At 43.9% G+C, this 72,089-nt stretch overlaps 1 protein-coding gene across 1 annotated transcript; it reads right to left on the bottom strand.

The window, feature by feature from the left end:
* Positions 1 to 26,006: 26,006 nt before the first annotated feature.
* Positions 26,007 to 60,724, bottom strand: LOC108555068 (homeobox protein aristaless). The gene is made up of 3 exons (XM_017910562.1): positions 60,308 to 60,724; positions 42,730 to 42,775; positions 26,007 to 29,028 (listed from the first exon to the last, which is right to left on the bottom strand). Exons 1-3 carry the CDS (start codon positions 60,511 to 60,513, stop codon positions 28,435 to 28,437), a joined length of 846 nt encoding a protein of 281 aa, XP_017766051.1. The 5' UTR covers positions 60,514 to 60,724; the 3' UTR covers positions 26,007 to 28,434.
* Positions 60,725 to 72,089: the final 11,365 nt, after the last annotated feature.

Raw genomic sequence — 72,089 nt, 5'->3', positions numbered from 1 at the left:
CTATTCACTGCGTCTCGACTACATACATTCTGTTTTCTCTACCTTCCTGAGCGCTTGCATCCTTACTTGAAGACTCTCTTTTCATGCACAGGCTTTCTGTCTCGATCACTCGATAGAGTCATAGATACCCCGTCAAAAGGATTCTTTCGCGCTATCGTTTGTTCTTTCTCCCGCATTCTAGATGTGGCCTTGAACGGCCGAGTCGAACACGATGCTGCTGTTTATTATTCCTTGCTTTTCGAGAAACGGACCAAGTATTCCCATGCACTCGCTTAGAAGTAAGATTGCACCCCCATTCGTCCCGCTATCACTTTTAATAATATTTTCTTTGTTAACGTCCTTCATTGTTCACCATCCCACAGATCTATGCCGATTCTTCGATGATGCGCGCGAGACTTGATCACCGAGACTGTCCCGTTATCAGGGATTTGCCTCTAAACCGAGCATCGCGGGTTTCTCACGGTCAAGACAACGCTGAAGCGCAGCTACGTCCCGGAGTTTTGACGTGTTCATTAGAAAAGCTGAGCGACTATGTTGTTAATAATCGCGCTTACCGAAGAGGAACGCGCGAAAAGCGAAGGGATATTACGCAACGCCCACGCGGATCTCGCGTGGCTTCGGGCATTAAATTAATCGCGCGTTCGGTTCGTCGAGAACCGCGGTCACAATCGTATACAACGGATATACCGTGTTGCAGCTGTCACGGAACCGACGTCTCGCATTTGCCGTGCTCCTCCAGCGCGAGTATCGTACCTCGCTCTCGATTACCCCCGACGACGCCTTCGCGACCGAATAAACATTCTCCACGTTCCTCTGTGTATATAATTCCGCGATAAATAGCTTCCTTACCGCGGTTATTTACGAGTCGTTCGTGCCGAATTTCCTATCCGTCGCGCCTACCGATCGCGAGATCTCGGTTACACGCGGCTCTTCTCGATCCCTCTTCGAATCCCTCGAAGAATCCCTCTGCGAAGAATTCTAATCTACCGATTGGACGTGGGTCTTAATAACGAGTCTATCTTAATTAAATTAAAATTCTCATCCAGGCCCACCACGGTCCGTTTCCAGGGCGTGTCCGGGGCGCTCGTTCGGAGCCAGCAGTGAGTTAGCGGTAACCTGACCTCCGCGTCTCTCCGGCCATCACCCATGGGACCATGGGACGGACGAATGGACGAACATGAAAAACAGTTGTCGAAAAATCGGTCCAATACGTACGCGTGTGTATGCAGGTATACAGCGAGACGCATGCGCACGGACAGGGATACACGGAGAGCTGCATGGTAAATTAATCTATCCCTCGGAGAGGGCTAATCGATGAATTTACTTTGTAGTTTCCACGCCTTTCGCTCCACCGACCCAACGCCACGGTCTCGGGTCGAACACGGTCCCGTCTAACTCTCTCTCTCTCTCTCTCTCTCGGCCAGCGTACCATCCGCGAGGCATAATATTACCATTCTTTATTCTTTAACGATCGGCAGCCAGCCGTGTGTTTCATGGTCGAGGCTCGTCTCCGGGCCTCCTTCTCTCTCCTCTGTCCCGCTGCTGTTTCATCTTTACGATTCCGTCCCAATTTATTACGAAACCGAGGGCTTTTCCCGCGAGAGTCGAACGACGGACTCCGGCTCCTCTAGCCAGAGAGTCCAGGCGAGTCGGCCCTCGAACGCGCCCTCATTTCGTATTCATAAAGTGGTTGGTTCCGAGGGTCTCTTAATATTCGAAGAATACGAGGCTTCCTCCACTCGTCTCGCGACCCTGAACCATCTTCCTCGACTAATTACCGTGAAATATGACTGACCGAGAAATTCGGATAAGCCCGCGGCGTCGTAAATCGAGCGACACGATCGGCCTCACGAGCACGGTGCGCTTTTAATAAAAGAAATCCTCGCTGGCTCTCCGTCGGGGATAATCGGATATACACCAGAGGCGAACATAATCGCGGGAAGAGGAGCGCGCGAGGGATGCGGAGGAAATGGTAACGACGATTAGCGCGCAAGATTCGGACCCGAGGATACGCGGTCTCGAGCCGGAGAAAGCGAATGGGAACGAGTTATTTCTATCGAGAAATCATCGCTGGAAGTGGCGTAGAAGGAAAGGCGAGGCATCAATTACGTTGGAACTCGTTTCGGTGGACGTTCGGTTAAAATTTTCGAAAATTCTCGTTTCGTAATTGTTTATCGTGATCGAGGGTTCGGCTGGAACGAAGCGCCCCCCCGTGGCGCATCGCGAATGGGATCTAAAAGGACGAGAGGAGTGGAACGTGGGTTCCTACCGTTAACATCCGACTTTACGACGCATCCTGGTCGCACGAGGCGTGCACCTCGCGGGGCCTTGTACAAGCCCCCGTAATTTGATAATATAGGGTTATGGTGGCGCCAAGCTGAGCCGTTTAAATTCATAACATTGTTTATTCCTATTAGACCGACCTATTGGGTCCGTTCCGCGCGATATTTCATTCGGAGCCAAGGCCGTGCCGCGTGTGCACGAGTTCTTGCCACGATTTCCTCCGCCTTTACCGTTTTACCAACCCACCGGTCATCGTCGTCGGTCCCCACGAATTTTCCTTTCAACCTCACTCTGCAGGACACGTTTCGTCGGTAAAAAATATTCGTCGTCGCGTCACCGGCCCGAGATCCAGACCTTTGCCGTATCTTATCTCGGAAAATGGCATCCTCCGAACTTATCCTTCTGTCCGTCTTTCTCTCGAGTAACGAAGGAAGAACGCGAGATCGGGAATTTTTATAAACTCGTGAAACGATTGGCGCACGCGTCAACGCGGAGGGAACATCCTCGAAGGATGATCGAACTCTCTCGGGCAGCTTCGCGAGCTGTTTACGAGCCCAGCGCGCTTGGAGTTGCAGCGCGGGACGAAGCGTTCCGCGTCCTTGTTGCTCCTAGCCGGCTGGCTGTCAGCGAGAACGTGAAATATCGTCCTGCCCAACTAGCATCCAATAATTAGTTTACTCCTCATTACGGTTGGCCCGCGTTATTAGGAGGGCCACGGGTTCCCGAGGTGGAGGGAGACGTAGCAGGCCGGGAGGAAAAGGAACGGGCAGAAGGGAGAGCTCTAATTAACTGAACGTTTAGGGGTTACTCGACCGGTCGACTCGCGGCCACGCCCGATCGGTTAACCAATTCCTTTCTTACCTGCTTTGTGCACCTTTCGGATACTTTGTGCCAATCCAGCACCCTGCTCCACTCCACCTACGACTCTCGTTTCTCGTTATTCCGCCGACTCGATCGCCACCGAGCATCGTTTTCGCGCCATTCACTCCGGCAGCCATAACGACCGGCGGATCTAACCTAGATTCCATCCGTTCTCCGATCTTTCCCGGATTTATTCTTGCGAATCGGCGTTCGAGGATCGCGAGGAACGCGAAAAGTGGACGAAACGGCCCGATGGAAAAGGGGTGTTCGCGCGCGAGGTTATCTCCGATCTCCGATCTCCGATCTCCTGCGAAGGCTCGAACGGGCTTCGTCGTGTTGAACGGAGACGAAGGACGACCCGTAGGAGGTACGATGCGCGGGAGCCATCTCTGTTAATCATCGCGTAATTACCGCTCCAATTATCAGATACCGAGATACGGGCAGCGTGGATCACGCAGGACCAGAAGAATCTGTTAGCCTCGCCGCTGCGAGGATCTGGTTTGCGCCGTAGCTGTTCGTCATTCCGCTCGAGCAACCTGGCCGATCTCGATCGCCCAACGGACCCCGGTAACCGCCGCGAGAAAGTGTCAATTACTGCTAACCATCGATGGATCATGCGGTGGAAATTAATCCGGCGCCCGTGAGTCGAACCGGACGAGACTCGAATTTTAAACGGGTGCGCATGCGCGACGACGCGGTACGGGTAGATGGCGCGACCGAGTTAGTTAACCGGGGACGCGGCGCGACGTCGACGAATTCCGAAGACGATCTCGCGAGTCCGATCACGCTGGAAGCGTGGTCCGGATTTAGGGTTGAACAGGGGCGGGACAATACTTGTCCGGCGGCCGGTAGGTTGAACAGGGCGTTACCTGGCATTCCTTGGTAAATTAACTTAGCGGGCGGCTGCAGCGCGCCGGCGAGCGGCGCGTCTCCCGCCAAATATTCATTTAAAAAGGTAAATGCAATTTTGCCGTTTTACGTGATTGAGATAATGCCCTCCGATTAACGGGCCATCTCTGCCTCGCTTCCTTCGCTTCCTTTTCTTTTCTCTTCTCCAACCGTTCCACCGGATCGCGCTACCCCTTCTCGGTTTCTCTGCGCCTCTTTCTTCGTCGTGACTCGCTTCTCTCTTACCCATCCCCTACGGTAGCGAACGCGTGATTATCGGAATTTAACCTTCGGTTAAATCGAACACGGACCGCCGCGCGGTTCGATCTCTCGCAGGTTGTACTCGGTGATTCGAATCTCGCGGTTCGCCGTCCGACGATGGACGACGGGGACCATTCTTGGCAGAGGACGAAGCGGAGAATGAACGGAAAACGAGTGGCGATTAAACTCGGGAAGGAACGGGATCGGTCGTTGATTCCCGATCGCTCGGTGGCTAAAAGGGGCGAGATTCCAGAGAGAAACGAGCCGACGAGTAATTCGCGGAGGTCGTACATCATCCCCGGTGAACGGTTGTCCGCCTATTCGGTCGCTTCGTTTGGGCTTAAATCAAATTTACTAATTAACACCATTTACCAGGATCTATAGCGAGGGACTCGCGCTGTCCGCCGTTCCGTGACTCTCTAAGCTCCTTTTTGTTTCCTCTTCAACGTCGGTACGCGTTATTGATGATGCTCGTTAAAGAGCTCTCACGTGCCGGTGGGGCAGTTCTTCTTCGTCCCGATACCTCTCCCGTCTCCCGTCTCCCGGTCTATACCATTCGAGGGACTACGTCTCTCGGACTCCTGTATGGCCGTGATCCATCCTCGTGCCACTCGGCGTAGCTGCCGCGGGACATTAGTCATCGACAATCAAGATGAATTCACTCTTAAACAATGACGCTTAATTTCAAGAAGCCACCGACGAACAATCACCGAATTCCCGAGCGGCTTGCACCCGAACGATCCTCGCCGGCCGCGAGCCAGCCTGCGTCTATCGTGTGCACACGCTGTTCGCGGGGATCGAGGATCGAGGATCGAGAGGTCCACGGGGACCTCGACCAGCACGTACGCTTCTCTCGCGTTATTACCTGCAGTACGGAACACACCGGCGTAGATTTATGGTGCGTCGCATTATCACGTAAGGTAACGCGACACCGCAATTCCACTCGGCGGCACTGACGGGCAAACGCGCAAATTACCATCGCGATTGCGGCTAACTCGACCCTTTACGCTAATAACGCAACACCACGCGGCGAATCGCAAACAAGCACGTGAAACGCGAATATTCGCGCCGGAACAGCCATCTTTCCCACAGAGGGCGTGAACCGCAACCTGCCGCTCCCGGTACCGGTATATTTATTTCTCTCGCCGATCCAAGCTTCCGAAACCTCGCCATTCGTCCTCGTTATCCCTTGCTTTTCATTCTTCTTCCTTTCGTAGGAATTGCTAGGATTTCGCCGCTCTTAACGCTATGCCGTCCGCGCGTCAAATTGGGATTCTTTTGTTTCGCGCCGGTAGGACTTAGGTCATTTCGCTTGTCGCCGGTGGTTCTTCGAGGTTCTCGGGAAATCATAAATCGTCAAGCTTTAGTAATCTCATCGATAGATTTGAGCACGACACCACAGTGATATCACCAGTGCTTGCGCCCCCTAACCCCTTGTTTTGCGCATAATACCAAGGTGGTGTCACTGACATTTGCCCGATAGTTTTGCGCATGATACTAACGTGCTGTCACTGGTATTTGCCCGATAGTTTTCGCATGACAACAAAGCGGTGTCACCGTACGGTATAGTGTTAATTCGTCTGAAACTCGCTTCTACGTCTCGAGTTAATCGAGTCCTGCGGATGGTGGCTTCTCGATGAGCTAGGAATACGTTTCCGCGAGGAATTCGTGTGCAGTTTTACTTTACAAGACGTATAAATTATCAAATTTATTGTTAACAACAAATTGTTCATAACCTAAATTTATAATAAATATGAAAAAATTAACAAATTATTGGCTATTGCATAAACTAATAATGAATTTATTTTAAAATGCACCTATAATTTAAAGGAAGTTTATAAATTATTACAATGATTGTTAATAACAAATTTATATTGTTATTAACAAATTGCTCGCAACGTGTATTTATAATAAAAGTGAAAAAATTAATAAATAAGCGGTTATTACTTGGACTTATAACGTAGGTATGTAAAAATGTACTTATAATTTGCAATAAAGTTTATAAATTATTAAATATAATGTTATTAACAAATTAATATTGTTATTAACAAATTGCTCGCAACGTATATTTGTAATAAAAGTGAAAAAATTAATAAATTATTGGCTATTAAAGCGGAAAAATAATAATTAATGGAATCGGTAAAGTTCGACAATTTCCGATCGGGGTGGGGGACTTGGCCGATCAGCGGCTATATAAGGAGCGACGCGACCCAGCAAAAGTCATTTGTCGGTTCGACTTCGCGAGTGTAACATCTAAATTTTCGTTGTGCGCGAGGGGTGGGAGTCCGAAGTGAGGTTGGGACTAGCCACCCCAGCCTCACCCCACCCCATTAAACCATTTACTAATAATTTTTTTTATTTTCAGGTATTAATTATTTTTTTTTATTTCAGATATTATTTTTCCCTTATATTTATTTATATTTGGACATTCGAATATTTCGTATAATATTCGAATGTTTCGTCGTTGGTTTGTTTATTTCTCATCGTCGGGTCGTTTATATCTAATCTTTGGGTTGTTTATGTCTCATCGTTGGGTTGTTAATAATTATTTCGTTTTCTGGTCTAATTTATTATTTCTTCAGGTTTTAATATTCTTTTTTTTCAGGATTTAAATATTTTTCCTTTTTCAGACTTTATTCTTTCCTTCTATTGATCTTTACTTGAGAATTCGAATATTTCGTGTAATATTCGAATGTTTCGTTGTTCGTTTGCTTATGTGTCATTGTTAGGTTACGTTTCTTGTCTCATCGTTGGGTTGTTCCATGTATTTGGTTTATCATTGTGGTTCATATTCGTTCCGCTTTTATTGTCTTGCCTCTTACTAATCCGTTTCATTTCAGGTTTAAATATTTTCTTTTCAGGTTTATATATTTTCTTTTTAGATTTTCAAGTTTTATAATGATTTCGTCGGATGTCCCTGGACGACACCGGGATGCGTGTGTTAGACCTAAGTAGTTCTAAGATAGATACCTAGACTAAGTTTCATGTGAGTGCTATGTGTACAAAGGTAAGCTACCAAACTTGGAGCGAAATATATCAATTCTCTATTCTCCTCTTATCCCCCACGTTTACCAAATAGAACATAATTGTTCTCGCGATAATCGCGATCGTTCTCAAGTATCGACTAGCCTGCGCGACGTACTCTCGTGTACTCGATAGCTCCGTGTTTCGTAAGTCATCCAAACGATTCGTTCCGACACTCACCCTCGCCACTGCCACCCTTGTCACGCATCGGTTCTAGGGTGGTCGGCGGGCTGGCACTCACCTGGGTCAATTCGAGGGTCTGTCGGCCCTAGTCGTCCTGGGCACCAGCGCGTGCACGACCGGGGTATGGGCCCTGTAGCCGTGACACTGCATATGGGCCTACGGTCAGACCCCATGGGATGATTAATTTCTCCCCCATGTGGCAGGGGCCTGCGTGACCGGCTACAGGGCCTCGCTAGGGACCCTTGGCTTGATTTCGGGTGTTTCGTTGGTTCGTCGATCGCTCTCGTTCGCGAGTAAGTCATGGCAGGGTCTGTGGTGGCTGGGTGGGCTAGGTTCGGTCGCGAGGGTGCCGAGGCACGAAGTTGTCTTGTACACGAGAGTACGTCTCGTAGGCTAGTCGGTCTTTCGAATGATCGCGACCTCGTTCGGGCGCGTCGCGAGTTTCTATTTGCTCGCGTGTTTGATTTTGCATTCCCTATTTTTATGGGAACTTGAAAATATCTTAGCGTTGCGACAGTAAAGTTTTAGTATACCGAATCGAAGTACCCTTTGTAAGACACGAAATAAAATAAAGTGTCAGTAGGGTCACTTTAATTTAATTCGCTCCAAGTTAGGCTAGGGTATCTTTGATACAGGTAGCACCAGTAGGTTGCGTCACTAGGACGCATGTCGGGTCTCGATGCGTAGCCACCTCCTCGTGGTGAGACCTGGTAATTGGTATAGTTTTCCAAGGAAAAATCTTTGGAAAACGATACCAAGCTAAGAGCTACGCACAAAGTTTATGATATTTCCTATCTTTTTCAAATTTTCTTTATTTATTAATTAAAAAATAAATTTAATTTTCTTTAAATTAAAGTTATTTTTGAACTTTGAAAATAAAGCGTAGGTAATATCTGAAGATATAGTATATAAATTAAGATGTAGGAAGGTAAGTAGTGGAAGGTAAGTACAACTAAGGTAAATATAAAATTTATCTTACAAAATACTAGCGACATCAGTCAGTGCCATCTATGATTGTGTACTCCAAGCTTGTGCTCCGTTAATTAATATTAAATTATGAACGAAATTTACATAAGAATGTTGCTCAGAGTTTCAGTTTTCAGATGCAATTATAAAAGTTCATGAATTAATTAGAGAATCTTGATAATTTGTGATTCTTCACTGCCGAGTTTATTCTATCCTTTTCTGACCGCTTGCTGTCCTTGTCTATCGCATGGGCATGTTTTTGACATTTTACACATCCCGTGTTCCTCCTATTTTCTTGAGCTTCCGGTTCAAAATCATAGACGGCATTGATCGCTAGTCTTTCTCATTGGCGGAACGGGAGCCAATCAGAAAGACTTGCGATCAGCGCTATCTATGACTTTTGACTCGAAGCTCGAGAACGTAAAAGCTTCAAGGTAAAAGCCACAGGTGGCGCTGATCGCAAGTCTTTCTTATTGGCTATCTTGGAGCCAATCAACGATTAGCACTACCCTTAGAAAAGAATGGAGAACAATAATTCGCCAAAACGATTAATTTGAAAGGAAAGTTAACAAATTATTCAATTTCTGTGATCAATTTATGAACTTTTATAATTGCAACGTAAAGAGGCATCCTTCAAGAAGTTTCTAATATTATTTTTGGTATTAATTTCTTGTTAATTAATTAATTATTTATAATTATTTGACGGAGTGTTCGAACTGTTGTCGAAAATCTTAATAATTTGTCGTTAATAACTTTCTTTTATGCAATTAATTTTGAATTACATTCGCGCATTATGAAAACAATATCGATAGCAATATTCCCATATAATTTTTGTTCATATTTTACTTCTAGTTTTGTTCATAATTAAATATTTTTATTGACTATCGTGCCGGTTGTTATTATCAAATCACGTACGCCTATAAATAATTATTAATAACAAGCTGATTAGCCATAAATTATTATCGAAAATTGCATGAGAATGTTGCCTAAAGTTCTAGCTTTACAATGCAGCTATAAATGTTCATAAATTAATCGTAGAAACTTCACAATTTGTGATTTTTCACTGTCGCGTCGTCTCTATCCTTTTCTAACCGCTTGCTATCCTTTTCTATCACGTGACTAGGTTTCGGCGACCTCCTCGTGCATTCTGTATTCCTGTTATTTTATTGAATTTCGCGTCCAAAATCACAAAAGGCGTTGATCACGAACCTTTCTCATTTTGATGCTACTGTGAGCTTCCTAGTGAAGCTGAGAGGGTGAGCTTTAGCTATGAGAGAGCTTAGAGTGTGCCCAATAATAGTATATGGTTATCGTGAGCTTTTGAGCTCGCGTGTTTTTTGACTGATTTTTGGTCGCAAGATTCCGGTCTGAGAATGAGTGACGAAAGTCGACATTTTTCCATGACGGCCGAATCGATTGCGGGTAGTATCAATCTAATCCTAAGGTGCATACGTGCCATGTGTGAAAATTGCGTGGGTGTAGGTCACGTGGTTCGAATTTTACAGCGTTTCAAAGACAGACATAATTTCCTTGAATTTTCTGGTTAAAAATTTCGCAGCCTCTGCGAGAAATGTTTGGCCAATTTTACGATTTTGTATCAGGAGAACATAATATGACAGGAGGTCTATCTTCGGGCCAATTCCAAGAAATTACGTCATTTCCAAGAATTCTCTGGACAATACTTTTACAGCCTGCGCGAGAAATGTTTGGCCAATTTTACGATTTTGTATCAGGAGAACATAATATGACAGGAGGTCTATCTTCGAGCCAATTCCAAGAAATTACGTCATTTCCAAGAATTCTCTGGACAATACTTTTACAGCCTGTGCTAGAGATCTGTGGCGAATTTCACGATTTTGTATCAGGATAACATAATATGACAGGAGGTCTATCGTCGAGCCAATTCCAAGAAATTACGTCATTTCCAAGAATTCTCTAGACAATACTTTTACAGCCTGTGCGAGAGATCTATGGCGAATTTCACGACTTTGCATCAGGATAACATAATATAGCAAGAGGTCAATTGCCGTGCCAGTTCCAAGAAATGACGTCATTTCCAAGAATTTTTTGGACAATACTTTTGAAGCCTGTGCAAGAAAACTGTGGCGAATTTCACGATTTTGTATCAGGATAACATAATATAGCAAGAGGTCTATTGCCGTGCCAGTTCCAAGAAATGACGTCATTTCCAGGAAATTTCTGGACAATACTTTTGCAGCTGATATGGACAATAATTTTTCCGCCTCGGTGGACAATACTTTCCCCGCAAAGTGGACAATACTTTTCCCGCCGATGGTCAATACTTTTACCGCCTCGGTGGACAACACTTTCCCCGCAAAGTGGACAATACTTTTCCCGCCAATGGTCAATACTTTTCCCGCCGATGGTCAACACTTTTCCCGCCGATGGTCAATACTTTTCCCGCTTCGTGGTCAATACTTTTACCACCTCGGTGGACAATACTTTTGCAGTCTCGCCGTAAAATTTTCGACCGATTTCACGGTTTTGTATCAGGATAACATAACACGAAAGGAGGTCTGTCACCGAGCCAGTTCCAAGAAATGACGTCATTTCCAAGAATTCTCGGACAACATTTTTGACGCCTCGGGGAAAAATTTCCGGCCGATTTCGCGATTTTGTATTAGGAGAATATAATATAACAGGAGGTCGCTCGCCGTGCCACTTCCGAGAAATGACGTCACTTCCAAGAATTCTCTCGGTCCATGCTTTTGCAACCTTAACGAGAAGTATTTGACCAATTTCGTGATTTTGTATTAGGATAACATAACATGAATGGAGGTCGATCCCCAACAGAATTCCAGGAAATGACGTCATGATTCAAAAACTCTAGCGAATGATATTTTCAGTCTTGTAATGAATATATTACACTGTATAAATAGTCTACTCACTCCACGATATTTTAATTATTTTACTTACCTTACTTACCTTACTTCCTTTACTTACCCTCATTCATCTTCGTTCTTCTTAATTTACATATTAATTGAACAGATACTGCCTACTCTTTATCTTCAAAGTTCAAACAGAACATTGAAAATTTACAAGAGCTGGCACATATCTTTAACTTTATTCGTAGCTCTTAGCTTGGTATCGTTTCTCAAAAATTACTTTTTGGGAAACGATACCAATTACCAGGTCTCACCACGAGGAGGTGGCTACGCATCGAGACCCGACATGCGCCCTAGTGGCGCAGCCTGCTGGTGCTACCTGTATCAAAGGTACCCTAATCCAACTTGGAGCGAATTAAGTTAAAGTGACTCTACTGACACTTTATTTTATTTCGTGTCTTACAAAGGGTACTTCGATTCGGTATACTGAAACTCTACTGTCGCAACGCTAAGATATTTTCAAGTTCCCATAAAAATAGGGAATGAAATATCAAACACGCGAGCAAATAGAAAATCGCGACGCGCCCGAACGAGATCGCGATTATTCGAAAGACCGACTAGCCTAGGCGATGTACTCCCGTGTACAGAGATAACTTCATACCTCGGCACCCTCCCGATCGGGCCTAGCTCAATTCCAGTCACTGTCGCACTCGCCAAGACTTACACGTGGACCAAGGATAGTCCCTGAACCAATGAAACTTCTAGTGTCAACGCGAGGGCCCTGCTGGGCGGTTGCCGGCCAAGACAGACACTTCGCATCCCAGCCACACGGGGTAGAACTTAATCATCCCTGTGGTCTAACCGTAGATGGTACTAGTCCGTCAGCCAGCATGTGCCCGAGCCCCAGTCGCGTACGACTTAGGCAGCGGACCGCCCCGTCGAGGTCAGAAGACGCACTGATCCGAGGGGGTCACCCTGGAACCCGATGCATGACGAGATTGACAGTGACTGGAAATGAGTGTCGGAGACGAGTCGTGAGGATGACTTACGAAGCATGTACTTATCGAGTACACGAGAGCACGTCGCGTAGGCTAGTCGGTACTTACGAACGATCGCGATTATCGCGAGAACAATTATGTTCTATTTGCTAAACGAGGGGGATAAGAAAATGATAGAGAATTTATAAATTTCGCTCCAAATTAGGTAGCTTACCTTTGTACAGACAGCGCGCACATGATACTTAGTCTATGGATCTATCTTATGATTACTTAAAAGTAAACGCACGCATCGTTCATTGATGTGTCGCAAACAGAATCTTGAGAAACCTAAAAGCTAAAACAGAATATATTATTGTTAATATGTAGCTGAAAGGAAAGGGATTAGTACGAGGAAACCATCAAGGATAATAACCAAATGGAACGAGCAAGCCAACGACGAGACCTGAGCAACATAACTACGAGACAGAAACATTCCAACGGTGAGATATAAACATACCAACGAGGAAGCGCTCGAGTATTATACGAAATACTCGAACGCTCTAACGAAAACAAATCGAACGGAAGTCGTAAAATTTGTGAAAGGAAAGATTTAGCCAACGATGAGACATAAGTAAACCAACGACGAAGCATTCGAATATTATACGAAATACTCGAATGCTGAAACAAAGACACATAGAATGAAAAAAATAAAATCTGCAAGAAGAAATTATTGTTAAATTATTTAAGAGAGTGGACAATGGCCACTGAATAGCCATTGATCCAGCCAACGGTGATATACAAATAAACCAACGACGAAGCATTCGAATATTGTACGAAATACTCGAATGCACAAACAATGAAAACTAGAATGAAAGAAATAATATCTGAAAGAAAAAAGATAATTAAAACCTGAAACAAAAAGTAATTAGTATCTGAAAGAAGGAATTAGTATTAAATTATTCAAGAGAGTGGACAATGGTCACTAAAGAGCCATTGATCTAGGCAACGATGACATACAAATAAACCAACGACGAAGCATTCGCATAGTGTACAAAACACTTGAATGCATAAACAATGAAATCTAGAATAAAAGAAATAGAATCTGAAAGAAGAAATAATTAAAACCTGAAACAGAAAGAAAGAATATTAACGCGGCCCTTCCCAAGTTTAAGCGACAACTGGCTCGAGCCTGCACGCTGGCCCCTTATATAGCGGCGGCCGGCCGAAGATCGGCGAAAATATCCGAACTTTACCGATTCCTTTAAAAGTTACATTTCCTCTGTAATAACTAATAATTTATTAACTTTTTTGACTTTTATCGTTAATATACTTTGCAAACTATTTATTATCCACAATTTAAATTTGTTATTAGCAATAAATTTAATGATTTATTAACTTTTTGTAAGTTACGAATACATTTTAACACAAATACGTCGTTTTTAAAGAGGTAGCTAATAATTTATTAACTTTTCTTACTTTTATCGTTAATATACGTTGCAAACTATTTGTCATCAACAATTTTAATTTGCTGTTGACAATAAATTTATTAGTTTATTAGCTTTTTGTAAGTTACGAATCCATTTTAATACAAATACATTGTTTGTTTGAGTGGTAGCTAATAATTTATTAACTTTTTTGACATTTATCGTTAATATACGTTGCAAAATATTTGTTATTAACAATAAATGTAGTAATTTACTTACTTTTTTCTAATTATAAATTCATTTTCACGCAAATACGTTATGTATACTAGTAATAGCCTATAATTTAGTAATTTTTCCACTTATATTATAAGTTCACGTTGTGACCAATTTATTATTAAAAATAAGTGCAATAATGTTTACACTTTTGCAAATTATAGGTACGTTTAAACATTAGTATGATATTGTTCAAGTAATAACCAATGAAATAATTCTTTTCCTGTATTATAGATTTACGCTATGAACAACTTGTTATTTATAACAAATTGGATTATTTATACATTTTTATCAACTATAACTGTATTTGAATGATGTCATTGCTGAGAATTCCGTCCACTTACGTCTCGCAGCCTCAAAAATCATTAAATGTTTAATTGAAATAACGAAAATTTATAAAAGATAGAAAATATCTTAAACTTTGTGCGTAGCTCTTAGCTTGGTGTCGTTTGCCAAAGATTTCTCTTTGGAAAACGATACCAATTACCAGGTCTCACCACGTGGAGGTGGCTACGCATCGAGACCCGACATGCGCCCTAGTGGCGCAGCCTGCTGGTGCTACCTGTATCAAAGGTACCCTAATCTAACTTGGAGCGAATTAAGTTAAAGTGACTCTACTGACACTTTATTTTATTTCGTGTCTTACAAAGGGAACTTCGATTCGGTATACTGAAACTCTACTGTCGCAACGCTAAGATATTTTCAAGTTCCCATAAAAATAGGGAATGAAATATCAAACACGCGAGCAAATAGAAAATCGCGACGAGCCCGAACGAGATCGCGATTATTCGAAAGACCGACTAGCCTAGGCGATGTACTCCTGTGTACAAAGTTAACTTCATGCCTCGGCACCTTCCCGATCGGGCCTAGCTCAATTCCAGCCACTGTCGTACTCGTCAAGACTTACACGTGGACCAAGGATAGTCCCCGAACCAATGAAACTTCCAGAGTCGATACGAGGGTCTAGCGGGGCCTTGCAGCCGGACAGACACTTCGTGTCCCTGCCCCATGGGGTAGAACTTAATCATCCCAAGTGGACTGACCGTAGACACTATGCCCATCCAGCGCAGGCCCATACCCCAGTCGCGTACGACTAGGGCTGCTGGACCCTCGCATCGATTCCAGAAGAAACAGAGACCCGAGGGCCACCTTGGAACTCGATGCATGACGAGATTGACAGTGGCTGGAATTGAGTGTCGGAGACGAGTCGTGAGAATGACTTATGAGACGTGAAGTTGTCGAGTACAGGGGAGTACGTCGCGTAGGCTTGTCGGTACTTAAGAATGATAGCGATTATCGCGAGAACAATTATGTTCTATTTGATAAACGGGGGGGATAAAAAGGGAATAGAGAATGGATATATTTCGCTCCAAGTTAGGTAGCTTACCTTTGTAAAGATAGCGCTCACATGAGACTTAGTCTAGGTATCTATCTTAGAACTACTTAGGTCTAACACACGCATCCCGGTGTCGTCCAGGGACATCCGACGACGTCCCTGAATATATAAACCTGAAAAGAAAAGAAATATATAAACCTGAAAAGAAAATTTATGAACCTGAAAGGAAAATAAGTATATGAACCTGAAAATAAAGTATATAAACCTGAAAAGAAAATATTTAAACCTGAAATGTAACGGATTAGTAAGAGGCAAGACAATAGAAGCAGAACGAATATGAACCACAATGATAAACCAAATACATGGAACAACCCAACGATGAGACATAAGAAACCTAACCTAACAATGACACATAAGCAAACGAACAACGAAACATTCGAATATTACACGAAATATTCGAATTCTCAAGTAAAGATCAATAGAAGGAAAGAATAAAGTCTGAAAAAGGAAAAATATTTAAATCCTGAAAAAAAAGAATATTAAAACCTGAAGAAATAATAAATTAGACCAGAAAACGAAATAATTATTAACAACCCAACGATGAGACATAAACAACCCAAAGATTAGATATAAACGACCCGACGATGAGAAATAAACAAACCAACGACGAAACATTCGAATATTATACGAAATATTCGAATGTCCAAATATAAATAAATATAAGGGAAAAATAATATCTGAAATAAAAAAAAATAATTAATACCTGAAAATAAAAAAAATTATTAGTAAATGGTTTAATGGGGTGGGGTGAGGCTGAGATGGCTAGTCCCAACCTCACTTCGGACTCCCACCCCTCGCGCACAACAAAAATTTAGATGTTACACTCGCGAAGTCGAACCGACAAATGACTTTTGCTGGGTCGCGTCGCTCCTTATATAGCCGCTGATCGGCCAAGTCCCCCACCCCAATCGGAAATTGTCGAACTTTACCGATTCCATTAATTATTATTTTTCCGCTTTAATAGTCAATAATTTATTAATTTTTTCACTTTTATTACAAATATACGTTGCGAGCAATTTGTTAATAACAATATTAATTTGTTAATAACATTATATTTAATAATTTATAAACTTTATTGCAAATTATAAGTACATTTTTACATACCTACGTTATAAGTCCAAGTAATAACCGCTTATTTATTAATTTTTTCACTTTTATTATAAATACACGTTGCGAGCAATTTGTTAATAACAATATAAATTTGTTATTAACAATCATTGTAATAATTTATAAACCTCCTTTAAATTATAGGTACATTTGAACATGAATTCATTATCAATTTAAGTAATAGCCACTAATTTGTTAATTTTTTCATATTTATTATAAATTTACGTTACGAACAATTTGTTATTAACTATATTTATTCGTTTTTATTAGTATCACTCGATAAATAAAATAATAAATACAGATAGATATAGCTTTAACTTAACCCAGCTTTAGCTCAAGATGCAGACAAGTGGCGGAACTGCAAACTCGATGCACTCTCTCGAATTTAAAGTACCAATAACCACCAGAGGAGTAGTGACACGATTGTGCATACTTTCCAATCAATTGTTCGAATCCTTTGTTTGTCAATTTTCCGATATCGATGTCACAGCTGCGAGCATGCAACTACGACTTTTCTGCAGATATAGGTGGAGACTGGGATCTCGCAGAGGCAGGATTCTCGCTTCCTTATCGCTGGCGTGAAGGAAAGAACGTTGTACACGGATGCGAGGAAATAGAGTCGATGCCGAGTGTCCCTACGAAACGAAAGGGGTCGTTCGGGGTAATCGTGGGCGTTGGTTATTTATCAGCCGCGACGTATACGCGCGTAAGCTTTATCGTAGAGGCACGCAGTGGGTTCGCGTATCCACCGACGCGATCGAATGCAAATACCGCGAGACGGCTGAGCGGAATTATATCATTATTTCTCGGTTCCAGCGGTGGTCGTGTGCCTTTTTTCAAATAAGCAAATAAATTAAGACGTAATGGGCTTAATAAGGCTCCGGCCGGATAGCATTCCGCGACCGTGCCAGTAACTAATGGCGGCGTTTGCGCGTTTTATGCCATGTCGAGGGAACATAAACTTACCAAAACTCCGTCTTCCTTCTTTCTCTGCCCGAGAGCGAAAACCTCGCTCGATTTTTCAACCATTCTTCCGACCAGCAACGTTGTTCCATTTTCGAACGACCATTTTCAAAGCGTTCAGAGATTTTCGAGGGATGTCTTACGATTAGGATAAAAGCGCAATTTTCTTGGATATGATTTTCGATTACTAGAATATTAAAATTCTGAAGACATTGACGTAGTCACGGTTATGAGCCGATCTCACGTTCTTTCGATATGTCGACGTTTGAAGATAAGAAAAGGATCACTGATTTGATAATTTGGTATAAGGTTATTAACAATTTTGTTGACTGTGGTCTACTTCTTAATGAGATTCAGAGATTTTTGCAAAATTCTCTCGCCTGAAAGCATTCGGAGATTTATATTTTTGTACAAGGTTATTAAGTTTGGCTGTTTTATTTTATTTTATAATTATTATTTTATACTATATTCTTTTACCTGTATTCTATTTTTATAATTAATTAAGTTTCCGTTTCACAACCAATCGAAGACTGTACGATATCGTAATTAGAATTTCCAATTTTTCCAGTCAGTTTCCCGACAACCACCTCGACGTAAAACGTTGCTCCATTTTCAGACGATCCCTTTGAGGAGAAGCACAATTTCTTTATATATACATTTCACTTACAGCCCTCCAAATACACCGATTCCGTCACGAATACGATCCAAAACATCGTTCGATTTTTAAACGATCTCCGGAACCAAAGAGGCCTTCGATTTTCGAACGATCTCTCAATTCGCATTAGATACACATTTCACTTACTAAACCTCTGAATACATTTATTCGGTCACAAGTACAACCGAAACCATCGTTCGATTTTTAAACGATTCCTGCAAGCGAGAAGCCCTTCGATATTTGAACGAGCTGCTCCACAGAAAGCCTCCGATTTGCGTCGGTCCTCACTACCAAAACAAAACCGTTCTCCGATTTTTTAACGGATCCTCACGAATCAGAACATTGCTCGATTTTCGACCGATCCTCTTAACCCGGAAAGTGGTCCAATTTTCGAACGAACTCGTCGTTTGAAAGCATTCGATTTGCAAAGGATTCTCGCGAATGACACTATTCTTCGATTTTCTATCACCGTCCTTCGATACCCTTCGATTCCAGCATCCCGAATATCCTGAAAAGCACGAGCAATCGAGTTATTCGATAGAAGCGATGGAATTCCAAAATCCTACGAATCTCGATACGACCGGTTACTCTTCTCGGTTTAATAGCCAGCTCGGTGTCGTCGAACCTGACCGGCTCGTTTAGTCGATGATCGATGCTACGCTTTATCGAATATCTGCTCCAGGATGGAAGAACAAAGAGCATGGAGGGGGCAGAAGAGAGATCCCGAGATAACGTCTGGATGGTTGCCGATGAATAAATTATCCTCTTGCCGTGCATTTATTTTCCTTTTCGTGTTATGCGTCGACGTTAACGAGAAAATTTACACAATGTGTGTAATATACACACGTATTACCGGTACACCGGAGCGGGCAGAGGCGATCGGGCGAAAACAGGGGGGGAGAGGGAAGATGAAGGGAGAAGAAGCAAATGGAGAAAATGGAGCAAAGAGGGGAAGGAATGAAAGGGCGAAGGAAACGGAGTAGTGGAGAAGCAGAAGCAGCCAGGGCCAAATATGATGTGGATCCGCTACAGAAGACTGATACTGGATACCTGGGATACAGGAGGCTGTGCAGCGGTGTAAATGCAATCAAGAAGGCCTCAATTAGACCGTCACGCCGTACATCCCTCATCTCGGAGTCCAGCCGCTCCTCCCCGCTCTTCATCCACCTTCAGTTTCGTCGTCGTCCACCTCCTCGTCGTCTTCTTTTCTTCTCCTTTTACCTCTCCTTTCCTTCCCCTCGCTCCCTCCGTCCGTCTCTCTCTCTACCACCTCCATTCTCCTTTCTCTCCTTTTTCCCTCGTTTCCACGATTTTTCAGGGCAGATTCGCGCGGCGAGAAAAATCGCGAAGGAAGCCGAGACTGGGAGAGTGCCTTCCACTCTCGACTTTGAACTCGTTTGGAAAATTTTTTACAGACTCGTATCACGTGCACGTGTGCGCAGCTAGTAGAGCTAGAGGGATACTTGGAACTCGTTTTGGAAATTGGAAAAAATTCGAATGTCTTGGCACGACGGCGATATCTGGAATTTTGAACTGATCGGATGGAGGAGTGGAACTCGAGGCTTGACACCTTCCGGATAATCGAATTACGAGACCGGAGACATAATCGTGGGAGGACCGATTACGGTTGATTAGGTCTCAGCAGAGGCGAATGCCGGTAAGAGGGTCACGATTCTGTCGTAAACTGTTCGGTTTCCCTATCGTTAGACCCTATTAAACGGACTATAAGGGAGCACGAGGGAGGTCTGCGAGGTTTAAGCGAGCTTGCAGAGGCCGAGATTAAGGGGCTGTTTAATCTGCATCCATCGCGATGATAGGTGAACGCTGGAGAATCATCGTGGGGGCCTTCACGTTAACCGAGTTAGTTACAGCAAACCCTGCAATTAGGGATTGTTAACTGGATAAAACCTTACGCGTGCTGCGCGTGAGGGGACGCGGGAAAAAAACGAGGAGCGTTTAGACGGGGAGTAAGGTGGCTCCTGATGCGGTCAAAAGGCATCTTTTATCCAATGAGTTTCACCGTCGACGAAAATCGAAAATAATTGACCTTGGTAAACCTTTCCATCGCTGATAATCACCGATTTTATCGAATAGATGGGAAAACCTGCGAAAAATCCGCAATTCTAGGCATCTAGTGACCCCTAGATCTTCTTTAGAGCAACTTCCTTACCGTAGTAAACTGAACACACGCGTTAGACTAAAATTGAAAATAATTGATCTTTGTAAACCTTTTATTCGCTGATAATCTCTGATTTTATCGAATAGCTGTAAAGGAACTGCGAGAAATCTGCAACTGCAGGCGTCTAGTGACCCCTAGAACTTCTTTACCGAACAGACGCGTTGGAAACTTCGTAGACTTTTGATTCCATGGTAATCGACGATGTTGTAGGATAATTGGAAAAATCTGAGAGTTATCCTTAAAGCTTCCTTCGGGTAATTTCATCGTCGCGTTATGGACCGACCAGACGCGTCGGAAACCTCGTAAACTTTTCATTACCCGATAATCGTCGATGCGATCGAATAGTTGGAAGAATCTGCAAGTTATCTTTAAAGCTTCCTCGAAGTAACTTCGTTATCGCGTTATAGGTCAGACGCGTCAAAGACGTCGTAAATTTTTCATCACCCGACAATCGTCGATCCGGTTGACTAGTTGGAAAGCCTGACGCTGCGTCTAGTTACCCCTAGAACTTTCCTGCAGTGATTTCCTTATCGCGTTGCAGGTCAAATAGACGTATCGTGGCGTCGTAAAACCTTAAATCCCGATAATCGTCGATATAACGAAATAATCAGCAGACACTAGCCATCTGCAGCTCCGTGCATCTAGTAACCCCTAGAATTTTTTGGGGATAATTTTACTATCGCGATATACATTGAACAACGCGTCTGGAACCTCGTAAAACTTTTATTTCCCGATAATCATCGACCTCGTTGAATAGTCGAAGACATCTCTAAGCTTCATAAGCCTAAGTTCCTTCGTAATAATTCCGAATTGCAGTTGTTCACCGAACACACGCGTCTAAAACCTCGTAAATCTTTTATTTCCTGACAATCATGGATCCAGTCGACCTGTTGATAAAATCTGGAACATCGTATACTTAATCACTCTCGAAATATCCTCGAGATAATTTCGTCATCGCGTTCTGAGTCGACCAGATGCGTCCCGGAACCTCGTAAACTTTCGATTTCTCGCTGATCGCGAGTCCAATAGCGTTGGAAAAATCTCTACCTTCGTAGGCTTAATTGCTCCCCCAGAGTTTCCTTGCCATAATTTCGTCATTGCGTTCGAAATAGACGAGAAAACGTCCAGTTTCCCGGTAGCCGTCGACCAAGTGTAGTCAAATACTCGGAGAAATCTTCAACTGCGCGGGTCTAGGTACCCCAAAAGGGTAAATTCGAGTGGAAGAGAAGCCTAAGCCTGGTCGAGGCGTTCTCCACGATATCGTTGACCGTGTATAACCTTAGCAGTAGCTCGGAAATTGGTATCGAACAAATCACTGTTTCGAGAGCACATTCTTTTCGACCCGTCTAATACTTCTTTTTTCGGTGAACGTAGCCGGTTTGGAAGCCGGTTGCTACCGATCGCTAAATTCATTCCGATGTAGACAGTTATTAGGTGGCTAGAGCCGGTGTAAAACGTCGCTATAATGATCGGTTACTAACTAACTGGCTTTCTCCGCTATCCCTGCGACGTATAAACATCTACGTATGCATACGTAGACCGGTGCACTTAGCCGACGTACCCGCGGGCACCGTCGATACTGTTTACACCGTAGTAATTTGCTAATGGCCAGGCCAACACGATGAATTCGGGATCGGCCGGTTGCGTGGTCTGCATCTCGATCGCGAGAGATCAACAGACCACGCGGCCCGAATCATCGGACCTCGATCACCATAGGGACACGCCTCTGCTCGTTCTCGTTCCCCCTCTTATCGTGACGCGCGTTATCGAGTCGATGTTTTTCCGAAAATTTATACAGATCGTGGCCCAATCGTTGCGAATTATCGGCTCGATTGATCTCCCGCGGATCCGTTTCACGAGAAATCGAGAAATATAGATCTCTTGCCGATTTTTCTTCGAAAACGAACGACGGAATACCAGCTGGCACATGGTATCGTTATCGAGTAAATATTTTTCCGAAAATTTATGAAGATCGCTGTTGAATAATTGCGAATTGTCGGCACCATTGATCTTCCAAGGAAATCGAGAAATATCGGTTCTTTCTCGGCTTTTGTTCGAAATCGAATGACGGAAGGAGGTTGTAAATTGGGTACCAGCTGGTACGTGGATCGTTATCGAGTAAATATCTTTTCAAAAATTTATGGACATCGCTGTTGAATAATTGCGAATTGAACCCGTTGATCTTCCACGAATCGGTTTGACGAGAAATCGAGAAATACAGGTCTTTCTCCCGATTTTTGTTCGAAATCCAACGACAGAACGCAATTATTAATAGCGTACCAGCTGGTACACGATATCTTGATCTAGACTGGATTCATTTTTTGTCGCCGATTTTAATGGAAAACCGATTTCCAGGTTCCTTCCGATTTTTATTCGAAGTCTAATGACAGGAAGTGATTATTTTTCGCGTATCAATTGGTACAGGGTATCGTGATCTAGATTTGATTTATTGTCTAGGTTCTCTTCGAGTTTGACTCGAAATTAGGCTAAAACCAAAATTCTTGTCGAATTCGAAAACTGCTCTATTTTCATGTCGAATTGAATAGAAAGTACCGATAAAATATGGTTCTCTGTATTAAATAATTAAGTTCCCAAGAAGATGATTTTCTCATTATTATAGAGAAATATAATTTATCGGTATCGTTTATTTAATTTGATGCTAAAATAAATTCAAGTTCTTAATTCGTCCTCTAAATTTCTTTCGTTTCCAACTCGATATGAAAGTAAATGAAAAATAACAATTACCAATGTACCATTTGGTAATACTCTATCGCAATGCAGTCTCGACTAATGTTCCCAAACCGATTGCACTACGAATCGTCTCGAAATTTCTCTCGATTCTTACTCGATATAAAAATAAATAAAAGATTACAATTACCAGTGTACCATCTGGAAGTACCCTATCGCAATTTCAACGCAACCCATCTAAAAATTGTCTTCCAAACCTCTCGATTCTGACTAGACATAAAAATAAGTAAAAGATTACAATCACCAGTGTATCATTTCGAAGTACCCTATCGCAATTTCAACTCGAATCAACTAAACATCGTCTTCTAAATTTCTCTCGATTTCAACTCGATATGAGAGTAAACGAAAAATAACAATTACCAGTGTACCATCTGGTAGTACCCTATCGCAATTTCAACTCGAATCAACTAAACATCGTCTTCTAAATTTCTCTCGATTCCAACTCGATATGAGAGTAAACGAAAAATGACAATTACAATTGTACCACCTGGTAGTACCCTATCGCAATCCCTATTCGACTAATTTTCCCAAACCGATTTTATTACAAATCGCCTTCAAAATGTCTCTCGATTTCGACTCGATATAAAAATAAATAAAAGATTACAATTACCAGTGTACCATCTGGTAGGACCCTATCGCAATCCCTATTCGACTAATTTTCCCAAACCGATTTTATTACAAATCGCCTTCAAAATGTCTCTCGATTTCGACTCGATATAAAAATAAATAAAAGATTACAATTACCAGTGTACCATCTGGTAGGACCCTATCGCAATCCCTATTCGACTAATTTTCCCAAACCGATTTTATTACAAATCGCCTTCAAAATGTCTCTCGATTTCGACTCGATATAAAAATAAATAAAAGATTACAATTACCAGTGTACCATCTGGTAGGACCCTATCGCAATCCCTATTCGACTAATTTTCCCAAACCGATTTTATTACAAATCGCCTTCAAAATGTCTCTCGATTTCGACTCGATATAAAAATAAATAAAAGATTACAATTACCAGTGTACCATCTGGTAGGACCCTATCGCAATCCCTATTCGACTAATTTTCCCAAACCGATTTTATTACAAATCGCCTTCAAAATGTCTCTCGATTTCGACTCGATATAAAAATAAATAAAAGATTACAATTACCAGTGTACCATCTGGTAGGACCCTATCGCAATCCCTATTCGACTAATTTTCCCAAACCGATTTTATTACAAATCGCCTTCAAAATGTCTCTCGATTTCGACTCGATATAAAAATAAATAAAAGATTACAATTACCAGTGTACCATCTGGTAGGACCCTATCGCAATCCCTATTCGACTAATTTTCCCAAACCGATTTTATTACAAATCGCCTTCAAAATGTCTCTCGATTTCGACTCGATATAAAAATAAATAAAAGATTACAATTACCAGTGTACCATCTGGTAGGACCCTATCGCAATCCCTATTCGACTAATTTTCCCAAACCGATTTTATTACAAATCGCCTTCAAAATGTCTCTCGATTTCGACTCGATATAAAAATAAATAAAAGATTACAATTACCAGTGTACCATCTGGTAGGACCCTATCGCAATCCCTATTCGACTAATTTTCCCAAACCGATTTTATTACAAATCGCCTTCAAAATGTCTCTCGATTTCGACTCGATATAAAAATAAATAAAAGATTACAATTACCAGTGTACCATCTGGTAGGACCCTATCGCAATCCCTATTCGACTAATTTTCCCAAACCGATTTTATTACAAATCGCCTTCAAAATGTCTCTCGATTTCGACTCGATATAAAAATAAATAAAAGATTACAATTACCAGTGTACCATTTGGAAATACCCTATCAAAATTTCGACCCGATTCAAGTAAACGTCTTCTAAATTTCTCTCGATTCCAATTCGATATAAAAGTAAACGAAAAATGACAATTACCAGTGTACCATTTGGAAATACCCTATCAAAATTTCGACTCGATTCAAGTAAACGTCTTCTAAATTTCTCTCGATTCCAATTCGATATGAAAGTAAACGAAAAATAACAATTACCAGTGTACCATCTGGTAGTAGCCTATCGCAATCCAGACTCGATCCACTTAAAAATCGTCTTCGAAATTTCTCTCGATTCCGACTAGAAGTGAAAACCGAGAGAAGGAAAAATGGCGCGCAGCAGCCTGAATGCACGAGCGTGGATTCGCTCGGTTTCCCGACATTTGCAGCAGTTGGGACGACGGATCGAGCGTCGGATCGAGCGTGGAAGAGTAAAAGGTGTCGTTAAGACACGTCCATTAAGCGTTTAGTCCCGATCGAGTTCACGGTGTGCTCGCGAGACATTGCTCAACCATGTAGCACGCAGGTTCGATCAGAGCATATGGTCGAGCCGAAGGAAGCAGTGCACTTAAGCCTGCGTCAGATTTGATCGGCGGATCGTTTTGTCGGTAATCGTTCGATTTATCAACCTCAAGATCGTTAGCACTCGGAGGGGAACGCAGGTATTCACGATGCCGCTAATTAGCTGACGCGCATTAATGGCTTGGGACTCCATTAAACTGTAAAATATTTAAATAACTCGTCGACGGGCGTGCCCGGGCGCGAATTACTTGTCATAAGTCAGCCCAGCAGCAGTTGGAAGCTCTTGAAAACTCTTCGAGTTATAATGTATGTGCAAGGTAATGGCGAGTTCCTTCTTTCATTTTCTCCCTTTCTTCAGGAAGTCGACGAGCCTGCAAATTAATACTTTTTACCGTGCATCGTGTTTTTGTTCCTTGGATATCGATATCATTGGATAATCGGTAGAAAGGATTCGATAAATAACTCTCTCGCACGCACTCTCTTCTTTCCCTCTCTTTCTCTCTCTCACAGTCTCTCCTCTTCACTTTCGCTCTTCTTCACCTTTTTCCCACACCGCGATGCTTGGTCGGAGAAAAGGGGATGGTAGAAGAGGGTTGAATGAAATCAAGTACAATGGACACCCAATGATTCGTTTTACTCGTGGAAAATGAAATCGTTCGACGACGTTGCATTCTCTTATTTATCGTATATATCTTTTTCCCCCTTTTTTTCACTTTTTCTTTTTCTCTTTTTTTTTTTGTTTTGCTTGCTCCCTCCCCGTTCGAGATCCTCGAGCAGATCGGTAGTTGCTATTCGCAAGTTCGATCGTTCCTCACGCTGAACTCTCTTAGAGATCGTCGACGCTTCAGCGATGGTATCGAGCTGTACGGGCGCGACGTGGTTTTCTCCGAGATGTCGATGATCCGTGGAAAAATCCGCGATATCGTCGCGCGGTCCGCGATCCGCGAATACAACCGCGAGGTCTCTCCGCAAAGTCACGCACGCGTCGTTGGATATTTACAATCAACTTACACGCTAGGGTATGCTTAATACAGTCGTAAAACTTATCGTAATAAACGTTGAACATTCAAGAATTAAAGAACGCGTATATAAATAGTACTTTTCTCTTCCCACTTATCTAAAAAGGCGCACGATCCGCGTAAAAAGTGAAGAAATGGCGCGCTGTCCTCGCAATGATCACACCCATCTCGAATAATCTCGCGACGCGCGAATTTTCCCTGATTTTAAAAATCTTTCAACTCACATTTCGTTCACGTCATCGTCGCTTCTTTCGTCGCTTTCTCCCGCTATTTCCTACGACGCGCGAATTTTTCGGATTTTAAAAATCTCTCGACTCAATATCGTGCACGTCATCGCCGCTTTTCTCTCTCTCTCCTCTCTTCTTCTCTCATCGCTTTCTCTCGCTCTTTACTGCGACACACGAATTTTTCGGATTTCAAAAATCTCTCGACTCACATTTCGTGCACGTCATCGCCGCTTTTCTCTCTCTCTCTCCTCTCTTCTTCTCTCATCATTTTCTCCCGCACTTTCTTACAACGCGCGAATTTTCCCGATTTTAAAAATCTTTCAACTCACATTTCGTACACGTCATCGTCGCTCTCATCCTCTCTCTCTCTCTCTCTCTCTCTCTCTCTCTCTCTCTTTGCGCTCTTTCTCTCTCATCATTCTCTCTCGAAGCAACGATTTTACGGTTACAAATGTTGCAGAAGAATCTTTCTGGACGGACATCTTTCGATGATGCTTTGCTTAAAAGTAAACCTTAATCGCGAGCAGACGTTCCCGATTCGCCGACACGGTGAGCGACCACGATCGAGATCGTTTCGCGGATCGTCCGTGGAATCGATCGGGTGTCTCGCGGCGAAAATTCCTAGTCTCGTAGGATCATCGTCGCGCGTCTTCCCCGCGCGGATCAGGATTTCACGGCGAGGTACTGGTGAATCGAGGAGGATCCGCTATTCACGGGGAAACATCGTGAATGAGAGGCGATCCGCATTCGCCGGGGAACCTGGCGAACCGAGGGAAACCCGCATCCGGCGGGGAAGCATGGCGGATTTTCGCGCGAGACGCTCCGCGGATTCGAGGGACGTCGCGGACGATGCTCGCGCGAGCGCGAACGCGTGTGCGCGTATATTCGTGTGTACATTCCGAAACGTCGTCTCGCCGTTACTGTAAATCACATACAGTACGAAGAGGTCTCTTCGCGACCGTTCGAAGCCGGCATGGCGCATGGCGTTGAGAGGGAGGTTGAAGAAACTCGTTTGTACGTGGACAGGTATATCGTTCTTGACGAACGACGCTGTAAAAGACTGTCGCTCGAGCGATTCGTCGAGTCGGGCAGGCGTCGAGACGATTACGACGATCGGCGGAGAGCTCGGACGAGAGATCCTCCGAAGGATCATCGAAATCGGGATCTTGGACGCGAGCCGGACCGGGCGAATCGTCGGTGCACGAGTGTACTGTGACGAATGTTCCGCGCGAAGGCCGGGGTCTGAAGCCTGCCGAGGTGGTGCCTGGAATCTCATGAGCACCGACGATCGTCTGGGCGATGAGGCGTGGGCCTGAGCTCGCGCTGGGTCCACGTCGATCATCCCGGACACTGGTGATCCCCGGCATGCGATTCGAGGAGCACGCTCGGGTCCTAAGATTATATTACGTAACGAAGGCACAAGTGATCACAGAAAGAAGGATAACCGTCGTTCAACCTTCCCTCGGGTACACGCAGTGGAGTAAGTAGAATGTACAAAGTGCTCGGCCACTTCGAAGCGAGTTCTTTGGCTCGTATCTCGTACGAAACATACGAAAAGCGCGGTCCCAAAGCGACACGGTCGGTATGGATGTTGGTATGGATCGGTGGCAGCAGGCGAGGATCGCTGGTCCAGTCTGGTCCCCGGGGTCTTGCGGCTAAATTGCACTAGCTGCTGCTCGACCGGTCGTGTTGTTCAGCGGACGTCGCGAGCGGTCGATGGGTGGCCAGGTCTACTCGATGCACAGACGTGGACGTCTCGGCACCGTTAATTCAATCGTAGCTAGGCGTTTGCACGGTGCACGAACCTCTTCAGCTGATCAGATCGCCGTTCTTGCGAAGCATCTCGAGGTGCAGCTCGTACTCCCTGGCCTTGAGTCTGAGGGAGGCGATGCTGTTGGATCGTCTGTCGATGTCTGGCAGGCCGACGCTGCCTGTGGGCGATCCTTGCGGTGAGCTGGCGGTCGGTGGAGGCGGCGGGACCGGCGGATGAGGCAGGCTGATGGCGGGCGCCGGAGCAGGCGGAGGCGGAGGTGGCGGCGAGCCGCGCACCAATTTCGGCCTCTGCGCCGCGGATATGTTGGCCAGGAGACTTTGAAAGGACGCGGCCGACGTGTAAGGCAGAGGCATTCCAGGTGGTAGCAAAGGTGGCGGCGCGCGATGATAGGGATGAGCGGTGTAACTACCGGGAAGGACCGGTCCGTGACCCAGAGGTGGGTAACGAAACGCGTCGAAGGGTTTCCGCAGGGCAAACGTGCCCAGGTGGGCGAAAGGGTTCGGCAAGGTCGGCGCGACGACCGCCGATGGAGGTGGTGCACCTGATCCCAAGTACGGATTGTATGGATGTGCCTGCGGCCCGACCTTCTCCTGTTTCCGCCACTTTGCGCGTCGATTCTGAAACCAGACCTGTAACCAAACAACGCCTTTTTACTTTCTTTCTCCGTTTACCTCTTTTTCTGATTTTGCTTTCTTTTTCTTTACTTTCCCTCGCTTGCCAGCTCTGTATGGCGTCCGATGCACGCATTCGCGAGGGTTCGTTTGTGTCGTAAGGTACAGTAATACCGACTAGTCTAGGCAATTGTTTGGGAATTTAATACGTTAAAACGTTGACTGTCTCTTCAGTGGGACTATAATGGTCATCGCTGACAGGGGATGCATTCCTATAATTTATATTACTTTCGTTTTAACAATTTCTTGAAAATCTGAGCAACGTGTGTAAACAGAGAAGATTAATAATACGCGCTATCTAGTTCCTTTTTTGCCAACTCGTTTGATAATTCATCATCGTGTCATGAGAATAATGGAAATTTTATCGTGGCCTTTTGAGCGCGACATACAAAAAGTGCGTGACAATAAACGTGTTAAAGCTGCATTACAACGCTATATTAAACTTTCATTTATGATTTATGCTATCAGCGAGCCTAGTAAAACGACAGTGTTTTATTGATTCGCAGTCGAAGAATGATTTGCAATAATTAACGGAACGCGATAACCTAAACCCCATAAAGACTCGTTCAATTACACTCGCATTGGACGGAAATTATATCGAATGTACTCTAACGTGTGCAAAATTTGCGTGATCCTGAATGTTGTAAATACAGTGGATGGGTTATGTTTTACTGGGGTAATGTCTTACAATCGAAATAACTATACGTGCTTTCTTCATAGTAGCTTGGAAGGAAGTGACTTCCATCGTTAGGTTTCTACTTGAATAGCCAAAAACATTTCAAATGTCGCTAGAAGCGAGAGATTGGAACTCTCCAACGCTGAAGAATTGTATAATCTACTCGCGAATGGAACAAGTATGTCACGGCTAATTAAAATCAAATAAATTTTTGTAAAATGCCTTGAACTCTCAGTGCTGTGATTTAATCGTAAAGAATTATGCGTTTAAAACGGTTCCACTTTTCTCAGTCACCGTGTACCATTTCGTTCACAGCAAAGCTATAAAAGCTTCCACAATGTGTATAAATTTTATTTACGTTGAAACGCGTTCGATATAATTTTGCTCACGCGACCAGTGTATAATGCAAAGGATTAATTCAACAGGAGCGATTAAACAGCGATCCTTGTGAGATACGCTATCGCGATACTAATTTTCTGCATCCTCTATCGGTCGACCATGTATCGCATGCGTGTAGCATGATACTCTTCATCGATGGGTACCAATTCTATACCTAACTCAACGGCGTCTTCTGGTCTAGAGGGTCAAGAAGGTCGACTCCTTCTTTTTCCTTTTTATTTCTTTAATGTTTCAACTTTAATTTTAGAAATCTGTGCGCAAACCCACTCGGTGAAACCCATAAATTGGCATAGAAACCTGTTATTTTAGAACGGGTGCTTCCATATCGAAGATTTTTTGATCTGGAAGGTTACAAAATTCAATTTTCCTTTTTACTTTTCTACTTTCTCAATGTTTGGATCCTAATATTGAAGATACGTGTCCAAACCCACTCAATGGAATCCATAAATTGCCACAGGAATTGTATATCTGTTATTTTGGAACGAGTGCCTCGATATCAAAGACTTTCTGATCTAGAGGGCCAAAGAATCCAATTTTCTCTTTTTCTTTTCCATTTTCTTAATGTTTGAATCTTAATATCGCAAATACGTATGCAAATCTACCCAATGCAATCTATAAATTGCTATGAAAAACGTATATCTGTTAGTTTGGAGAGGGTGCATCGATATCGAAGACTTTCTGATCTAGAGGGTCAAAGAATCCAATTTTCTCTTTTTCTTTTCCATTTTCTTAATGTTTGGACCTTAATATCGCAAATACGTATGCAAACCTACCCAATGCAATCTATAAATTGCTATGAAAAACGTATATCTGTTAGTTTGGAGAGGGTGCATCGATATCGAAGACTTTCTGATCTAGAGGGTCAAAGAATCCAATTTTCTCTTTTTCTTTTCCATTTTCTTAATGTTTGGACCTTAATATCGCAAATACGTATGCAAACCTACCCAATGCAATCTATAAATTGCTATGAAAAACGTACATCTGTTAGTTTGGAGAGGGTGCATCGATATCGAAGACTTTCTGATCTAGAGGGCCAAAGAATCCAATTTTCTCTTTTTCTTTTCCATTTTCTTAATGTTTGAATCTTAATATCGCAAATACGTATGCAAATCTACCCAATGCAATCTATAAATTGCTATGAAAAACGTACATCTGTTAGTTTGGAGAGGGTGCATCGATATCGAAGACTTTCTGATCTAGAGGGCCAAAGAATCCAATTTTCTCTTTTTCTTTTCCATTTTCTTAATGTTTGGACCTTAATATCGCAAATACGTATGCAAACCTAGGCAATGGAATCTATAAATTGCTATAGAAAATGTATATTTATTATTTTTGAACGGGTGCATCGATATCGAAGACTTTCTGGTCTAAAAGGTTAAAAAATTAAATTTCCTCTCTTTCTTTCCCATTTTCTTAATATCTGGATCCTAATATTGCAAATATATATGCAAACCTACCCAACAGAATCCCTAAGTTGCCATAGAAAACGTATATTAATTACCTTGGAACTTCCTACTACACACGACTCAGACTTTTAGATCTACCACGCTCTCTGTACCCATGATAACCTACAAACGAAGCACCGATTTAATATAAATTTCTATATTCTCTAAGGCCAATCTCAAACGACCATCCAGCAAGAAAAAAGTTCCCAAAAAGAAGGAAACAATAGCACCAGCGATTTTCAATGTCCACGAACACCAACGTCGCGGTTAAACACGAACATTGTGCAAGCCTCGTGTTCATCCTGGAGCATTGCAACCCAGCTACCAGTCGTAAGGGCTCTAGATTCTCGCGTTTTGTCTATTTTTGGAATATCGTTTGGTCGTTACGTGGACGCGTTCAGGGAAGCGGGTCTAGGACTGAGAAGCGAGTAGGAATCGATTTCGAGTCGGGTTTCAGGAAACCTATTCATCCGATTCCGGGTCGGAAAGCAAATACTGCCTCGTTCTCTGGAAGTCGTTGGCGAACCGTGGAAGTGCGAATTCTGGTTAACGCGACGTATTCTCCCTTTTTCAGGAAACTCGCGGTATATCATTACTCCCGAGGATGGAAGGAAACCGAAGATCGCTGGAAGGCAGAGGCTGCGATCCTTTCTCTTTCCATTCTCGGTCTATCTCTCCTCCTACCTGACCCCTCCTCGCTCCTGCGTCTTCCTTTTTCCCTCCGAAATTAACGAAATATCGGCCATCCTGGAACCGTTAGTCGGCATTCCTCCGAGCCATTCTTGCCCGTCGAAAAATCGGAAACTCCAATCTCCGAACCGAAATAGAGATATAGAGATGGAAGGTTCCCTGGCTTGCCCGGTTTCGACACGGAGGAGACTCGTGGCAATCGGACGGAGGGATTTTCGTAGTCGGCGTGGAGTTTTCGCAGTCGTGAAAGGCTGGCAGGACGATCGCGAATGAAAGGAACGTGGTTCGTGATGCGTCGACCATTGGAGCGCATTCCATCGCGAAGGTTCCTCGAAGACTCGAGCTCTAATCAGTTCAACGGAAGCTCTCCTCCCTCGTCTTCCCTGCTCGCGATCCCCTTCTCCGTCGGTCCTTTCTCTCCTTTCTTTTTTCCCCTCGTTTCTTTAACGGACTTTAATTCCGCAGTCTCCTTTTCGGTTGTTAGGTCGATTTCGTGTCGTGCCCGGGGAACACGAATCCGCGTTGCAGCCGGATTTCGCGTTATCGTCGGGAAGCCTCGCAGAAACGAGACGAATGAGCTCCACTCGAACAAATTGCCTTCATATGTCTCGTGACGGAACGTAATGACGACCGGCCAACTGGTTCAATAACCGCGAACTTTTGTCGTAAACATCTGCTCGTTTTCTGGAAGACCGAGCACAGAGAGCCGGAGGACCTCGTGACGCGTCGTTTCGCAACTCCGTTTCGAGGTGAGGAGACTCCAACAGCAGAGTTTAGCGAGTAATTTGTCTCGAAGGACAGTTTTATAGGCTCGGCGACACGCGACAAATTGGCTTCGAGGATTCCTCTTCGGTTGGGTTACCTTTCTTTCACGGGGTTACTCCTGGTTTCGTTGTTTCACAGTGTCAGGGTTGGGTATCTAGTGCGAGACAGTTGTAATTTCGCGTCGAGAAGAGAGTCTATTCCATTGGGTTAACAGCTATTTAACGACGATGTTAAATTGCGATTAAAGGATCGGTGGACGGAGAAATGGAAAAATGGAAGGGGGAGTTTGAAGTGCATAATTGCAGCTCTTTGTGATATTAACATTTTGCACTCGAAAATTCTTTTGTTACACGAAAGCAGCGAAGCTTCGAAGCTGTTACGAAGGCTACTAAATTTTGTAGAGTAACGTGTTTGTTAAATAGCGATTAAATGATCGGTGGATGGAGAAATGGAAAAATGGAAGGAGGAGTTTGAAGTGCATAAGAATTGCAGCTCTTTGTGATCTTAACACTTTGCACTCGAAGATTCTTCTGTTACACGAAAGCAGCGAAGCTTCAAAATTATTTCAAGGGCTACGAATTTTTGTACAGTGTCGTAAGAATAAATAATAAAAATGGATTAATCTTTATAATTTATTTTACTAGTCACCGAGAATCACCTGTCTAAATGTGTAACCCATTTGCATCCTTCTTCTAAAGAGAGTCCTTTAAATTTATAATTGCAATTAAGTGTAACAAACAAACTCTTATTTATACCTAATCCAAGAATTATGCATATTTTAAAATAAAATTAATTTGTACGATGTTACAATGTAAATATTTATTCTTTTACACAACTGTATGTTAATTTTTTGGGGCACGCCCCACCTCGAAATATTGCAATAACTGCATTTAATGTGACAATCTTTTTTCCTGGTTTTATGTAAAAATCGTAATTTTTATCAAAATTAGTTCTATACCAATTTTGCTTCACTTAAAACGCAATAAAATTTCTATGCAACAACACGGGTCTGTTTTATTATCCGAAATCGTGTGCCGCAAAGAGTTAAATAAACTAGAATTAAGTAGGCAACTAGTACTTATCGCATGCGGATTATTTCCGTTTAATGATGCAAATGGATATACATTATCCTCACCCGAGACGAATTATAATTCACAATTAAATATCTGAAAATTTCCAAGTATCTCAATCCTCATATTTCATATTACTGAATATTAAAAATATTATATACCTCGACAGAATCCACAGAAATCACCAATTTCTGGACACACCTAACCTCCAAATACCATGTTCCTCCTCGCTTATTTATTCACCTCACTTATTCTCGCTTATTCTTCATTTTATTTTACACACATGTAAAGAACTTGAAGCGTTAGATCACGGCGGTTAGATCACGGCGATTAGATCACGGTGATTAGATCATCGCTGCATATCTGCAGCGGCAGCAGGCTGCAATCAGTAATGTATTTGTTCAGATTCCGTTATGGAACATCCTTAACTCCAATACCGATTCGTCAAACGAGGAGAACGGGTCGCAGTGGCGTCGCCTATTGATTTTTATAACGTAATATCGTGATATCGATAGCTGGGAAGGACTCTAGCAAAGGAAACAGTATTAAAAGCAGTATCGGGTTCGGCTTAGGCGTTTAGGGTAACATTCGAAATGCATGTAGACGTACGGATAACTATATACAAGAATCGTATGGATGAGAATATTTATAACCAGGTCGAGTGCAAGCAATGAACGAAAGTCTAGGAATGATTCCGAAGTCTAAAGTTCCTAACTCTGATGTACGAGGTCGCGCGGGAAATGAGTGACCAACAAAGGCTTTAAGGGTGCAAAGCAACGTGTCAAATTCCGACGTGTCAAATCGTTACGATCGTGCAGTCTTTAGCATTCGGTTTTTCGACGCAAATCTTTCGAAGGAAAAAAAAAAAAGGAAAAACTGACCATCGCAATAGAGCTAGCAATTCTTTGCGAAGGAAGCTAAGAGGAACGGTAGCACTTGTTTTAATTTGTTACTCAATTTCTGTGGCCGGTGTCTATAGTCACCAGGCGTGTGTAGATGCAAGGGCGACGCAAAATGCGTATAGTTGAGATATAGCGAGTAGAGAATCGCGTGTTCGAGAGTAAGAGTTAAAAGAAACCTAGTGTAATATTGTAGGATGGCGAAAACTGGTTTTGAGACACCAAAAATTGACGAAATAACAAGAACAGAATAACACAAACTCAAACTCAAAATTCATAAAACTAATTTAACTTAGGAAAAGAAGACCAAAATAACGAAACGACTCACTCGAATTTAACCTAACCTAACCTAACCTAATCTAACCAACACCGAGCAACTCATGCTCACGCTGGTCACAATTGATTTCTAAGGACTCCGTTTTGGTCATCAAGGATCATGCTTTTATACTTTTCTCAACCTAGGTTTCACCTCTCCGTAGGGACCACGCAACTTAATTTTAATCAATAATTAATATTGATTGATTTATAATTTATTTTTGTTGGCAATGACTGATTCGCGATTTCTTTGGAAATGGTATCCTAGAATATTTCGGTGTAAATAAATCTGTTTTATTAATTAAAAAGGAGTCGCTGTTTATTAGACGCGCAGGTCTTTGTCAGCATAGGATTAATCCAGCATCGATCCTACGATATTTTCTCAAAGATTTTTAAAACCGGGCCGATTAAGGGGTCACGGGATCCAGGCGTAGAGACTTTTGCTGCACGGCAGGGAAATCAAAAGGGCCGCCGAGTGGATGTAGACACTGCCGGGGTACAATCGGCGACGATGCAGCCGAGTCATTGCATAGGCACAAGGATGGAAGCAGGGAATATTTCGGGATGACTTTGCGATTCGAAAATCGATTGGATCGATCGTTCGACAGCGGGAAAGCATTCTGTGAGTCGTGGGATCACGTCTGCTACCATACTAATCGCTCTGCCTCGCTTTTTTCCCTCTCTCTATCTCCTAAACCACAACTCTATAGCGAAACTATAGTAATGGTCTTCCAGGTCGACTCGAAGGTCTCTCGCCATTCGATTCCTGGTTAATCGAGAATCCGATGAGAGGGAGTACCATTGCGTAACCTGGACCAGAGGCTTCGCGATGGTAGGCGAGAAGAGGAACATGCAAATTTCGGTTCATGGAGAGTCGAGGATACTATTACGTCGAAATCTTTTGTCCTAACGTGTAATTGGTTTGAACAAAATTAATCCCCAGTTTCATTCGGATAGAAGGGTAGTTGCGTAAGTATTGAAATCCTTGCATCGAGATCAAGAATTACGGTGTATATATATATATATCGTTTTAAGTCTGTATATCTAATGAAAAGAAATATGAACCAAAATTATATTGGAAGTTTTTATTTTTTAATTAACAGTGCTTTCGACTGATATATCGACTAGTATATCGTTTTTGAATATTTTAGTGATCCACTAATGATGCATGTGCATGTCTCCCAATTTTACCGAATTAATTTTCATACTCCCGGTTATCTATCGTTATTTCTCAATTAATATCGTATATCTAATATTTCCCAATTTCATCGATTTAATTTTCGGACTTCCTGCTATATATATAGGGAACCATTATTATTTCTTGATTAATATCGTATATTTCCTATTTCCCAATTTTACCGATTTAATTTTCACACTCCCGTCTATATATATAGGGAACTATCGTTATCTCTCGATTAATATCGTATATCTAATATTTCCCAATTTTATCAATTTAATTTTCGGACTTCCTGCTATATATATAGGGAACCATTATTATTTCTTGATTAATATCGTATATTTCCTATTTCCCAATTTTACCGATTTAATTTTCACACTCCCGTCTATATATATAGGGAACCATTATTATTTCTTGATTAATATCGTATATCTCCTATTTCCCAATTTTACCGATTTAATTTTCACATTCTCGTCTATATATATAGGGAACTATCGTTATCTCTCGATTAGTATCGTACATCTAATATTTCCCAATTTTACCGATTTAATTTTCGGTCTTCCTATTATATATATAGGGAAGCATTGTTATTTCTCGATTAATATTGTATATATAATATTTCCTAATTTTACCGATTTAATTTTCAGACTTCTTGCTATACATATTAGGAACCATCGTTATTTCTCGACTAATATCGTATATCTAATATTTCCCAATTTTACCGATTTAATTTTCACATTTCTTGCTACATACACCGGAAAGTGTCAACAAATTGATCGCGAAGCGATTTCAACACGCAAACGAACGAATAAAATATGACGTTGGTTCGATAGTCTCTCCTCATTATTAACGATTAGTATTTACACGAGACACCGATTACTTCGAACGTATCAAGTGTCAAGCCTTAACCAGGTAAATCGCGACGCATTATCGAGAAAAAAAGGAAAATATTCGATCATACATACTACACGTATAACGAAGTTAGCCATCCCTGAAATAGTGGTCAAAAGTAGCACGCGCAAAGGTTCAAATATAATTTCCGGTATATACGATAATTACCGATAATTATTATTTGCGTATACGCGGTGTATCCAACTGCTCGTTACAGGTCGGTAGTTCTAGAGTAAAAGTTGACTATCTCGCGAGAACACGTGACCAGGCAAAAGTATATTAACTATATCCTCCAGAAAGAGCGGGGTCCCTTTTCCCCCGATTCGATTGCGAGTTGATGGAGAAACGGATGAAAGGAAGCAATCGCCAGCGGAGATTGCGTAACCTGGACCAGAGGTTGGATGGTAGACGAGAAGAGGAACGGAAAAGGCGCGTGTTGGACACGGAACGAGTGGAAGGATGCCGTCGGACACACGGTGGAACATGCAAAGTCGTTGCTAGGCGTATGGAGAGTTAAAGGTGATGGGGTGTGGGGGGTCGGGTGCCAGGACCCCCCACGGTGAGCAGGATTGCCCCCAGCAGGGAGCTAAACATCCGACTTGCGGCTTTTAAAACAAAACGTAACCACGATTCGCCGCCGGAACCTAGTCGTTTCGTGCTTAATCGTGCCGCATTAATTACGCGGACGCCGGCTGCATTCTCTCTCTGTCTCTCCTCCCTTTCATCGGCTCTCTTCCTCCGATCCTTCGCGCCGCAGCGTGCGCGCTCCCTCCAACGCGAGCTTCGTCGTTAAATAATTACGCTTTACGATAGACCAGAAATTAATATCCCGTGAAATATTCCGTATTCGAGAGCGTAGATCAAAATTATCCAGGGACACGGTTAAATGGCTGAACATTCGGACGCGAGGTCCGCGAGTACTCGTCGAATCGCCATTTTGGTATCGGTTCTTCGCGCCGGATTCGGAGGAACGAGGAAGAATGGACCGCGACTGTAAGATTTTATGCGCGAGAGGAGGAAGACTGGGCGTTGAGAATAAAATTTTAGGTGACAGAAACGAGTGGGTCTCGAGCATAAGATTTTGGGAGAGAGAGAATAGCGGACGCCAAATATATTGTTTTAGACGAGAGAAAAAGAAAGTTGGACACGAAATGTGAAATTTCAGGTGGGAGAGAAGACTGGAGACCGAATATAAAATTTTAAATGGGAGAAGAAAGAGACTAGGCTTTAAATATGAAATTTTAAGCGAGAGAGAAGGGAGACTGGACGTTAGGTATAAAATTTTAGGGGACTGAGAAGATTTTAAGCGAGAGAGGAGGAAAAGTGGATATCGAATATAAAATTTTAGATGAGAGAGCACAGCGAATTTTAAATGTAAAATTTTTAGTGAAAGGGAAGGAAGAGTATAGCTTAAAAATAAAATTTTAGGTACTGGAGAAAGAAGAGTGGACTCTGGATTTAAAATTTTAGGTGCGGGTGAATAGAGGACCCCAAATGTATTGTCTTAGACGAGGGAAAAAGAAAGGTGGACTTGAAATGTAAAATTTCAGATGAGAAAGGAAGACTGGGGACCAAATATAAAATTTTTAAAGAAAGGAAAGGAAGAGAAGATTATTTTAATTTTATTAAAAATAAAATTCTAGATGTTGGAGAAGGAAAAGAAGCCCAAATACAAAATTTTTGCTGAAAGCAAAGAATAAGTGACCTCAAACATAGACTTCTACATGGAAGAAAAATGGCCTTAAACAAAGAGACAATAAAATGGCTCCTAAATATAAAATTTTAGATAAGAGAGCACAGCGAATTTCAAATGTAAAATTTTTAGTGAAACAGGAAGGAAGAAAATATCTTAAAAACAGAATTTTAGATGCTGGAGAAGGAAGAGTGGACTCTGAATTTAAAATTTTAGGTAAGGGTGAATAGAGGACCCCAAATGTATTGTCTTAGTCGAGAGAAAAAGAACGGTGGACCTGAAATGTAAAATTTTAAGTGGGACAAGAAGACTGGAGACCAAATATAAAATTTTTAAAGAAAGGAAATCAAGAGAAGACCTCAAAAATAAAATTCTAGATGTTGGAGAAGGAAGAGAACCCAAATACGAGATTTTTACTGAAAAAGAAGATTAAATGGATCTCAAATATAAACTTCTACGTGGAAGAAAAATAGTCTCGAACGAAGAGACACAAAAATGGCTTCAAAATATAAAATTTTAGATGAGAGAGCACAGTGAATTTCAAATGTAAAATTTTCAAGGAATGGGAAGGAAGAAAATATCTTAAAAATAGAATTCTAGATGCTGGAGAAGGAAGAGAACCCAAATTCGAGATTTTTACTGAAAGACTAAGTGGTCTCAAGTATAGACTTCTACGTGGAAGAAAAATGGCCTCGTACGAAGAGACACAAAAATGGCTCCCAAATATAAAATTTCAGCTGAGAGAAGAAGAATAGACTCCAAATATAAAATTTCAATACAAAGATTTCCCAAATATTGCAGAACTCCACTCTAACCTAATTTTAAATTTCCAACGTATAGATCACTTTCCTCTCCCCTTCCTCATCCAAATTACCTATCGATCGGTGCTCAGTCGGTACCGATCGCGACCACAACTAGCCGCCATTTTGCAGCAATCTCGCGAGTTCCTGCGACCTTTCCCGAAACTTAGTCGCCACAGACCACTGTGCTCCGCAGCGTGTCATTCGGTTAACGACGCTCCAACGTGGCGTGTGCTCGCGTAATAACTTGGAAGTGCGAATAAATCGTGGATTCGCGGTGGACGCGGACGTATTTGCAAGTATAATGAAAAGTACCGAGCCGTGTGGACTTTCATTGCGCGAGAAAGACACGCGTAAGTGGGCGCCTTGGATGGCCGAGGAGGGCAAAGCCGGCGAGGCGAGAGGCGCGCGAGTGGCCAAGAGGGAAGGGCAAAAGCGAGTAAATACCGGGAATAAATTAAACTAATTGAGCGAATTAGCCGGTTGTTCGGGCACCCAACTTTTACCGACGCATTCCGCTTGCCAACGCGACGCCGATGTCACGCAGACGATTTACTCTCCGCTTCCCTTCGCGGTTCCTCTCGACGTTCCTCTCAGAGATCAACGCAGAAGTCACGATTACGACTTCCAGTGCTCTTCTCTGACAAGTAGCAGTGGAGCTTCGCGAAGAATCGCGAAGAATCGTTAACGAGAAAGGACCGATTTTCGTGCACGGATAGGTAACTTCATCTTCTCCACACAAGTTTATAAATCCCTTGGCAAATTTATTCGCCATGAGAATTAAGATGAAATCTGCTTTTTAAGTGGGAATTTTAAAATCTGATTTTATCGGAATAAGTACTCACGTTTATTACGATGTATGATACTTTTGAACAGAAAACTGACATTAACTGGTAGAAACGAGTGTCTCGATAAGATCTGCTAAATTGAAATTTTAACACTAAACCGACCATGACCGGTGAAATGACCGGTAGACGAAGAGATAAAAAGGGCAGGACTTTGAAAAAGCTGGAACACGAGGAGATATCCAGAAATTGATCGTATAATATCTATATTAAAGGAAAAATCGTAAAGACAGGCTACCGAAGTGACAACCTCGAATTTCTCAATTAAAAATTAAAAAATTATCATTTGGATATTGATTGATTCGATGTGGAAGGTTTTGTCTAATTTTATTTTCCGTTGCTTAACGGATTGCGTATCACTTTGCAGAAGATTTTGTATGACTTTTGTTAAGAATCAGGATTTATGGCAACGTCGTCATCTGTGTCTATTTGCTACATCAGGAATGACTATGGTGGGATAAGCGGGAGACGTTGTGCTTTTGTTTTTTGACGATCGACGTCACTAGTCTGTAAGAGTGCATGATGGTGGGATAAGCGGGAGACGTTGTGCTTTTGTTTTTTGACGATCGACGTCACTAGTCTGTAAGACTGCATGATCCAGAATACATTACTATCTCACTACCAAATTATTCATTTTATTACCACAACCAACTTTCCATTGTAATATCCAACAACTTTAGAAAAGCTGAAACACGAGGAGATATTTAGAAATTGATCGTATAATATCTATATTAAAAGAAAAATCGTAAAGACAGGCGACCGAAGTGACAACCTCGAATTTCTCAACTAAAAACTGAAAAATTATCATTTGGATCTTGATTGATTCGATGTGGAAGGTTTTGTCCAATTTTATTTTCCGTTTCTTAACGGATTGTGTATCACCACCGATCAGTAATGTATGGAGACGATATTAATCGAAACGGTATTTTGCAAATTTTATTTTTCTATACCTAAGTGTTCGATGGACACTGGAATTATCGACTGAGAATGCACGCGTAATGAAAATTAATCGGGATTTTATTTTTCCTTGCTTCACATTGGAATTACCAATTCGTAATGCATGCATAAATAAAGCGTACACGAAAGATATTAATTAAAGTGACACGCTGAAAATAAATGAGTACGGATAATTAAATACTCGTTGGAATAAAAATTAATATTAAATCTGCGAAGACGCGTGCAAGAAGTTGCATATGTTCAATCACTTCGGAGATAAGAAATCCAAAACAAGTTACTTTGATCCTTCTGATAATGATAATACATTGGCGTAGAAAAAATCCGCGGGATCGATGATTTAGTCTCGTTACACAATATTTGATAAATCGGTTCCGTTTGTGTCATGGCGTGTGGTGAAAATGATGGATATTGTTGTTTGGAAAACGAGTAAAAATGGGATAAAATGTCTATAAATAAGATTTCTCGTGACCGATTGCCAGCTATGTCACGTGCAACTGAGGATTCTCATTATCAACGTGTTAAGTAGGAAATTCAATAGGAGGTGAACGATGGCATCGTCGTACGATCGTCCGATTTGACTGGCAATATTTCACCTGCCAGGAGCCGATAGAAGGATTTTGCCTTGAAGAATTTTGTTATCGTTGTCTCGATTTCTCTCTATTCGTTTAGAAAAATGACACTCGGGCATCCTTAGTTTGCTCGCCGCAGCAAAATGGCGACCGAGATGCTGCCTCAGTACAAACTCGATGATGTTTCTCATGACGACAAGAAATGGCTACATTTTAATATTTCATATATCGCGATCACACTTTTTACGTTTGCGCGAGGAAAGATCGCGATATTTAAATACTCCGTGTCTAGTTGTGGTGATTTAAATTTAATAACGGTCATTAATATTTATAATTCGTGTAAATGATGGCAGAGAGCCGCGCCTCGGGCGCCAGGAATTGATCTTCGAATTGGATTTGCTCGGAAATTGAGCATCAAATATGAAAGAATTATTTGTATTTAACTTGACGTATGTACGACTTACTGACCTGTATCCGTGCTTCCGTGAGGCCGATCTTCATGGCTAGCTCCTCTCTGAAAGCAGAAGAGAAAAATGATCGTGAGATGATCGTTAATCAATATCGATGTGAGTAAATTGCACGACAATTACAAAATAGTAGTATTATAGCATATACTATTGTATAGGGTGACTCAGCAACGATACTACAACCGGAAAAAAAGGTAATTCTGTGTTAAAAAAACGAATCGAAAATGGAAAATAAAATTTTTTCATTCGAAGCTTCGTTATTGAGAAAATTAACTTTGAATATTCACCGAGTGTGGATGCATTTAATTCTAGCTTACAATTAGATGGATAGATCATCGATATATCGGTATCGGTGATATAACCGAGGAAGGACGATTCTGCACGAAAAACTAAATCGAAAATGGAGAATAAAATTTTTCCATTCGAAGCTTCGTTATTGAGAAAATTAATTTTAAATATTCACCGAGTATGGATGCATTTAACTCTAGCTTACAATTAGATAGATAGACCATCGATACATCGGTAATGGTGATATAACCGAGGAAGGACGATTCTGCACGAAAAACTAAATCGAAAATGGAGAATAAAATTTTTCCATTCGAAGCTTCGTTATTGAGAAAATTAATTTTAAATATCCACCGAGTATAGGTGCACTTAACTCTGGCTTAGATGGATAGATCATCGATATATCGGTATCGATGACACAACCCAGGAGGGATGATTCTGCACGAAAAACTAAATCGAAAATGGAGAATAAAATTTTTTCATTCGAAGCTTCGTTATTGAGAAAATTAACTTTGAATATTCACCGAGTGTGGATGCATTTAATTCTAGCTTACAATTAGATGGATAGATCATCGATATATCGGTATCGGTGATATAACCGAGGAAGGACGATTCTGCACGAAAAACTAAATCGAAAATGGAGAATAAAATCTTTTCATTCGAAGCTTCGTTGTCGAGAAAATCAGCATTGAATATTCACAGAGTACGCGTTTGCCTAAGGCGGATGGACCACCGTTATACCAGCGTGCTCTGTGAATATTCAAAGTCGATTTCCTCGACAACGAAGCTTCGAATGAAAAAATTTTATTCTTCATTTTCGATTTGTTTTTTCACGTAGAATCACCTCCTTCCTGATTATACCACCGTTGTTGGGCCCCCTGTGTATTACCGTAGGAGGAAGAATACTTAGAACGATTATCCTGTACGAACGAGTTCTTGGAATGCACGCGAGATTTTTGAAATGTACGGTACGAGTGTACAGTATGCGTAAATGAACAAAAAGTGACTGAACTTAGTAAAGAAACGACGAAATAGTACACTTAATTTTTAATTTCCTTTTAGCTCGTGAGAAATATATTTTAGAATTTAACATCTTTTTCTTCCGCTAATCCATATTCCCTACTATGCGTTGCCGAAAAGAAGTCATCTGAGAAACTTGTAGGACCGAATCGCCATCAGCCCAACCCTTCTGACATCATGGCAGAAGTAGAGTAAAACGCTTCCCTTATTGGTAGAACTGATCCCTTCCTATTAGCCCGGTCATAGAACACCATGTGACAAAGAAAGCGAAGAAAGCAACGAGATAAAGTGAGACAGACGCAAGAAATAGATGCAAGAGCGTAGACTCGTCCCAAAAGTATATTAACTTCAGATTATTCTGACGAACACATGACTATTTGCAATTACTAATTACTAATTAGCATCTTGATTCATTTTTCATTGCATTATGCAGCAAACGTGATGTACTATACACGTATCTTTTATATTTATGTTGTATCGTATGAGTCTTTTAAACGGTCATCTAGTATGATGAAATTATATAATTAATTTATCATAAAAGATACATCTTGAATTGTAAATCAATTTTCATAAATGACGTTAATTATTATTACTTTTGTACTTCTTTACTTTATAAATCTTTGAGCTATTGTAAATTACCATTACAGTATATATCATAAATAGCGTGATTATTATCAATTGAATTATCAATTAAATGATGTTAATTATTATTACTTTTGTACTTCTTTACTTTATAAATCTTTGAGCTATTGTAAATTACCATTACAGTATATATCATAAATAGCGTGATTATTATCAATTGAATTATCAATTAAATGGTGTTAATTATTATTATTTTTGTACTTCTTTACTTTATAAATCTTTGAGCTATTGTACATTACCATTACAGTATATATCATTAATAATGTGATTATTATCAATTACAAAATGGACATACGAAGTTAATAATTTGTCCCACACTGTACTCCCCTGCCTCTCTCTCTTTTCGCGACTGCCTCTTTCCCACAGCAATCATCCCGAGCATAAGATTGTTCTCTCGCACGTGAAACAAGTCTCGTTACACGACGTACCACCCGACATGCGCGCCCGCGCCTTATCATCTCGCTCGTGAAATCAATTCCGCGATTGACGCGCGATGTTTTCGTCGGAATTACGCGATTAAATCGCCTAAGAGAATTAAGCGGTTAGGTGTCGTGATAGATGGCCGTAATGAAGCCAAGAAATCCGCTTAACAGAAATAATCATACCGTTCGTTAAGTTAATTAGAACGTTTGCGAGGTATCAATTAATACGCGTTACATCTTCCACAGCACGTGTGATTTTCAATTCGATTGCCATTCGCATAAATTACAGGCGACCAGTGCAACGCATTGTGGCGTTTTCATAATTATTCACCGCTGCCCTCAGCAGATGCTATCTCGCTCCCGCGTACTTAGCGAAGGTACATGGGTGTAACTGTGTTTCAACGCGGTATTACGCATATCATTATTCGCGATAAATTGAACGGCTATTAGCCACGATCGTAAAAAGAACGCAGCGGTTTATGTAACGAAATCGTTAGCGATCTGCATTTCCGCAACGGAACGGATGATCTTCGCTTCTCTCCTCCACTCCTCCGTCTCGCCTTCTCGGCCATAAATAATCTTCGTTCCACCTTTATTTCTCCTTATTTTCCTTATATTCATTTTTCCCAGTTGTCCGAGAGAACGTGGGATACAGGACGCGTGATACGTCGTCGAGGAGAAAACGTGTAAAATTTGGATGCTGTGCGAAGATGGGAGTGTGGTCGATGTCGTTTAGAACGCTCGAGACTATGGAGTATGTAAAGTTTGGAGAGTTTTAGGTTAGGTTCGGTTGATATCGAATCTGTCGAAATTGGCAGTGGTGGGGATAACGATGAATTAAGAAAGTGAATTTTAATCGCGTAATTAAATTATGATTTAACTATGGAAAATTGTGCATATTTTATTTACGTCAAGAATTTTATTAATGTTATTATTAACATTTAATTAATGTTATAAGAATTTGGGGGATTTATGCGAATTTTGCGAATGTTAAAATATGTTAATTATAAGCTTGGTTTAATGCGAGTGTAATTTACCTTTATGGGATTTGGTATGGAAAACTCACGGCGTGTTAGACTCGTTATTAGACGAGGTTAAGGTAATCGAAATAAATGGTTTGGAAGTTTAAGGCTATTTTTAATTAATTAATTAGGTTAGCAAGAGAATATTGTTCCCGATAATTGTTTTATGTATGATATGCAAGATTAATAAGATACGCGATAATTAAAATGTGTCCAACATGCTGTACAGAAGGTTATGTACGACGGGAATTGTAGAGATATTTACATAATTATACGTAGATAATTATAAAGGGTCGAGAAGAATTATAAAAGAAACTAACAAAATTTAGAATTAAAACGCGAGTATCGTCGTTAATATTTATCGTGTATGCTTTCAAAAATCACGGATAAAAGCAAAAATGGATATAAAAATTTGGAAATTTGTTTCGCGCCTTTCAATTAATCCAGTGTACTCGGTATATAATTGAACACCGGAATTTTGAAATCTTCTCGAGTTTTTCCAATTAAAGTAATGTAGCTACAATAATTATATCCATACAGGGACCATTTTATTTTTTCCAATCGATTCAACGAATTTTTATTACACGATCGTTATGCAAAAGGCAAAATCGAGATGGAGACTTTGGAATCTGTTCCATGTCTTTTCGATTAATCGAATATACCTACAATAATTATCTCCGTACGGGGGCCATTTTACTTTTTCAATCGATTTCTCGAATTTTTATTACGCGATCGTTATGTAAAGGCGAAAATCAACATAGGGATTTTAGCAGCTATCGTGTTTTTTCAATTAATCGAACATAATTATAATAATTACAGCGAGACAGGTGCCATTTATCTTTTTCTAACCGATTCCTAGAATTTCTATTACACGATCATCAGATAAATGCAAAAATCGGAACGTGTATTTTGGAAGTTGTCCTATTTTTCAATTAATCGAACATACCTATAATAATTACAGCAATATAAGGGCCATTTTACCTTTTTCTAACCGATTCCTCGAATTTCTATTACGCGATCGTTGGTCAAAGGCAAAAATCGGAACGTGTATTTTGGAAGCTGTCCTGTTTCTTCGATTAATCGAACATACCTGTAATAATTACAGTGACACAGGGGCTATTTTACCTTTCTGTAAACGATCCCTTGAATTTTTGTTACACGATCGGCGGACAAAGACAAAAATCGGAACGTGTATTTTGGAAGCTGTCCTATTTTTCAATTAATCGAACATACCTATAATAATTACAGCAATATAAGGGCCATTTTACCTTTTTCTAACCGATTCCTCGAATTTCTATTACGCGATCGTCAGATAAATGCAAAAATCGGAACGTGTAGTTTGGAAGCTGTCCTATTTTTTCAATTAATCGAACATACCTGTAATAATAACAGTGACACAGGGGCTATTTTACCTTTTTGTAACCGATCTCTTGAATTTCTATTACACGATCGGCGGACAAAGGCAAAAATCGGAACGTGTATTTTGGAATCTGTCCTGTTTCTTCAATTAATCGAACATACCTGTGATAATTACAAAGACATAGGGACCATTTTACCTTTTTCTAAGCGATTCCTCGAATTTCTATTACGCGATCGGCGGACAAAGGTAAAAATCGGGACGTGGATTTTTCGGCAGGCCGAAACGAAATTCCGGAAGCCCCTGGTTTCTCGATTTCTAGGGTTTTTGCGAGCCGAAAAGGATTGACCGGCGATTACATCGGTGTCCGTGGCAAAAGCGAATCCCGCACGCTGTCTCGCTGGACGGCCTGCGGGGTTTCTCATCTCGCACGCAAATTGCCCAGATGTTCCACGAAATCGCAAGGAAATCTCGGTGATTATATCGCGCACAGAAGCTGCTGCTGCTGTTGCTGCTGCTGCTGTGCCGTAGCTGCCTTCCCGATCAGCCCGGCTTCAATTTCGTGTTTAGGCGCATTTGAGTACACGAGCTTCGTTTCAGTTAGTGCCCCGCTCGAAATTACAGGGACTTTCTGGCAAACTCTCCGAGATCGACCGGGGCTCTGATTTATGCCGTTTTTATCGTCAAACTTCTCCTTTTCACCTTCCACGGATAACACAGACATTCAGCCATTCATTGGCCTCGATCCTTTCGCGTGATTCCTCTTCTCGTTGCAAACGAAATCGGGTCGACGAAATTTCATGCGGAAGAATTTCGTGCTACGCGATAGAACCGACGAGATGTTCGCGCGAAATATATCCCAAAAATCCAATCTCCTCATTTCGTTTTATCAATCTCATTTTTTAAATTCACTGTCGGATCCTTCTATTGGGCTGGCTAATAAAATTGATCAATTTTATTAAAATTATCCATTTTTTTTTAAATAAATTGTTCTTACTTTGTCGACAAATAGCAGAGGGTGCTTCCTTATTTTCCAATACGGGGCAGTGATTAAAATTTGTTTAAATATAGATTATCCTTCTAGAGTTTTAAATATTAAATTTATGACACAGGGATGTTAGTTTTTAATTAACACAGTTCGCTTAAACTGTGTTTAATTGTCGTAAAAGTTTGTTTTAACGCGTTGACTATCGAACTAATTCTGTGTAATTTATTCACAGTATCGGAATAAGTGCTTTCTTTATCACAATGCGTATTAAATGGTGCTTGCGCGATTAGGAACGAGGTTATTTAATTACCACGATCTACTTAGAGTAAATGCTTTCACGGTAAATAGCCCTGGTACCGCGGATCACCGCTGGCCGCCACGGCGCCACTGGCGAATCGAGTGCCAATCACTGGTGACCTCCTCTATCTACGTACGCGTCTATGCTTGAATTCCGCTCTAGATTACTGTGCTTAAGCTCGTCTGCACGCGAATTAAAAATAAATCCTCGTGTGTTATAATCACACAATCGACAGTGCTCGGATAATATCGTACCACTGAATTTTAATACACCGAAATTAGCCGAACACCGATTATGCGAATCTTGATTGCACGAGTGGCCTGATTAGCCGAATATTTAATTCACACGCAATTTATTCTTCATCTCGCATTTTCTTTATCAAATATATATTCCATCCACTTAAAAGACATTTGAAATTTCCCGTCGATTGATAAGAAAATTTAAAATCCGCTTCTTTCGCGCCGGTATTTTATTCGCATAATTGCTCTACCATACTCTCCGTTACAAGGAACGAAATTTAAAATCGGTTTCTTTCGCGCCGATATTTTATTCGCATAATCAATCTACTGCATTCTTCGTTCCAAGAAATAAAATTCAAAATCTACTTCTTTCGCGCCAATATTTAAAGCATATAATAGTCCTATCATACTCTCCGTTCCAAGGAACAAAATTTAAAATCCGTTTCTTTTACGCCAATATTTTATTCGCATAATCGGCCTACCATATTCTCTGTTCTAAGGCACAAAATATAAAATCCGCTTCCTTCGCGTCGATATTTAATTCGCATAATCATCCTATCATACCCTCCTAGTCATAGAATAAAATTCAAAATCTCCTTCTTTGGCGCCAATATTTAATTCGCATAATCGTCCTATCATCCCCTCCTTGTTATAAAATAAAATTCAAAATCCCCATCTTTCGCGCCGATATTTAATTCGCATAATCATCCTATCATATTCTCCTAGTCATAGAATAAAATTCAAAATCTCCTTCTTTCGCGCTAACATTTAATTCGCATAATCATCCTATCACACCCTCCTTGTCTTAGAATAAAATTCAAAATCCCCATCTTTCGCGCCGATATTTAATTCGCATAATCGTCCTACCATACTCTCCATTCCTAGGAATAAAATTCAAAATCCGCTTGTTTCGCGCCGAATTAATTCGCATAATCGTCCTATCATATTCTCCATCCCATTCTTTGCTACTCATATCGCCCCATGCAAGGCACCCAGCCAATTTTATTCGCATGATCGTTCAATCGCACACTGCGTTCCGTTCTTTGCTTCTCCTATCGCTCCATGCAAGACACCCAAGGCGCCCAAGGCACCCAAGGCACCCGAGGCACCCAAGGCGCCTCGTACAGACGCGTGTACTGGTCTCGCGGTACGGAAAAGAGGGATCGGCAAGCCGATACGAGATCGGTAAGCCGATGGGCAATCGCATCGACAGGTTGTACTCGTCCACGTGGATTCGCGAGGTTGCACAGGTGAGACGGACGTGTCGGGAGAATCTCGAGGAACGGTGGAGATCCGAGCGAGCACCTTGGCCTGTGAGTAATAATAATCCAGCCTTTCCCTTTTTCCCCGGCAACACTCGCGAACGTCCTTCTGGATTTAATAAGATCACGAAATTTCGCGGTTAGACGGGCGTCCCTAATTACACCCGCCGTTCACTCGGTTACCCTGGATTCGCGTATCGTTGTTATTACGTGTCTCCCCTTCTTCGGTGTCCTTGCCATGGGAAATGCGGCTGGTATCTGGCCGACAGGCAGGCCTCGCGCGGGATTAGTCGCACGTTCGACTCCGCGGGCTTGTGCAACTTCTTTCACAAATCCTCCGGTGCAATTTATCGCGGCGTAATTTTTTAACAGGCTCATCCATCTCGGGCCTGAACGAGCGCGCGCCGGTGACGTCAGGCATATTTGTATCGTAAAACCGCTCGTTTCCTCCGGCGAGCTCGAGGCTCGCGTTAATAACGCCCGTGCGAACGAGGCGCGAGTAAGAGAGGAAGTAAAACGCGAGCGTTTCCTCGCGATACGCCGCGCTATCCGTTGCCGCAACAGCGAGCGGCCGAGACCAGCCTCGGGACCGCCGCGAGAACGGAACCGCGGTTTCGCAACCGTTTCTACCATACCGTGAAACAACAGCACACCCTGTAGTTTTCAGAGATACTGAGAGCCGATGCGACGCATAAGCGTGACGAGTACGTTTTGGGCCGAAAAAATGGCACCTGTGCGCTGCGTTCGGGGATAGAGCACGCGTGGTCGACGTGACGAATGGGTGAGAAGAGAAGAGAAGAAGGATGTCAAAGGACATTGAGAAACTGATTAGATATGTACCTGCAGATAAGAGACGTGGTAGAGTGACCAAAATGGTAATTTTGAATACGAAAATTTTAATTAGAAGTTGAAAAATTGCCGTTTATCAATAAATCTGTCACCAGTTGTTCAACTGACAGATGGTTGAAGATACAAGAAAATATAAATGTTAAAGAACATTGAAAAATTGATTACATTTATACTGAAAGATAAAGCACGTGGTCCATTGACCAAAATGGTAACATTAAATGCGGAATTTTGTATCCAAAGTTGAAAAATAGTCGCTTCATGCCAAACCTGCCACGAGTAGTTGAATTGACAGATAGATGAAAAGAGGAGAGAAGAAGAATGTTAAAGAACATTAAAAAATTGATTACACCTATACTGAAAGATAAAGTACATGATCTTAGTGACCAAAACGGTAACGTTGAATGTTAAATTTTGAATTGGAAATTGAAAAATAGTCGTTTCATGCCAAACCTACCACGAATGGTTGAATTGGCAGATGGACGAAGTTAGAAGGAAATACGAATGTTAAAGAACATTGAAAAATTAATTAGATGTATACTGAAAGATACATCACGTGGTCTAGTGACCAAAATGGTGACATTAAATGCGAAATTTTGAATCGAAAGTTGAGAAATAGTTGTTTCATGTCAAACCTACCACGAATGATTGAATTGACAGATGGACGAAGTTAGAAGAAAATACGAATATTAAAGAATATTGAAAAATTGATTAGATATAAACTGAAATATAAAACACGTGGTCTAGTGACCAAAATGGTAACATTAAATGCGAAATTTTGAATCGAAAGTTGAGAAATAGTTGTTTCATGTCAAACCTACCACGAATGATTGAATTGACAGATGGACGAAGTTAGAAGAAAATACGAATATTAAAGAATATTGAAAAATTGATTAGATATAAACTGAAATATAAAACACGTGGTCTAGTGACCAAAATGGCAACGTTAAGTGCGGAATTTTGAATCAAAAGTTGAAAAATTGTCGTTACCTAATAAATCTGTCACGAGTGATTGAATTGACAAATGGTTAAAGATAGAAAATACGAATGTTAAAGAACATTGAAAAATTGATTAGACGTATACCGAAAGATAAAGTACATGATCTAGTGACCAAAAAGGTAACGTCGAATGTGAAATTTTGAACTGGAAATTGAAAAATAGTCGTTTCACGCTAAATCTACCACGAGTGATTAAATTGACATCTGGCTGAAAGTAAGAGAACAGAAAATTGAATAAGAGGGAATATCGAAGAATTAATTAGACGTATAGTGAAAGACAAATCACGTGGTCGAGTATCTAAAGCGGTTATTTCGAATGCGGAATTTTAAATCGAAAGTTAAGAAATAGTCGTGGAACGCATTGACTGCCAAGCTGTATTTGCATACTGCATACAGGAGGCTGCAAGAGTATTTTCATTATTCCGAGCATGTAATGACAAAATAATAAGAAACACGATTACAGGAGACCGTGTCCTCCATAGTGCGTTTTTCTTTACGATGATCACCGTGGTCCCATGCTTTCGAATTGACATTGACCATTAATATTAATATACAAACAGGTAACGAATAAAGAAATAAAAGTATACGATTTTAAAATAGCACTTGCAATGCATCTGACACATTGCCACGATGAAAATATGGGAACACGAATGTCGCGATTAATTAGCTTCTTGTACAGCTACTTCTTGTCTTGATATACTAACAATATTTCGCTTATGGTTAACCGACTTGTCCAATGTTCCGAGTATCGACACCACTGACAATCACCATGGCCTCATCAGAGAAACAATCTCTGGTCAGACGTGATCAGCATGACAATCAATGCTTCAACGCTAAGCCTACCACGACCGGTCAAATGACCTGTCAATCGACTGCAAGTTGGAAAGACGAAAATGAAAGAGTTTCCAAGGAAATAAAATAGAAAATTTTGAAAAATCAACGACACGTATATCAAAAGAAATATAGAAAAACTTGAGCGAGGTAACTGACACCTCTGAACGCAGAATCTTCAATCCAATATTTGAAGAAGCTCGTGTAGATTATGACAAAATCAGCGTTAATTTGAAAATAACGTATATACAGGGTGGACCACGCGAATGTATCAGATCGTGACTTCGTTGCTAATGAATTTACGAAAAATTGGTAAAGATAATCGGAATTTCTGGGCCAGGGCATACTTCTGAAACGCTGCACAGATGCGTCATGCGACGCGAACGCGTTAACGCTTCAACTTTCCTCGTCGATTTTTGATCGTTGCCAGTGCATGTCTCGTCGAACAGAGAAGCGTTAAACTCGCTGTTACCTCGCCTACGTACGCGTAATCTCTCGTACTTAATCGCGACACGCGAGCAGCGCAGGCGATTGATACCATAACATTACCATACGAATGTCGACCCGAGATCATTTTCATATCCCAATATAAAGCCATGAATCGACCACTAACAAGAGCCATTTCCACGCGAACCTTTTAATTATATCGCATCGTTCCACCGATATCCGCCTCGAAATCGAAATCTCGTTAGATGTAGACCTCTGACAAAATCGTACATCCTACAACTTCAACTTAGAAGATTCACGATAGAATTGACTAGATTCGCGATGACGAGATCGAAATTGGCGACGAAACGCGACGAATTTCGAACGACTCTAAAACCTAGAAAAATGACAATGGCGCAGGTGAGAATTTTTCGATACAAGTGGATAGAAGGAAAGTGGAAGTTCCTAAAAGATTGCTAATAAACGTTTCCTGTTACCATAACAGAAAAATTCGTCTCATTGGCTAGATTTGTGTCGACGAGATCAAAATTATCGAGGAAACGCGACGAAATTCGAACGACCCCTTGACCCGGAGGAATCGCAATGGCGCAGGTGAGAATTTTTCGATGCAAGTGGAAAGAAGGACAGTGGAGATTCCTAGAAGAATACCAATAAACATTTTCTGTTACTATAATAGAAAAATTCGTCTCATTGACTAGATTCACAATAACGAAACGCGACGAAATTTCGAAGGATCCTGAAATGTGGGGAAATTGCAATGGCGCAGGTGAGAATTTTTAGATGCAAGTGGAAAGAAGGAGAGTGGAGATTCCTAGAAGAATACCAATAAACGTTTCCTATTACCATAACATAAAAATTCGTCTCATTGACTAGGAACGCAAGGAAATTTCAAACGACCCCGAGACCCGGAGGAATCGCAATGGCGCAGGTGAGAATTTTTCGATACAAATGAAAAGAAGGATAACGAAGATTCCTAGAAGCTCCGAATATTTTTCCAACGATCCTTTCACCCGAAGAATTAAATACGAACCGCTGGTACGTACAGCTGGAATGACGGACAAGAGGGGCTTCGGATCGGGGTGCTTCGAAACGGCGATCGAGATATGACAAGTTATCCCATTCGTCGCGCTTTAATTAGCACTTTAATAGCCCTGGCTGATAGCCGGTTGTGATATCTCGTGTTTTTGTTCGACAGACACGAGCGAGTGTTGGTCATTTTTGCGACGCAGGCCTGTTCTTTTCGTGCGTGCGTGTCTCGTGCGTGTTTTATACGTGTTTTATACGGGTTTCGTACGTGTTTCGTACGTGTTTCTCTATTCGAGCAGGCCAGGTACACGGGCATAATGCGTCGGCACGAAGAGAAGAACGATAGGTGGGATACCAAGGCGAGGGCAGAGGAAGATGGAGCACCGGGCGCGCGCGGATGACAGAGAGAGAAAGAGTGGCGTGCGCGATGTGGCCGAGAGAGGCTTGGCGCGCGAGTAATTCGAGTAATTGCCGGACAATTACATTATCTAATTAACCTCGGAGGTCGAATCAGCCAGCCGCCGTGCACCGGCGAGTTCGTGATTGTCCCGAGTGGCGCAACCTTAATCGTTATTGTTTAACATGCCCGGCATTGTCGCCGGCCGCTGATCGAACGATTGTCGCGGGATATTTTAATTTCGAAAAATGCGCCATTTTAATGACGGTTAATCGACGTACCACGCGAGCCAGTTACGTTATTTTTCCTTTAGAACCACCGACTCCCGACGTTCTCGTTATTTCGCCCATCTTTGCTCTGTTTTTGCCGCTTAACCGATCGATATCATACGCAGAGTCGTTTGTCAGCCGATCGATTGTGACGATAGACGGAAATTTTCAAATCGACCGCGAAAAATGAGCCATTTTAATGGCGGTTAATCGACGCGCCACCCGAGACAGTTGTGTTACCTTTGTTTTCCAACCTCAAACTCGCGAGTTTCGCATTATTTCTACCGTGTTTTCTCTGTTTTTGCTGGCGAACCGATCGGAACGATACAGCGAGTCGTTTGTCAGCCGATCGATTGTGAGGATAGACGGAAATTTTGAAATCGAGCGCGAAAAATGCGCCATTTTAATGGCGGTTAATCGACGCACCACGCGAGTCAGTTGTGTTACCTTTGTTTTCCAAGCACAAACTCTCGAGTTTCGCGTCATTTCTACCATGTTTGCCTGTTTTTACTGCTTAACCGATCGGTATCGGTAGCAAGGAGAGTCGTTTGTCAGTCGATCGATTGTATCGATAGAGGGAAATTTCAATGTCGAGATTGGAGAGTGGCGATTAATCGAGATCTTTTATTTCTCTCTTCAGAGCTCAGATTTACGAGTTCCTCCCGTTATTTCTTCCATCTTTGCTCCGTTTTGACTGCTTAACTGATGGGTATGTCGCGAATCGTAATTTGCCAGTTGATCGATCGCGTCGATAGAAATTTCGAAGTTAAAAATGAAAAGTGAATATTTTAACGGGGTTAATAGACGTATCGCGCGATCCAGTTATCCTATTTCTGTTTCGAAACCTCGAACTCTCGAGTTTCTTGCTACCTCCTCCAGCTCTGCTCTGTTTTTACCGTTTGAATGATCGGTATACTACGAAGTGTCGTTTGTCAGTCGACGGATTGCATCCGCAACCGGAAATTTCGAAGTTGAGAGTGAAAAATGAGACATTTTCCAATTTCTTTGTACTTTGCATCCTTCTCTTCTCAACGACTCCTCGAGTAACCGGTATCCGATGCCTATATGAAATTTTCAAAGTCTAGAGTGAAAAATAAGCCTCCTTCAACGACGTTTAATCGACACGTGACACGTGATCCAGTTAATTCCAACGCATAGTTAAATATCCCTATAAATTCCCCAGTCGTCATCGACATCTCGTCATTTACATTACCGAAATAATTAGCCAAGAATATTTATCCGAATCGATTGCAATTCTCCGCTACGACAAAGTACCGAAAATAACAGAGAATTATCGAGAAGAAAATTGAAAACTATACCGCACGAAGGTATCAGCTCCACGATCCTCGTCGTTCGTTGACCGACTAATTGCCACGGTACACGGAAATTTCGAAGTGGCGAGCGAAAAATGGAGCCGTTTTAATGGCGTTTAATCAACCTACCACGCGATCGGGTTCCCCCGTTCGCCGCAAACTCGCGAGATCCTGTTCGCTCCTCGAGGATCTCTGCTCCCTTCCGACCGACAGGTGATCCTGGATCGGCAACCGGATATCGGCGGAATATTCGCGCGTCTTCGAGCCGCGTTATCCGCTCGATAAGGGATCGTTGATCGCGCTCGCGCAGCGAGATGTGTGTCGTGCGAGACCATAGGAAAGCTGGTAGCTACAAGGTAATATCCGTGCATAATGCGATGCAATCCATCTCCGCTCTAACGATCGGGTTGGTCAACGAACAACCCTCGGAATTCGCCATTAATCTCGGTATAAATCATACGTCTCGGCCGCTGCTAGAATGTTGCGTTCGAAACGGCAATTACCGATGGAATGACACGGCATTAAGGACTATTTCGACTTCTAGCGCGACGGTTACTTTCCCTAGGAACGCGTGCACCGGGCGGAAATTGATCCGCCGTAATTGGGACAGCGGCGCGGCCACGGGCGGAAATTAAAACGCGCAGGAGGCCGTAAGAGGCCGCAAGTGGCTGCAAGTGGCCGCAGGAGCGACGAGGATCCTGGCACCGAGGGCCCTCTCGAGGGAATAATCCTGGCGATGAAGCGAGACGGTGGAAAGTCGGTAGCCGAGTGGCGTAATGCGTGCGAAATGCGTGCGTAATATGTGTTTAACACGCGTACGCCGTGAAGGGCCAATTACCGATTAGCCACACTGTCGTCGATCGAACCGCGAACGAATCTCTCGGAGAAAAGCACGCGTTTCTTTTTCGATACGCGAGTTGCTTCGCCGGCGAATCGTGGAAAGGAAGCGGAATCCGATCGGCTGGATCGATGGACGGGGATCTTCTAAGAGCGAGATTAAAGGCGGAGGAGAAAGAGGAGGAACAAAAATTCGGGGCCGCGATCGAAGCGGGGACCGGGCCGAGAGAAAAACGGTGGAAGAGAATGGGAGAGAGAGAGAGAGAGAGAGAGAGAGAGAATTAAGGGAGAAAATAAAAGGAAGCGCAACGGGATCGTCGATTATGTTCGCGTAACGAAAGGAAGAATAAGAGAACGAGAGGGAAAATTAGAGAGCGTCGGACGAGCGTTGATCTCGGAGCGTGGCGTGGTTCTAATTAGCGATCACAGGGCCACTAATCTCATTTGCCAAGAAACGAATAACGGACCGACGAAGCTGGCGGCATTTCTAATCGGGAGCATGACTCGTCGGTCGATTAATGACAGGAGAAGTTACAAGCCGGGGCAGGGCGCAGCGGGAAGGGGGCCGAGAGGAGGAAGGTGGCCGAGACGAAGAGGACAGGATCGAGGAGGCAGCCAGAGGTCCGTGGAACTGGTTCCGTTCCACGGATCACTGGAAACAATCATCCTTATTAAACTCACCACCGACCCACCCCACGGATATAAAGGTATTCTTCGGAATGATTTACCGGGAACCGTGTTCTGCCCTCTGGAACAGGTGGATCTTCCCGGGCGGACGTTGAGAGCGGACGATAATAAATTTTATAAGTAAAACCCGCTGCGAGATCCGCGTTACCACCTTTTCCCCGTGCCCTTTGCGGCCCACGGGCCGCGCGCGATCATTCGCGATGGAGAACCAAACGGGAGAGAAAAAAAGCGAAAACCAATAGCGAGCTACCCACCGGGGCTGGTAGGAGAACTCCGTCGGATGATTAGTCGAGGCACGGTAGCTCGAGCCACACGATTCTAATCTAAATTAGATCTTAAGAGCTCGTAAAAGTAAGTGGCTGCGTTTGAAGGCTTACAACGTCCTCGGGGATCTGGACTGGCTTCGTCGCCGGCTAGATTCGGAGGATTTGATCGATCGATCGACCGGGGACACCCCGAACAGCGCCCTTCCGTGTCTTTCGCCAGGATTTTCGAAGCCTTTCGAAAATTCGCCGAGGATGTCTCTAGCTACCGGCTACCAGGGGCCACGGACACCACGAGGACCACGGGGACCACTCGCTGTGGCGCACTCGATGGAGCCAATCGCACGCGCTTCTCCGTAAAAGCGACTAATGAATATGCATCGCGATCGAGCAAGGCTCACCTCTACCTCCGCCCGATCGGCTAGTCAATAAACCTAAGCGACCATAAAATCCAATTAGTGCGAAATTAATACTCCGACGCGGTATCCAGAGAGGCAGAGAGAGGGACGGGGAAGGGAGATTAATTTATACGAAAACGGCAAAAAGATGGAGAAGCAACAGACGCGAGGAGGAAATGATGCACGATTAGGAAACGATGGATTACGTAGTCGGGGTAAAGTGGCTGGTAAAAATCGATCGACTTCTTTATCGAGCCGCGATCTAGCTCGGTTAGGCTCGCCGCGGAAATTGCGAGATTAACCGTCGGGGGATCGGCCTGGACGCTTTCCGAGCGGACCCGTTGGACCCCGAGTGGAGCCGAGCCGAACGGGGACTTCGCGTCGACGACGAGATGCCACGGACATTAGGCTTTATCTCGAAACGCGAGTCCGGACTCGGAATTTCTCGATAAGCCCGGACCCGCTCGTCTGCCCGGTCAGACCATAATAAGATAGCCCTCGAAATTTTTACTCCAAGTATCCCGTGCGTTACGGCTGCCAAATATTCCTTGCACGCCCGTCCAATCCTCTCCGGCCGTCTCTCTTCGTCCTAGGGTACCTATCTACTACCTACCTACCGACCTACCTACCTACCTAATCCCCACCAATCTACCTAACCTACCTACCTCTCTTCTACCTACCTACCGCGAGAAAAACTCGCGATCCGACCAACTTCGATCGCGCGTTCGCTCTGTCAATGGTACACCGTGGCTATATACCTGCCGTGGCTCCTCTGCATACCCCCTCCACCTTCGTTAATTACGAGAACCCATACCGTGGCCGCAGGACCGGACCTATTACGAGCGATTACACCGCTATTAGTTACCTACCGGGTGTTCCACGCTACGAAAGAAGCAACGACGAAAAAGAAGCAGACGAGAGAAAAAGCAGCCCAGATAGATTGCGCTACACCCCGTTGCCGGCACGTTACCCTCCGCCATCCAGCCGGCAACTTAATAACGCGAAATCACGCTTTTGACGCCGAGACCTGGCGAATTTACGAGTCGAACACCAGCGCCGAGGACACCGGTCATGATAGATAGCTAGGCGAGTCAAGTTTCCACGATTCTACGGATTCCATACAGTCGATGCAATCCCCGAAGGAACGATCGAGGCAGAGAGAAGAGAAGAACCCGTTTCCTCGGCGAGTATCCCGACATCGCGAGGCGTCGATCGAATTCCCGCGGGAGCGATCGGAGGAAGAAGAGAAGACTCGCGAGACATAGACATAGAGCGTGATGCGAACGACGTCACGAGCACAAGTCACGCGGCGGGTTTGTTTTACGAGCCCGACTCAAGGCCTACCTGTACATCCGATCGTAAATTCGCCTGGGTCCATTAAAAACTCACGAATTTTCGAGGATTTTCGAAGGGAACGGATGACGAAGATGATCGCGGAATATTTCGGCTAGACGAGAGCTAAAGTAGCCGGCTCCGCGACTTCCCAGCGTATCTTGATCCCGTTAGACGGGAAACCCGACTAGACGCCTCTATCGCGCAGACCCGAGACCCAGGAGCTACGCGAGCTTCCCTATCGGCATCCGTAACGAAGGTACGCGTGGTTGGCGAAAAAAGGACCCCGACGAGATTCCGTATTTCCGGCTAGAAGCATAGGTATATCCTAGCGAATCCTCTCTGGCCGCTCTGTTATCGAGCTACCGCTACTCGAGGATCCGTAGAAACTGGACGTACCTGGTGAACACGTCGGGATAATGAGTTCTCGAGAAAGCTTTCTCGAGTTCCTCCAGCTGGAAGCTGGTGAAGGTGGTCCTGTATCTGCGTTGCTTCCTCTTCGGTGCAAAGTCGTCGACCTCGGTCTCGCTTTCGGGGCTGGTCGGCGCTGCTCTAGGGTGGTTGCTCTCTTCCTCGCTTCTCGCCTCCTCCGTCGAGATTCCCATTTGAGAGGATCGAGGTGTCGTGGTAGTAGGTGGCGGTACCGATTGCTGGTGAGCTTGCTGGCTCACCTGTTGCAGGCTCGCCTGATTCACCTGGCTCGAGCTGCTCGTGCTGCTCGCAGGACTTGTCTGCGGGGCAGCTTGCTCGACGCCTCCTCCTCCTCCGACGCCACCACCTCCTCCTCCTCCACCTCCTCCTCCTCCTCCTCGTGTCGAATGATCTGCGACCAGAAAGTCGATTTTACTCGCCACTTAGGACTATCCGGCCACCCGTTACGTCACGCCCGTTTGTCAAACGTCTCCTCCGTTCGGACACGCACAGTCCACGAAAATTATTTACCGACCGAGATCGGACTCGCGTCGCGCAGTGCAATGGCCGCCGCGTTATCCGCGCTTTTCCTAGACAAGATTCGACTAGATTCGTCGAACGGGTAAGAAAATCCCGTCGTTTTCACTGGATGGCGTTCACGAGTTTCCCGAATCGCGCCGATTTTCGCGTTCTGTCGACGCAGAGTTGGGAAAATGTCGGTTTAAGGAGACACACCGAATGGTTCGGCGGCGCCTCGCGGCCGCGGTGAAATCCGGAGCGAAAATCGCGATCGAGCACCCGTTCACCGGACATCAATGTCAGCCACTGTACCTTCATAGAACTAGAATCGGACATTCGCACGCAATGACGCACGATACAAGGTGTTCCAGAAGGCGTATCGGGAAGCTCGGCAGCAGGATCTCGGGGCTGGGCGCGAGGATCGGCGAACGGCCGGGGGTAAACGGCGTAAAATTAGACGCGGAGCCGGGGGTAGCGGCAATTAGAGGGCACGGCTGTCGAGGTGTCGCTGATGCCGCTTTACGAGGATGGTTGGGCGCTCGGGATCGCTGGGTTATTTTTGAATCGGATTATATGTACGACCACGCAGACACCGAGAGACGGAGAGACACGGAGCCAGAGGGATACGGAGGAGGACAGAGCTCTCGTTCCTTTCACCGACCTTGCTGCATTAATGATCCCTACAAGCCCACACTTCGGCACGTTCGATGCTGTGAGTGATCATGTAACAGCGTTCGATTTGCTTGTAACGACCAGAATCATTTTCACGCGCGATCGATACTCGGACATACCAGCCGAAGGATCCTACCTCGTGCTTACAAGCTGCTACTGATAATTCCCCATCCGCAATTTGCAGTGGTATTTTACCCTCGCCAACCGGTTTCCAGTCCCTAATAAATTTCGCCCATCGTTTCGGTTCGTTATCGAGCCTCGAACGCGGCTATCTCTATTTTTCCTCTAGCTATCTAGACCGTGCACGAGCGTCCCGCGTCACCCGACGCACCCGATGCACCCGATGCACCCGATGCACCCGATGCACCCGGAACACGGGGAACACGGGTCAACCGGCTGGAACGAGGCGCACCATCGGGATTTCGGAGAGCAGCAGAGCGAGTCTCCGCGGATTTGGACGGCGGACTCGGAGAACGCGGGCCCCATGGTGGCGGAGGAACGCGGTGGAAGGCGAAGAAAGAGGCGGAAAGAGGTGGTGGGAAAGAGCGAAGCGGTTTGCGCAGGCTTCGGCGGCTGTTTTTATTTGGGCCGATTTATCGGAAATGAGTTTATAATGCAGGTAGCCTGAACGTAATGCGAACGATAAGCGAGATCTAAGGCTGGCAAAGTTTCCTCCCTTCATTTTTATTGGCTTTCGCCATAAACATCGAATGCGCGTAGCATCGTACATGCAGGTTCGTGTTACGGCTACACGCGGATAGAGAAGGAGAGTACGAGAGGAACGCGTAGGTAGCCTTTTACATTATAATAGCATTAATGGGCTCGAAGCCGCACTTAATGCTCGTTCGTTCGTTGGCCAGTTCGCTTCGTTATTAACTGAAAATTACCGAAACCGAAATCTAATTCGCGTAAACACTGTAATTTCACGCAGGGAGGAAGCGACTGTTCGTGGCCGGCGCGGACCTTGGTGGATCGCTGCGGCCAGGCGCAGGATCCAGCCGATCTCTCGATCCTTCGCCCGATATACCATCGCGACGATCCTCGTACCGCGGATCATCCGACTTTCTCGTTTATCTTCTCGTTTCTACACTTTTTCCCTTTCGTCCTCCCTTTCCCCGTCGACTTTCCTCTGTACGAATCGTCGATTTTTCCGATCGAAAGTAAACCGGAATAACCGGTGCTCCGGAGGAGCAAGGGTCCTTCGGGCGCTGGGATTAGATCGAGTGGCGATCGCGTTAATTGACTCGTCGTTAATTCGTCGTTCGCGTTGAAAATTTCGCCACGTTAATTTATATCCTCTCGCGCGGTCGCAATCTCTAACAGTGTATCGCGAATACCCGATTAGACGCGTCACGCTCGATTAGACGGCTCCGATGGAGTGATTTCCGAGAGAGCGGCTCGAAAATCTGCTGGTCATTTCTGTCATATTTACAAGACGTATACGAGCCACTGGTACGCATGTGAAACGGGCCGCGTGCACGTCCGCTCGAGGTGCGTTACGCGTTCCGCGTACTGCCGCGCTCGCGATTTATGGGCATACAAATTAGCGCGGCGTAATAAACTAATTAGCCGACTCATTGAGGCCGCGCGCGTTTCTCGCGGACAAGTTGCAACGCGAGAGAGTCGACCGGTGCCGTGAGGCCGGACGATCATCTCCAGTCACCGGGCTCCCATCGCTAGAATTTTCCACGATTTCCTCCGCTCTGTCCTTCGACCACGTTCGCCGAACCTATACACGCGTCGGTATACGTAGCAACGTTCACGGACACTGTAACGTAAGTACGTGCTTACTCGCGTCCGCGCAACGCGATTACTCTCGGCTCGACTCGAGCGTACTCGCGCAGACGCGCGACGAGGTTACGTACCGAGCTGGAAAAGCTTCTCAGCGAACAGGTGACCACGGCAGCGAGACGTTAAAGCTGGCCGCGTTAGGAAAAGGCTGCTTATTCCGCAGAGTGCGTTGATGCGCGCGAAGGATGGAACCGAGACGGTGTACCGCGACGCGTTACATCGAAGGAGGCGTTTTTGCATCGAATCATACTTGCAAATTCCCGCTAATAGACGCATCAATGCATCCCGTGACAAGAACCGGCGACGGTTGGACGTGTTCGATTTCTCGGCGCGATAATAACGAGCAATTACGAATTATCGGCGATCCTTTGTAGCCGCTGGCTGCTCGCGCGATAGCGTCCTCCGCGATGCCCGATATTTACCTTCCGGATGCAGGCTCCGCCCGCACATGCTTCCGAGCTTCCCGGCCGAATTAATTAGCCCGTATAACACCACCGCCACCACCGCCGACGCAACCACCGGCCGATACTAATTGCTCAACGGAGTACTCGCGCCGAGGTATCGGCAGACGCGAAAGGGGAGTCGCGGCGAGTGTAAGGCGTGGCGAGGCGAGACGGAGCGGAGGAAAGAAGGCCGAGGGAGTCGCCGGTTCAACCGCTTCTATTTTACCTCTGTGTTACGTACTACGAGCAATTACCTCTGGCTGCTATCGCGTTAGAATCATACCGGGTCGCTAGCTTCGCGGGGACTAATTTTTCTTCCCTATATTAACACGCGCGACAATCCGGATACCCGAAACTGCGCTAAATTTATCATATGTCTACCCTGTTGAGGATTTTTACAGTCGTTTTACGTACTTTTATCGGCATTGCATGTTAGGCTCGCGAGTGATCGATTTAAGTAACGGAATTGACGAATTTTCGGTATAAAATGGACGAGATATTCGTAGGAAAAGAGAGAAATTTTTCGTGCTCTAGAATAACACGAGTGATGATTTGGATACCCGAAACGGGACTAAATTTATCATACGTCCATCCTGTTGAGGATTTTTACAGTCGTTTTACGTACTTTTATCGGCATTGCATGTTAGGCTCGCGAGTGATCGATTTAAGTAACGGAATTGACGAGTTTTCGGTATAAAATGGACGAGATATTCGTAGGAAAAGAAAGAAATTTTTCGTGCTCTAGAATAACACGAGTGATGATTTGGATACCCGAAACGGGACTAAATTTACTATACATTGACCCTGTTGGGGATTTTCCCACTCGTTTCGTGAATCTTTTATCGGCGTTGCATGTGAGACTTAGTAGTGACCGATTTAATTAACGAAATTGACGAGTTTTAGGTATCCGATGGACGAGATATTCGTAGGAAAAGAGAGAAATTTTTCGTGCCCTATAATAGCATGCGCGATCATCTGGATACCCGAAACTGGACTAAATTTATCATACGTCCACCCTGTTGAGGATTTTCCCACTCGTTTCGTGAATCTTTTATCGGCGTTGCATGTGAGGCTTAGAAGTGACCGATTTAATTAATGGAATTGACGAATTTTCGGTACCCAATGGATAAGATATTCATAGGAAAAGAGAGAAATTTTTCGTCTCCTATAATAACACGCGTGATGATCTGGATATCCGAAACGGGACTAAATTTGAGCTGTTCACTGCGCAAATTGATTAACTCCACATTTTGAAAAATCCTAAATTTAAGCACTTAATATAGACGTGACCATTTATATTTTTCAAAAAGGGAAGTTAATCGATTTGTGCAGTGAACAGCTCATTTATCATACGTCGACCCTGTTGAGGATTTTTACACTCGATTCGTGAATCTTTTATCGACATTGTATATAATCCTCACGAGTAATCGATTTAACCCCGTCCCGTGTCATTTAGCTCAATGAAATCCGGGCCCAAACGGTAGGCGTCAACTGCTTTGTAACAGAGATTATGAGAATCGTGACCGACTCTCGTGGCCTGTTGATAGGATCTAAAACTCAATCACAATCGTAAGTAGGAAAACATTTCGTAATATTTACGTTTGACCCGATTTCCTATCCACGAGTCTGGCTCGTGATATTCGTGTTTGGACCGAATTACCGTTCACGTGCGTGGCTCGTGATATTCGTGTTTGGCCCAATATCTTCATCACGAGTCAGACTCGTTAAAGCACGGGAAGGGGCTAATTAACGGAACCGACGAATTTTCCTACTGACGAGTTATCCAATGGAAAAGATATTCATAGGGATAGAGAGAAATTTTTCGTGCCCACGATGTTTGCAACGTTGTTTCTACCACATACGCGCAATAAAGCCTTCTCTCCGTCGATTATACGATAAACGCACACGATCCCGTGTTTGTTGTCGGATGCGTAACAAGTTACAAGACAATTACCTCTCGAGTAATTAACTCGGCCGCGAGAACGATAGCATTTTGTTTATCTAGCGAAGAATCGCGTAATATACTTTTAGTGTTCCTACTAGGTAATAAAACTCGATCTCATTTTACGATTCAAACAAACGATTCAATTTGCCAGCACACGCGATTTCATTCGAGCCTACGCCGATCGAACCGTGAGTATGCCTGCACGATCGCTGCTAGTTACGATTTTATATATATATATATATATATATGTACTTAAAAAGTCACGTATGCACGGTGCAAATGTGTGTAAGAATATTGTTACGAGTTTCTCATATTCACTCTGTACTCGGCCTAGTAACGAGAAAGAACTATAACTTCCGGAAAATAGTAATCCAGCACCTTCCAGAATATTTGGGCTAGGACTTCCAACTTTCGGAATAGTAATCCAGCACCTACTATAATGTTGAGAAAAAGAAGAATCGCGGCTGGTTGCAATAAAAAGGGGCACCTTTCGCCGAAGTGGAGTAAGTTGCAGTTGACAGCGTTTAGGTAAGGTTAACCTAATTCTGCGTCGCGAATTTTAAGAATTACTCGGCAATCTAGCAATCGAGGTTATAGAAGAGTTCCAAGTGCGATTAGTAGCGATATAAATAATTAAAGAACGATCGTGGATGGTCGTACGTCCGTGAAATTCAGCGAGCAAGATCGCGGGACAATCGCGATAATTCGCGAGGCGTTTGGACGGCGACAGGCGCCATTTTGTTCCCGACCGGGGCTCCCGATGGAAATCTCGGCGTGTACGGAACCAAAGGGAGTGTAAGATCGGCGCGTTAAGAGGACGAGCGTGGCCGGATTGACGACGAAAGTCCGCGGGATCGATTAACGATAGAGAGATAGCGTGGAAATAATTTGTCGACGTCGTCGGAATTGGTAGACGATCGATCATCGGGGAATCAAAGAGACGTATGTGGCGCGAGGCGGCCGTACGCCTGGGACCGCGCGCGAACCAGAGCGAAGAAGCCCGACAGTGGGTACTCGGTGTGCCGGTTTATCCGTTTTGCTCTCCTGGTACAAGCTGTTAAGCCGTTCCGTTCCGCTCGTATCGTCCCGGCCGATGGATGTTAACGATTCTCTCTCTCTCTCTCTCTCTCGCTCTCGCACGCGATGATCGGATACGCGTAATGGCCGCGAGCGATACTTTTGTCTGATCGATGCTTCGGCACTCGGCGTACACTCATTTTGTTACAAATTGCGTGTAATATTTTAATGCTCAACAAGAAGCGGAGAGTGATCTTTGAACCGGGCAAAAAGTCGGAGCGGAGCGTGACGGTATGTCGTAAAGGCGTCATAGAATCGATGCATCGTAAGCGCGAACGGCCCCGGTGTCTATATCGTTCGGCTAATCGAGAATCGCGAGTCTCTCTGGGTCGATACGCAGGAACGCAGGCGTTCGTTCTGTCCGTGGATCGTCGATAATGATCTGCAAACGATCATTAAGCTGATCCTGAAAGGTGCGTGGTACGCGCGATAAATCACGTTGGGCACCGATGTGCAATTTACCAGCGCACTAACATAATTGCACGCATCCTAATCTACATCTAAATACACAGCTACGAGGGAACGCGGCGTAGTTGCCTTGTCATAAATCGCCGATGGCGCTTCGCGTTTCTTCTCGCCATCGGTTCGTTGAACCTCGCCGACATTACGCACCGCGAATTACGCGCGGAAGCATCGCGGATCGCCGATATTTCGCTTCCTCGAGATCGCTTTGTCGCGGTTTCCGCGAGTATCGAGTGACGAAACGACGCTGCGACGCTTTGACGTATCGCGGAGGAACTAACGCGCGGGGTTTGGGCCTCGTCGACGTCGACCACGACAGCGACGATGATGGCGACGATAATTTGAAGTATACGCAACGGGGCCGCAGCTTTTCGACATTACTCATCGCGAATTACTCGCGAATCGCCGATCTATCGATTCTTTGAAATTCCTTTGTCGCGATTTTTGCGAGTATCGGGCGACGGAACGACGTTGCGACGCTTTGACGTATGGTGGAGGAACTAACGCGCGAGGTTTGGGCCTCGTCGACGTCGACCACGACAACGACGATGATGGCGACGATAATTTTAAGTACACGCAACGGGGCCGAAGCTTTCTAACATTACTCATCGCGAATTACTCGTGGATAGCCGATCTTTCGATTCTTTGAAATCTCTTTGTCGCGATTTTCGCGAGTATCGATCGGTGAAACGTTGTCGCGAGGCTTTGAAGTATCGCGGGGGACCGATGCGTCGCGTTTGGGACCCGTCGACGTCGCCGATGACGATGGCGACCATAATTCCGAGCACACGCAAAGCTACCGAATCTTTCCGACATTGCGCGAATCATCGATCTTTCGCTTCCTCAAGTATTGGCCCATGAAACGTGGTCGCGACGCTTCCGAATATCGCGATAGACCGCTGCAAAGCGTCCAGGACCCATTGTCCCCGACGATGACGATCACGACAATGATCCCGTGTACATGCAATGGTTCCTAATCTCTCTGACATTGCGCACCGCGACATTCCGCTTCTCCAAAATCCCTTTGCCACAATTTCCGCGACTATCGATCAATGAAACGTCGTCCCGAGTGTAGCACAGCAAGAGACCCCTGCGTCGCGTCCGGGACCCGTCGACGTCGACCACGACGATGACGAGATCGCGATGACGACGATAATCCCGTGTACGAGCAGAGTGTCGACGCGCAACGGTGCGTTTTCTCCGTTTTTTTCCCCCTTTTTCTCTCCTTCTCTTTTCTTCCCTGGAGAGCTCGGTCGAGAGATATGGGACTCGAGTACAATCGCAATTATTCACGGCAGTTAATTATCCGCAATGTCACCATTAATTACTAAATTGCAACGTTGCTGCGGTTGCCCGGTTGGCGTATCACGGTCTTCGTGCGTGGAAAATTGCGCGCATACGAGGCGTTGAAAAAGTTTAATAGAAACCGATAATTACTTCGCGCCGCTGACGATAAATTTTAAACACGAGCTAGGTTGGATAGCAGTACAACCGGGATCGCGTATTACTTAACCGATCGTAGCTGGCGCGTAACAGAATCTGATAAATCGCTATAGATTCGCGCTTTTACGTTTTCTCAAGCTCGGTACAAATCGAGCGCGGAATTGAAGAAAATTCCCGAATTACCCGGAAACGCGTAAACTCGCCGAAAAACGGTGGAAAACGGGGGAAAAATTGGACAACGAAGCAACAGGCAACATCGACGGACTCGTCGATTGGTTACATCGAGTTACCTCGCGGCTATCCTCGTATGCGAAATTAAATTGTCGCGTTTATCTTTCGGTATTATCTTCGGCCTTGTTCGCCATTCTTTCCGTGTTATTTTCCACAGAGTAAACATTTCGCGGTATTTGCGAATTAAGGTAATCGTGGCGGATAGGCGACGGCGATGGTGCGGCTTGGTGGGAAGATAGGCGAGATAGGCGAGAAAGAAACGAAGCCCGGCGTGCGAAACGGAGACAGGTATAAGAGAGGTTGCGAAGACGCGGGCTCGTTGATTAATGGCGGGTAATTACGTTTTTTGCCGTTCCCGTAATTGTTAATAATTGTACGTAATCGTAATGCCTTTTTAATCGCATTAGCTTGCGCGTTCTGTTGCGTAACTCGCAGGAATCACCGAATGTGCGCTGCTAGCAGCGAGGAGGACATGCAAAGAGGAAGCGTGTCCTCGGGGACGTGGTGGTCGTCGTCGGGTTTTTCGACATCCGCGGAATTATAGCGACACAGGCGCATAACGGTGGACTAGTCGCGTTCAGCGATGGCCGCTGGACGGATACGCGTTAAGCAACGCGTGGATATAAAAGCGAACGTTTAAAAGGATAATGTAGCTATCGGGCGATGGCATTCTCGTTTGTTGCCACGTCCGAGCGACTACAGAGCGGCAATTATTATAGTTTTGTGGCGGAAGTGCATTATTCGTCGCTGCGTTTTTTCTTCTCTCTCGCGAATAATAACAGCGTTGCGGGACGATGCACCGGGGCGCGAATAAAAGGATGGCTGTTTTGCATAATTGTTGAAGCGTATACCGACGGTGTAATCAAGAAATGAGGCAGCTTTTTGGAAGCGGCCTGGCAAATTTCACCTTGTAAGTTCGATGCCGCCTCTTCGCAGACCGATCTTGGCCATTAACTCGATCTCTCCCCGCATGAATAGCGGCCACTGCGGCGGCGGTGTGCGACGGTGTGCGGTGGTGCGGTGGTACGGTGGTGCGGTGGTGCGGTGGTGCGGCGATGTGGCCGCGAAAAAGAAATTGAAAACTTTATAACGCGAGCAACCTTCGGCGTGGTTACAACGTGTTTCCAACCAGGCCGTCCGTTCCTCCGTTCGCTCGTTCCTTCGTTTCCATTTACCAATATTATGATACTTTTCGATCGTCCGGTAAAATCAATCCACTTTCGTACCCGATATTTCCGTAATTAATACGAGCTCGTAAATTATCGAACAACTACAGAGCCACTTCATTAAAGGCGTCCGAGTGGCTGCGCGCGCGCACGCTTGCTATTGCCAGGCAGCAGGGAGGCCAGGCAGGGAACGAGAAAGCGGTAATCAGGTTTTCTACCGGTTTTCCAAATCCACTTACGCATCGTTATGTCGTATACATCGCGGACGTTGTTTCTTTTCACCGTGAATGAAGTCGTTTGATTTATGTACGACGGTTAAGGGCCGATTACTCTACCTCCGCGATACTTTATCTAGTCATCGATCATAGCCGCGCCACGGCTAACCGTCCATCGGCTACGACAATGCGCGCCACCGCCGTCACCCTATCACCCGATCTCGATCACCGGCCGGTCGCGTGGAAATTCCATCGATCCTGCAAAAATCGCAAATTTCCATCCTCTCTCCGAGCGGACCGGACTGGATCGACTAGACCTCTACTAGTGCCACCCTGTATGTAAACCGTAAGCTTATCGATCAATGAAACGTCGTCCCGAGTGTAGCACAGCAAGAGACCCCTGCGTCGCGTCCGGGACCCGTCGACGTCGACCACGACGATGACGAGATCGCGATGACGACGATAATCCCGTGTACGAGCAGAGTGTCGACGCGCAACGGTGCGTTTTCTCCGTTTTTTTCCCCCTTTTTCTCTCCTTCTCTTTTCTTCCCTGGAGAGCTCGGTCGAGAGATATGGGACTCGAGTACAATCGCAATTATTCACGGCAGTTAATTATCCGCAATGTCACCATTAATTACTAAATTGCAACGTTGCTGCGGTTGCCCGGTTGGCGTATCACGGTCTTCGTGCGTGGAAAATTGCGCGCATACGAGGCGTTGAAAAAGTTTAATAGAAACCGATAATTACTTCGCGCCGCTGACGATAAATTTTAAACACGAGCTAGGTTGGATAGCAGTACAACCGGGATCGCGTATTACTTAACCGATCGTAGCTGGCGCGTAACAGAATCTGATAAATCGCTATAGATTCGCGCTTTTACGTTTTCTCAAGCTCGGTACAAATCGAGCGCGGAATTGAAGAAAATTCCCGAATTACCCGGAAACGCGTAAACTCGCCGAAAAACGGTGGAAAACGGGGGAAAAATTGGACAACGAAGCAACAGGCAACATCGACGGACTCGTCGATTGGTTACATCGAGTTACCTCGCGGCTATCCTCGTATGCGAAATTAAATTGTCGCGTTTATCTTTCGGTATTATCTTCGGCCTTGTTCGCCATTCTTTCCGTGTTATTTTCCACAGAGTAAACATTTCGCGGTATTTGCGAATTAAGGTAATCGTGGCGGATAGGCGACGGCGATGGTGCGGCTTGGTGGGAAGATAGGCGAGATAGGCGAGAAAGAAACGAAGCCCGGCGTGCGAAACGGAGACAGGTATAAGAGAGGTTGCGAAGACGCGGGCTCGTTGATTAATGGCGGGTAATTACGTTTTTTGCCGTTCCCGTAATTGTTAATAATTGTACGTAATCGTAATGCCTTTTTAATCGCATTAGCTTGCGCGTTCTGTTGCGTAACTCGCAGGAATCACCGAATGTGCGCTGCTAGCAGCGAGGAGGACATGCAAAGAGGAAGCGTGTCCTCGGGGACGTGGTGGTCGTCGTCGGGTTTTTCGACATCCGCGGAATTATAGCGACACAGGCGCATAACGGTGGACTAGTCGCGTTCAGCGATGGCCGCTGGACGGATACGCGTTAAGCAACGCGTGGATATAAAAGCGAACGTTTAAAAGGATAATGTAGCTATCGGGCGATGGCATTCTCGTTTGTTGCCACGTCCGAGCGACTACAGAGCGGCAATTATTATAGTTTTGTGGCGGAAGTGCATTATTCGTCGCTGCGTTTTTTCTTCTCTCTCGCGAATAATAACAGCGTTGCGGGACGATGCACCGGGGCGCGAATAAAAGGATGG

The sequence above is a fragment of the Eufriesea mexicana genome, unplaced genomic scaffold (genome assembly GCF_001483705.2).
Source record: "Eufriesea mexicana isolate 0111107269 unplaced genomic scaffold, ASM148370v2 scaffold106, whole genome shotgun sequence".
Lineage (NCBI taxonomy): Eukaryota > Metazoa > Arthropoda > Insecta > Hymenoptera > Apidae > Eufriesea > Eufriesea mexicana.
This window is presented reverse-complemented; position numbering and strand designations above follow the sequence as displayed.

Coding starts and splice junctions, on each gene's coding strand:
- LOC108555068 (XM_017910562.1), bottom strand. CDS start 60,513: ATGGGAATCTCGACGGAGGAGGCGAGAAGCGAGGAAGAGAGCAACCAC. Junction 42,776..60,307: donor TATCCCGACGTGTTCACCAG/GTACGTCCAGTT, acceptor TTCTGCTTTCAG/AGAGGAGCTAGCCATGAAGA. Junction 29,029..42,729: donor TCACGGAAGCACGGATACAG/GTCAGTAAGTCG, acceptor GTTTGGTTACAG/GTCTGGTTTCAGAATCGACG.